Source organism: Ostrinia furnacalis, unplaced genomic scaffold, assembly GCF_004193835.3.
Source record: "Ostrinia furnacalis isolate ACB-3 unplaced genomic scaffold, ASM419383v2 OfSCF1610, whole genome shotgun sequence".
NCBI classification, from domain to species: Eukaryota; Metazoa; Arthropoda; class Insecta; order Lepidoptera; family Crambidae; genus Ostrinia; species Ostrinia furnacalis.
In genome coordinates this window covers 1-72,089 of record NW_021131849.1, presented here as the reverse complement: position 1 = coordinate 72,089, position 72,089 = coordinate 1, and the positions used below count along the sequence as shown (strand labels likewise).

Below are 72,089 nucleotides of genomic sequence, written 5' to 3'. Positions count from 1 at the left end.
TGAACAAGATAGCAAAGTCCTAAAGGCGTCACAGTAAATAAAAGCTTATAAAAAAAGGTTTGGGAAGCCTGGTGTGAACATGTGGTAGTAGTATAAATGATATTTTCACTTAATTTACAACTTTAGTGAATGTTTGTAAGCTTTTGGTAGATTACCCTTTGGTTGATTGATAGTAGTGTGCTTGTATAACCTGCGCAAGATTCAATTGTCAACGACATGTCATGCTGCGTGGGCGATTGTGAATCGGACGCCATGTTTTGTACGAATGGCAGTTTAATTGTTTTGCTCGGACAAACAATACGTTGTGCAACTGACAAGGGACCACAATACTTGTGACATTAATTTTCTATTGGTTGACATGTTGATACTAACAATCAAAAGTTTATGTAGTCTTTTTAAAGAGTTGTTGCATTTGCTAAGTGGACCGACGATCTAGCAAAGGAAGCACCTGGATGTAGGCAGCGTGAAGACTGATTGTTGTGTAAATCCTTGGAGGAGGCCTTTGTCCAGAGTACTGGACGTCATTTAGCTGAAACGAACGAACGATTTGACAGTCTTCCTGAATAAATGCTTAGTTCAAGCAAGCTTAGTTTTCTTCCTGAAGAATTAATGCTAAGTGAAGAAAAAAAATGAGACATATGAAGGCTCCATAAGGGGTCATCCATAAAGTACGTCACACGTAAAGAGGGGGGGAGGGGGTCGACAAAGTGTGACATGGTGTGACAAGGGGTGGGAGGGGTCCTAAGTTTCGTGACATCACATTTCAAAATCGAATATATCTAGAGGTACTTATCGCGTAATTTGAAATATAAATTAAACTAAAAAATACCCCCACCACTTAAGCACAACTCCGTAGAAGTCGAAAACCTAGGAGAGTCTTAATGGGCAACCAATGAAGCCATTAAATCAATAAAATCTTTTGTAGGAATTATTTCAGATTTAAAATCTAATTCTACTGGCCTATAATGACGCCAAACGCANCCAATAATGTTTTTCACAAAATCGCTTAAATTGCTTGCAATTGCTAAGTGGACCGACGATCTAGTAAAGGAAGCATCTGGATGCGGGCAGCGTGAAGACTGATTGTTGTGGAAATCCTTGGAGGAGGCCTTTGTCCAGTACTGGACGTCATTTAGCTAAAACGAACGAACGATTTGACAGTCTTCCTGAATAAATGCTTAGTTTAAGCAAGCTTAGTTTTCTTCCTGAAGAATTAATGCTAAGTGAAGAAAAAAAATGAGACATATGAAGGCTCCATAAGAGCAAAACTTTATAGTGTTTTTTTATTACTCTTTTTTTTTAAATTTTAATATTTCACTATTTGTAAGCACTATTTTTAATAGTCCATGCAAATAAATAAATTTTGCTTTGACTTTTGAGTTTTAAGTTGACAAAGAAAACGCACACCTTTTCAGCGACTCTCCATCAAATTGTAAGTAGAATATCAAGCAACATAACACTTAAACTCAATCCTAAAAGCATTTGTCAATCTAGGAAACACTAACATCGATGTTATGAAATCGTCATAAAATATCTAATATGTATAATTTTGCAATTATTTACAAACAGACTTGCACATTGTATAACATGGCACGTAAAATGTGTCACCACGTGCGAGTGTGCAATTACGTGCGCTTGCGCCCGCGCCGGTGGCCGGTGCATCCATACTAATGCAGTTAATGATTACTATGTCTGTCTATTTATAAATGTTACAGTTTCGCAAATTTTATCAAGAAAACTCCTTTCTCTATGATGCTTTAATTAATTACTGAATTACTGTATCTTATGGTTTGAACTACTCAGCTAATAATGAGCCAAATACCAATATTTAAAGAAAAGTGGTGTTATGACATACTTTAATTCTAATTTCCACCTTCCCGATCTTATGAATAGTCCAGTCATTTGGTAGTTTTACCTGGAACGTTTTCGGGAGTAATGAAAATTGGTATTTATATAGATTTCGATGTGCTCTTTACGAATTTCAACTTTGTGACCTCGTATGGTTGCCGCTCGCGCCGCCATATTGGAAAAATACTGCCTAGTAGCAGTTTTTCTTAAATGTTTCCTTTCGGATTAATTTTATGACAAAACATACTTAGAGAAAATTTCCTACTTCTGATGTCTACATAACCTTTTTATTAAATCAATAATTTAGGCGTAGCATAAACACGTGCATTGCAATTGCACATGCAAGTTTATAGCATTCAGACGCTGATTAATTAATTGCAGTGAACATTTAATTGCGTCAAACACATGACTTATGAACTCACTCGGACTTAATTCGATTTGCCTAATCGATTGATTAGTAGGTGTTGGTTAACTAGACTTAAATTTTCTGATTAGATACGGTTGCAATGAATCACTATGTGCTCTATATGTAACTTATACAAATATTATGTACCTAGTTTAGGAATAATTTTCATAAAAGAAAGTTGAATTCTTCAGCAAAGACGAATATTTCAGTTTTGCACGATTTCTCAATTTTATTATTCTCTTTTGTGAATGAATGAATCGTAATTTCTGCGTATGTAGATATTTAAAGAGCATTTACATCTCACAAAGTATACAGAAGAGGAATCTTTTTGGTTAGCATATGAACCAAATGCTTGGGGCTGAATTGCTTCTAAGTCTGCTTTCATATTATTTGCCTTGTGTCTGCTTACTTTTTTGACTCATCCTTACCAGAGTTCAGTCACTCGCTAATTATGGAAATGAGGATTTTACAATGAGATGTTTTGATGTATAACCCTCCCACAAATATGACATACCTATACATCAGTTCAAAGGTCCATGTAAAAGTGCTTATGTTTAAAACATACCTTAATAATGTTATAGTCAAATAATGAAGTTTGGAAATTCTGGAATTGGCTAGTGTCTTCAGATCGTGGTCAGATTCAAACTGAAAGCGTTTTCTGACGAACGCACGATTTAGACGTCATAATAGTAGGCCTAGAAACTGAAATATACTCGTAGAATAGAATTTTACAGATCTAGGTAAAATGAATTAAGTAAGTTCCCTATCTTAGGCTGGAATGCACCATCTCATTTTAACTTTGACAAACGTCAAAAAACAGTCTAACTCCATACAAAAACACAGGTTATCGTTATAGTTACGGTCAAAGTTAGGTGGTGCAGCAACTCAGCCTTAGTGTGGTATAAGTCTATCTTACCAAAATTCAAATTCTGAGTACCTAGGTATTGTGATTTAAGATATTGATAAAACCTAGAATAAAACCAGTCAGTTTGCGAAAAGGCAACATATTGAAACTTTACAATAACACAGTACAAACGACTCTACATTGACGCATAAATAAGTACTTATTCTCTAAAAAACGGAAAAAACATGATTTTTAGTAGGCGACTTGTTACCTATTGACGCACGAATATTCGTCAAAAAACTTAAAACCGTGTTATTTTCATACCTACTGGACTTTAACTCTATAGTTCTCGTCCGTGGCTCAGTAAACGGACATTTCCAAGATGTTACAGAGTGGGTGACCTTTTTTGGCAACTTAGTTTTTTTTTGTATGTATTTGTTGCCTGAATTTGTTGTTGACAAAATAAAGTTATTTTCTTTCTCTGTTATTTCTTTAAAACCCACCCTAGAAAGATTCAGGATTTCCAAGGAGGCCCAACCAGGGGGGACAACAGGATTGCATCGAAATGGGGGGGTTGGAGGCCTCCGTTTCGATGATGGTAGTTAATAGTACTCAGTCATGAGCTATGATACTAATCGCCATGAGTTCAGTCATGAGCTATGATACTAAATAACCCTATTGTAGAGTCCTTTAATACACACCTAACGCCCGTATTCACAAACGATGTTTGCTTAAGTGAAGGAACAAATCGAACGCACTGCGTTCAATCGAACTCTGTGATAAGGTTCATGTGTCACCCTGTGCGTCCACGCGCTCTGTGAGACCTCATAGTAATGTTTGTGAATACGGGCGTAAGTGTACCACAAATAAAGAATGAAGAGGTATGTGGCATTTTCCACACACCTTTTAAGCGGCTTTCCATACGTGATTTACAGATGAAATAAAAACATCATTGTAAGTGCAAAATTTTCACCTGCACTAACGAAGACACATTCCGCCGGCTCTGCAGAAGTTATTTCGTGATAAATATTCCTTTATTGTATTTTATTATCTTTTTGTAAAAGATTGTTCATTAAAATATATTTTGCAGTCGTCTGTGAAACACGTTTCGTGAATAAGGAATATGTTATTTAGTAATAAGTTAGTAAAAGAAAATCGTGTAAGTGGCATATCAAACACAATTGGTAAAAATACAAAACACAAAAAGGATTTAAATACTTTGTTTGTATTATAATTTGAAAACCAAGAGTATGTTGTTTGCCTACGTCAATTAGAAACTGAGTAAAAAAAACGTAAGCAGTAAGCACCTTGGTAGGTTCTCGATGGATTTCTTAACCCAATTTTTTTGTTAGTTTATAAGTAAAAATAAGTATTTCACTTCTCTAAAGTAGAAATGTCTAACATGAAAAAATCACTTATTTCTAAAGATGGCTCCAATAAAACCCTGTGAATGCACACTAGCCCATTATTTTCATTTTATTTAAAATCAGCATTATAATAATAGTCTCAAGTTCAAATGAATAATCAAAAATAGATATTATAAATATCTATTTTTGTAAAAGATAAAAATACTTGACAGTTTTAGAAGATTCGAGTATATCAAACTTTCATTTATATTCATTTTCTGCTCGTAATTGGAACAAAACGACACAGGTTTTGTAACCTTGCCGGCAAGTAACCTTACGTGATTTTCTCGTACGAGTTTTATAACCTAGAAAAATACATGTTTACCATAGTTTTTGCACATAACATTCTCTGATGCAACAGAGAAAGTTATGGAGAGATAGAATTCATAGAATATACCGGTTTAATGCAAAAATATAGAGCAAATAGAGCAATTGTTGGTTTGTACGATAACACAGTTGCGGTCGGCTAGGTATTACTACGAAATTAGAGAAATGAGGTACAAAGATATAATTGCACGGAATTCCTTGTTTGGAAAATGAAAATTGCGGGTAACTTTCAATTTTGATTTGACGTAGAAATTGAAATGAGTTTTAACGTTAGCAAGTGATTTAAACAGTCTGTCTGTACCTACTTTGAACGTTTACATTTGTATTGGAAATAACATTAAAAAGAAGTGATTAAGAGTAGAATGAGGCCTCAGTATTTAGCACAGATATTTTAATATACCTACATGTAAAAAGTAACAAAACAATTAAATACAATTTGAATCGTTTGGTAATACACGTCATTATCGTTCAACTTTTGTTCCAATCGAAGTTCGATTAATACCTATTTCGTATTGTTTTTTTAAAATTGGAACATTATTTAGTATTTTCTTTTTCTTTTGTTTCTTTTAGGAGTGGCTGTTTGCGTAAGTGTTTAATAAAAATAAAATAAACAAAAGATGCGCGGAAAAAACCTCTAATCAACTGGTCTAAATCAAAGATTTCATTGATTTTCTTCTAGCATTATTTTAACTACCAACTGGCATGCAATATAATTGAACACGTTATTGAATCATTATTTAAACCTATTAAGAAATACATAAGTTTACACGTAAGTGATAATTATTTCACACGTTATTATTATTGTCGATGAAACTAACAGTAATATTATTAACAAAGACGTAATTAATTTGTGAAAAAAATCATAACAACAACAACAACAACTCGTAAACAAATTAATATTATGTGATTGATTAATAAAGGCATGGTATCGGTGATGAAGTTGTTAAAAGGAAAATATTAGATATTTTTTAAATGGCATCCTTAGAGTATTTTTTCAGTAGCTTTACTATTAAATAGGTGTGGGAACGGCACGGGAGGAGTGACATTGACATATGACAAATCTGAAGTCTCGCTGACGTTTCACCATCACAAATCACCCTCTGGTGTCGCTCCCATAGGTCAGGCACTGTCTCAGTTAAACGCTACCTATAGTTTAATACAATGACTGGGACATGAGAGGATTGCCCTAAAGACCATATTTTTACAGACTTATGTCTGGGACAAGAGAGGATTGCCCCAATATCAATTTAACGCTCAACGACGCACGGCAAATGCCGAGTTGCCAAAACCAGCTCGATCTGTTTCCACTAATTACCACTTAATTAAAATTGCCATACGGTTTTTATTCGCGTTTCAGTCCGGTCTTGTTCAGCACACTTTCACGTATGTTTTTACTATGTGGAGACAAAAAATCATATTATTACTAGCTTCTTGATACAGTTTCACCCGCGTGTGGGGCCGTCCATATATTACGTCATTCTAAATTAGGGGGGGGGGTTATATAGTTTATTGTTCACGTACAAAAAGATTATTTCTAAAAAGAAATTTCTTCTAGCACACCTAGTAAGTGAGACTGCAAATGTGAGAGGCGGCTAAGGCGCGTACAATACTAAAATAACTCATAATAAACATACATAATGCAACATAGATTTACACAAATACAGTAATAACAACAGATAAAATACTTTAACAATAATATTTTATTACATAGGCTTCGCCCGTGGTACTTACATGTATTATACATACAGTGTGAGTCACGTTAAAGTGTACATATGAAAATAGGTGAAACTAGACCTATTTTTATCGACAAAAAAGAGGTCCAAAATTTTTTGAGATTTTTTTTTAATTTTTTATATAATTTTTTTTCTTCCAGTTATTTATTGTAAAGAAATCGTAAATCGTAATAATTTTTAAACTAAGAAGTATATCCTGATCAAATAAAAACAGTAATAATGCTAAATAATAGGCGATACTAAAAAAATACATAAAATACTCAGAAAATGCCAACAAATAATAAAAAAATATACTTTTTGAAAAAAATCTGCTTTTAAGTACGTGTTTTTTTGATAAAATTCTCCAAAAAATGCCCCTATAACAGGTAGTTTTTATTACTTTGTATTATTTTCTATCGTATTACCTTTGTAAAGTCAAAAATCGCATGTCTCTATCCCTATCACAACATTTGCTATGATCGTTTGAACAAAGGCCTGCAACAACATTATTATCCGCTACAGGTAGGGACAATTTTAATTTAAATAAAATGCTTATTTTACTTCGAAATCTTTTGTTTTTATTTGAAATCTAACTTGTATTTATCAAAATTACAAATCTAGACCCATTTTCAGTTTCGTTGTTAACGAAGCGTTGAATGGCGCACCCGGAGAGGCTTAGTTCAAACGATCATTGCAAACGTAATGATATCGATAGAGACATGCGATTTTTGGTTTTACAAAAATAATACTATAGAAAATAATACAAAGTAATAAAAACTACCTGTTATAGGGGCATTTTTTGGAGAAATTTATCAAATAACCAAAAAAACACAAATTTAAAAGCAGATTTTTTTCAAAAAGTATCATTTTTTATTATTTGTTGGCATTTTCAGGGTATTTTATGTATTTTTAGTATCGTTTGTTATTTAGTATTATTACTGTTTATATTTTATCAGGATATACCTCTTAGTTTAAAAGTTATTACGTTTTCTTTACAATAAGTAATTGGAAGAAAAAAATTCTATAAATAAAAAAAAAAATAAAAAAAAAGCTTTGACATCTTTTTTGCCGATAAAAATAGGTCTAGTTTCACCTAATTTCATATGTACACTTTAACGTGACTCACACTGTATAAACCTTCCTTAAGAATCACTCTATCTATTAAAAAAAAAGGTGATTCTACAGGGTGTTAGGTAAATGGGTATATGAGCCGACACTAGCCCATGTTAACATAGGCATATAAATGGTATGGTGAAGTCAGAAAATTGATATCTTCATTTTAATTATTTTAACAAATCGGATTTTATAAAATTTATTTTGTATGAAAATTAAAATAATTAAAATAAAGATATCAATTTTCTGACTTCACCATACCATTTATATGACCATGTTAACATGGTCTAGTGTCGGCTCATATACCCATTTACCTAACACCCTGTATAACCAAGTGTTTTAATTTTGTAATGACGTCAATTTTGGGAGAAGGGGGGGGGGGTCATTAAGATGTGACGATTTGATGATTGTAGGGGGGGGGGTCTAAAATCTGAAAAAATCGATGACGTAATTTATGGACGGCCCCTGTGTGTAGTTCTGACACAAAAAGTATTTGTCGCGAGCGAGTCTCATTTTAAAACATTTCAAGTATCATTTTTCTGACAAAAAGTAGCCCATGTTCTTTTCCAAGATCCGATCTATCCTTATACCAAAATTCATCAAAATATGTTTAGTGGTTTAGGCGTGAGATGGTAACAAAAATACAAATAGAGTTACTTCCATATAAAGTATTGGTTTTTAATCAGTGAATGGACGCGTACGGAACGAATTTTAATGGGTATTTCCTGTAAAAAATTGTAAATCAAAGCAGTGAGTAATTAAACACTACATAGGCCTATAATAATTATTTTTTGCAGTGTTTATTTCCGATTCTTTACCATAATTAGCAGAAAATACGTTTTACTTTTTCACTTTTACCTCAGAAAAACTATACCTTATTAAGTGAAACTTTCAGCGTATCTAATTTATTTATGTTATTTTTAATTCCCGATATTCTAGTTGTAAAAAATCTCTAATAGGCAGTTCTTTGATAGACTGTCCAACTCATATTATTTCTGTTGCAAATTCGTACTTATTGTAAGTGTTTAGCTTATTGTGTGTACACATAGGAAGCATTTGCATTGTAAAGAAAATTAACAAAATAATTATTACTTTTCCAAAATGTGGGAAAACAATTGAATGTAACAATTCTCTGTCATTACAAACACATCTTTATTCATGTAGTAATTAGATAAGCAATTACTCGATTACTTATTCGATTATTAATCGATGCAGTGGCTCGATTCGTTCCCAATGCGTCTTGCGTGCAATCGATTGATTCGCGATAACATATAGAATCGATTACATAATCACCAGTTTCGTGGGTTACATAGTAACTAGGTAATGGTACAGCATACGTAGTTAAATGCTAATTAATTAGAAAAAAAGTTAACTGTTACTGCAGGTGGTCAAGTCTGTGATTCTCATGGATAGCTGGAAAGAAGGAATGAAACAAGGAATCTTTTTCCTCTTCCAGCTTTAAAAGGGGTTGATAAACAAGCGACATCATAAAGGTAGCTGGAAGCGCTGGACGCTGGCCGCTACCAACCGATCAACAAGGAAATCATGGAATGCTGATAATGATGTTAAATAATTAGGTACTTTTCTGTCNTTTCAAACTGCTTAGGTATGTTATGTCCCTTTTTGCAAACTTTACAGGAGGAAATAACCGTTTATTTTTCATAGTTATGGTACCTACTAATTAAAGTATAATGATGTCTAATTGAAATATAATCATTTATTTCAATTTTGTTTCAGTTTGAAATTATGCTGACGATAATTATTATTATTCTGTATAATGAAATATTTTCTTTTTTAAATTCTGTTTTGAAACACAAAATAAGCATCGCAATTTTTTTCGATCTGCGTAAATTAAAATCGAGTTAACATTCCCGTAGGCAGTTATGTTAGAATTGGCAGCGCTTCGCATCTGTATTCTGAGCGCACTTTGGTATCGGGCAGAAGCGCGGGCGCGCGGCGAGAGGCGCGTTGTCTCGCTCTAATGCTCAAGGTCGTTCGGCCATGTAATCGCCTTAACGAAGTTAACATTTCTATTAACGGATTAACTTTTAAGTTAACTTTAAAAAATGTTAACGGACTCGTTAACTTCCGTTAAATGATCCTAAGTCCGTTAATCGTTAATCCAATACCTACTATTTACCAAAAAGATACAGCAGGCACGCTGAAAAACACTAGAAAAACGCGTTCTGACAAGTACGTTCGGGCTTCCAGAACTTCCAGAACCCAAAACAACAGTTTTTGTAACCAGAAAGAAACGATATAAAAATGCAATTTTTTTATTTATTTACAAGCTTTATATTATTATTGACTTCACTTGTTAGTAGGTATGTGTGGGACAAATCTTGCAACCGAATTTAAGACCAGTTCTCCTCAACCGATTGAGCTGCAATTTGGTATACTTATGTAAGTACGCTGAAAATGCAATGTCGTGGTACCATTGAGCTGGTCTGATGATGGAGTCAGGAGGTGGCCATAAGAACTCCTATATGAAACGGCGGAATCGCATCGAATTTGGGTTCGTTGGATTTGTCTTTTCGAGCACTTTAGTACTAGATGATGTCCAGGGTCCTGATGATGGAGTCAGGAGGTGGCCATAGAAATTGAAGGGGTAAGTGGACAAAGGTTTTAACTAACAAAATGAGTTATGAGTGTTTGAAAATGTTAATCTGCTCATACCACATTTGAATCCTGAAATGTATGAATGCTTGTCAGATAACACCTTTGTTAAGGTTTGACACGTAACAAAATTACGTGTTTTGAGCTCATTAGTCGATTTTATCATCACTTAAAACCTATGTTCATGCAAAAAAGTCGATTCTTCAGTTTTGTCAGATAACACCTTTGTCCACTCACCCCTTCAATTCCTAAACGAAACTGTGGAAACTTATCGAGTTTGGGTTTGTTGGATTTGTCTTTTTGAACACATTGGTGCTAAATTGTATTGTAATTGAACCAAGGCTCTGAGATTGAGATACTATAGATAGACTAAGAGCTGGTGAACGCCAGACCAACGTCATTTTATAAAAGCTGAAAGTTTGTCAGCGTATGCTCTCAATATAGGTTAGAATGTTGGTGGATTATGAAGTTTGGGTCATCGTGGCTTTGGCAACTATCCTAAAAAATCTGTCTGGCAAGGAGTTGGAACTGTCAAAACTGTCTGGCTAAAAAGAGGAATAAATTCCATGCGCGATACAAGCTTTCGAAATTATTTGAACCTTGCATACAATATTTTTTTTCGTTTTATTATACTTAATAAGTTAACGGATTAACGATTAACGTTAACTTGCGTTAAATCTTGCTAAATGTAACGTTTTAACGTTTAACGAAGTTAATTTTTTTATTAACGGTTTAACGATTAACGAAGTTAACTATTTGATTAACGGTGCCCAGCTATGGTAACTACTCCAAGTACGGAAGTCTATTTAATTATTATGATCAATCAACCAATAATTAAAATTACTGCATATCTTAATTATTATCATGCCTAAACTCATTATTTAAAAAGGTGTAATAAGAATAGCTATTGGCTGATATTTAATTTATTTAATCTACACAATAATAACAGTTATTTATTATTTTACTGCTGTTTTCCATGAATAAATAAATAGATTATGTACCTTAATTGCGTTTGAAACCTTTGGTACGAGTATGTTCGATTCGATCATCTACAATGAGGGCTATCGTTTTAGCGCTCACCAGTTAGCGCCACTGTAGAGTGAGGTCCTGTCACTTGCTAGTAGCGAAGACAGTGGCACCAACTGGTGAGCGCTAAAGTGGTAGGAGGACTATCGCATTTGCACTCATCAAGATGGCACCACTGTAGAGTAAGGTCCTGTCAATCGCCAGGGGTGCCAACTGTTAAGTACCTATAAAAACGATAGCCCTCATTACATGGTATACATCAGAAATCTATTTTTGAACTGATTCTCGCTGAATAGTTAACTAACGCCCGTATTCACAAACATTACTATGAGGTCTCACAGTGCGCGTGGACGCACAGGGTGACACACGAACCAATCACAGAGCTTTATTCAACGCTGTGAGTTCTTTCTGATTTACTTGTGAATACAGGTATTTAAGCATTCGCACCACAGGCACAGTGTGAACTTGTGAATCGCCCAAATGGTATTTTTGAAGAGGTCTTGAACTTTTTCAGTCGAAATTGGACGAAAACGGAAACCGTTCAATCTCTTTTGGATATTTTTTTATCACTCAGACTAATTTTAACTAGCTTTTGCTCCCGGCTTCGCCCGCGTGAAATTCAGTTTGTCACATATCGTTATAAAATAGCCTTTAATGTTATTGTGATGTATAAAATCAATAACTGTAAAGCTTCATGAAAATCCGTTCAGTACTTTTTGCATGAAAGAATAACAAACATACATCCATACTGTATTGTACACCTTTATCTCCGCCATTAGACCATTATTTGGCTCGCCTACGCACACAGCACGACCTGCCCGCACCACGGTCGGACGCCGAATGCCCCCACCGCTGACTGGGCTGTGACGTATGCGCTCGAGACAAATGTCTATACACTACACATACATACTTTCGCATTTAATAAACAAATAGTAGGAGGAAAATTTGCAGTTTCTTTTGGCGTAGGAGATTTACATTCTTGATCGATGGTTTGAACAATAATAATAAGAAATAAATAAATCTTTGCACAATTTCACACAGCGCCAAAGTAAACAATTTACTTATATATGCTAGTGTTATGGGTGCTAGCTTAACGGATATACTAGGTAGGTACTTATATACTTTTTTAAATACATAATGTACATATTATGTAACACGAATTACTGTCAATTAACATGTCTAGAGGTGTTTATTAAAACTGCAATATCTATTAGTAGTAGTACTACAAAATAATAGAAGTGTCAAAAGTCTGGTTCGTAATTAACACTACAAGGAGGTGACCATGTGGCACATCAAGTTGTAGAGTCTTATACTCTTGTAATAGATGACAAATTGCAATAAAAATATTTGTGGTGTTCACTGTTCAAGGACGGATGTGAATACGGATGTTATAGTACGAAATAAAAGACTAAAAAATTGAGATCCTCCTCTTTTTTTAAGTCGGTTAAAATGTAAAGCTACTTTAAAGCTTTTAATTTAAACATGACAAACCATAGAAACTGGCAAATGAAATCTTGAATTTTGGATATGTAATAGAAATTATTTTCGTATTTCAGGCTATGTTGCACCCACCTTATTGTAACCGAACAATAATCTGTGCTTTTTGTATGGAGTTTGACAGATTTTTGACGTTTGTCAAAGTTAAAGTAAGATGGTGCAACTCAGCCTTATAATGTGGGAAAAGGGACTGAAAGAATAATGACGTAGGTTTTAAATGAATAATACGATTATATTATGTGCTAAAACGTAGATAAAATACAACAATGGCGTATAATACCTGCCTAAAACAATTTCAGACCAAAATAAATTAAAAAAATTGGACCAAATAATTAGAATATCTTTAATGATAGATCGCCCGGTGCTTTGTCCTGCTGGAAGCTCTTCTGGAAGGACTGGTCTTTTGTTCTAAACGTCCTGCCAGAAGATTATCGCAAGTCCTGCCCGCAGTACGCAATTTGTACGTGTTTGCTTGCTGGTCCTTCCAGCAGTACGGTGACCTTCAAATTTGAACTCATCCTCACCAGAAGTAGTAAACACTTGGTTAGTGTTTATTAAATAAAAAGTCATGTCGTAGAATCATTTTGTTTAACCAGTATTTTACTTTTCTTAATATATTATAAACTTGTTTATCTTCTTTCAACTTAACTAATAGGAACTATAATAAGGAACTTTAAATTAATTACTTTGGTACGTCACTTTGTATTAGAAATTACACCTATCACTTACAAATACACAACAAATTAAAAACAAAAACAAGAAATAAATTATAAATGTTTGATTAGGCTGGAATACTTCACATTCATTATAATATTATCGCCAAAATGTTGCCGACTCCACGCCCGGCGCGTCAAAATGTGTCGCGCGAGCGCGAACGCGCTGCCCCCGTGTATACTCGTGCGCCATCGGGCTCCGACTAACGGTTAGTCGCGTTTTTCGATCTTGGGCACTATTGGGTGAAAGAGAGAGAAACACTCTATTTTTTCGTGTAAATTTGAAATTTGTACAATGTATACTTACGAAACTGTGATCTTTTAATTTTGCGTCCTACCGGAAGTACTTTAAGTCCTGCTGGCAGGACTCCGGGCGATCTATCATTAAGGAACATAAGGAAGTTGTAACATCTCTAAAATAAAACACATTGTAGGCAGTCTAACCGTCTCTACTCTACATTGTATTCCACTACTACAATAAAACTTTTTATTGTAGCAACAACGCTAATAATAGCCTTATGCAGTAGATAGATAGATTGGAACTAGGTACTATAATTTCCTTACATTAAGAAAATACTATGATATTGTTTATGTTATCTACCTAACATAGTATCACATCGTAATACTCTTATCTATATACATTTTATCTTTCAAATGTAATAGCGTTATAGGTTTAGTTAGTAACATGCTTGCTACTTTTAGTATCTTTCTTTTATTTTTGTATTGTATTTTGAGTTTGATTCAACATGGAAATCATGGGCGTCTAAAGTATTAAACGGTTATTAACTTTTGTACTAATTATATCAAAATATACTTGGACATTACAATTTACAACACACTACGCCTCTACTAGTCCCAAACTAAGCAAATCTTGTACTATGGGTACTAGACAACTGATATAAACATACCTACTTAAATACTTTTTTTTATAAATACATTACATAATACATATAGATAAAAACACTCATGATCTTAATAATATAGGAATAAATAAACGCAAATTAAATGTTGCAAGAAGCAAGTAGTTTTTCGACCGACACCTCTTTTTTGTGGGTATCTAATTCAGGTATTTTTAAATACTAAGTTGTGCTGTTTACCTGATAAACAAAACCGTATTTGTACAATGAATTTGAATGTAACCTTGGAAACAGTTGTAATGTACCAGATACATCTATTTTTATTCATTTCTACGTATACTAAACGTATTGTACCTACTAACAAAACTCATATTATCTTTTTACTTTCAGATGTTACCCCGTAACAAATGAATGAAATGTTTATAAAAAAATAACATGTACCTTTCGTAAGTTAAGAGGTATGACTGTGTTAGGTGTCTAATAATGTTAGTCGGTCTCCAGTAATGCCTATCCAAATTTTTAATCAAGTTGCAAAAGATTTTCAAATAAGTAGATGAAAAAGAAATGTTTTTGACTTAAAACCCATCAAGTCGTTTACGACAATAAGGAATACATAAATATTTATACTAGTACACACGTCCACTGCTGGACAAAGGCCTCAAGGCCCAAGGATTTGCACAAAGACCGGTCCTGCTCCTGCGCCGCTCGCATCCAGGCACCTCCGTCTTTCGGCTGAAACGAACGAACGAACACACTTATAGCTTTACCCTCCTTTCTACACTCGGCTATAAACAGAAAAACAATCAGCGCCAGACCAATTTCATATAATTGCATATGATCCCGACTGTAAGCAAATTGCTAAGTGATTATCAAGCGCACACGCAGTCGAAAACTACGCGCTTATTCCTAGTGAGTAAGGTCTAAAATTGCAAGCTCTAGATTCATTATAGTTGCCAGGGTGTAATGTTTTATGTCACGTGTTTATTCATAAGTAATAAGGTCTAAAATTGAAAGGTACTGGGCATAATGCATAGAATTAGATTGTGAACAGTCATTAGGCAGTGTCAAGGCTCGCCCCGTGCCCTGCCGTCCTCTGCAAGGTTCCAGCACTATGTTCTAGATAGAACTGTCGATAGTTTTGACAGTTGGACGTATATTCTAAATCGTTTAAAATTAAATTTTCCTACCATCATGTGGGTTGTACCAACTACTGAAGCTCAAAAGTGCCTTAAATAGCTCAGTTGGACGGGCCAAAGTGTCAAAATATGTCCGCTCCTAAACACAGAATTTAAGATTTGAAACATCAGACTGATTTATTTATTTAGTCTTAAACGCCACATTAATTAATACATAAGGCGAACTTATAAGCCATGCCATAAGACATTCTGATACAAGCCTAAAACAACGTCCTAGTCAAATTGGGAACATGGACACGACGCGTTATTTTTTGTAACACACTTTGTGAAAGTTTTAAACCCTCGATGTAAGACTGATTGGCTGAATTTCATTAAAATTAATACTTGCAGAAATATTCTAGAATTACAGAAATATCTACCTACATACTTGAGTAGTTTTCTGCTTAAAAATGAACAAGTTTTTAATGGTGTGTACCTACTTAGAGATTTATCGATTAATATGATACACATCACATCACTAGTCGCAATTATCTTGTGCTCAATACAACCATTTTAATCTAAATCTAACTGATTATTTTAGTTTTAGCACAAACGGAAATACATTTTCTAATAACACAATTTGAACCAATAATCTGCGAGTACCAGTCGTAAAATTTTTGTTACAGTATAATTTTCTACAATTACAAGTCGGAAAATAGAGTAATTAAAGGATTGCAGTACATACTATATTGTACTATTATTATTTCTGTTTTATTACCTTTATTCATATTATTTCTTTCTTAGTTTTCTTACAATGTAAATTATAAAAAAAAAGTAAAAATACATTATAAAAAAATCTTAAAACTAGATTATCCGCCGGCAGCGGAGCAGGACCCAAGCTACCGGTGGTCAGGGTCACAGGCTGAGGAACCTCCGGACAATGCGTGCCGTGCTGAGGATCACCGCCTTTTGCATCTGACCCTTGAGCCAACCATCCAGCGAGAGCTTCTTCAGATGTTGGTCGAAGCTCTTCGCTATTAGCCCGTTTGCCGAGACAACTATCGGGACAATGATCGTCGAGTCAACATCCCACATGGCGGTCACCTCGTGGGCCAAGTCAAGATATTTGTTTTGCTTTTCCTTCTCGGCCTTCACGAGGTTTTCGTCATGCGGGATGGTGATGTCAACAAGCACTGCCCGACGTTGGGATCGGTCAACCACCACAATATCAGGCTTATTACAGACAATAGTCCTGTCTGTGATGATAGAACGGTCCCAATAGAGCAATGCATGACCATTTTCGAGAACTGGCACCGGCTGGTATCGGTAATAACTAATAAGGCGTCTCAGATTCAAGAAGGCCGTACTGAAGAGCAAGTTGCTGATGGATGATTCTGGCTACTAGGTTATACCTGTGCAAATACTCACCGTTAGCAATGCGAACAACCAGAAATTATATGCCAGAGTGACTCTCCGGAACGGTGGCATGCTCGACAAATGTCGACCGTATCGTACTTCAGGATATATTTTCGGTTATTTCGATTATTACCTTTATCATTATTTTACTCTGTTTTCTTTTTTTTTGTCGTAAACCACTCAATGTTTTCAAAAAGGTCGTATACCACTGTTAAAATAAACAAATATTCTGTTTATCCTTTTAATGGGATTAAACATTTCCTGATGGATCTAAATAAAAGGGCAGACTACAAGTAAAGTGTATGATCAAATTTGTAATTGTTTATACCTTTTTATACACTTGTGAAATTATTAATCACAGAGGTATGAGAATCAAAACTTGCTTAATGCGTTAAGTAATTAAACACACATTTATATTTGTAGTTATCATAGCCGTGTCATAAAACTATGAAGGTTTGAATAATTATCATCTTAGAACTATAAACCTAGTCGGACCAGACTGATTGCTAATATTTTTATTTACATTCGAAGTTTTACTAGCCATTCTTGTAGAGTTGTCGTAATTTTTTTTTTTTTTTAAAAGATTATTACCAATTTGTATTGCCCAAATTACTAATAGTCCCATTAGCCCCTCGTGGTAAGCTAAATAAGCTTGTGTTACGAGTGGGCTCACCACAATAGTCGAGCGGCGGTGGGATTCGAACCCGCGTTCCTCGTATCTCGAGTCGGCCACACCGACCCCTTCACCGTTCGGCTATCGTGGTTATAAATGTTATTTTACATTAATGGCCACATAAATCTAAATCGGGTGACCGTTTCTTGTTTTTCCGTATTATGGGAGACACATGAACTAACTAGCTAAGGGTTTTTATAGCATCTTTTTTTTTTTTTTTTTTTTTTAACCACAACGAGGAAGCTCTTGGCCTGTATCTCCCCTGATGGTAAGTGACGATCAGGCCGAAGGTGGAAGCGCGCTTCANAACCAAAGTCTACTTTTTAAGAAAATTAAATCATTTTTTTTTTTTTAACCACAACGAGGAAGCTCTTGGCCTGTATCTCACCTGATGGTAAGTGACGATCAGGCCGAAGGTGGAAGCGAGCTTCACCCGGAATCCTCAACCACGGAGGAACTGGCTATCTTACCTCTTACTGCCGGAACACAATAATGCTGTGAACATTGTTGTTATGGCGACAGACTTAGGTAAGATGGTGGTAGCTAGCCAGGCGGACTTAGAACAAGCCCTACCACCAACCAAACCGAACAGAAAAATCTGCCCCCACTGGGAATCGAACCCGGGACCTCTGCGTCTGAAGAAGGTGGTCTTACCACTAGACCACAGAGGCGGTTAATCTGAAATGTTCTTGTGGCTTTAATATTATTATGTTTGCACAGGTACCTTTATTATGCACTTAGGAGGAGGGTCTCTTATGCTCTGACCACGCTGCTTGGTAAATACATAACATAAGTAAATAACTTAAGAGGAAACTGTTGTATGACCCTGTGTTGAAAATGCGAATAAGTTTGTGCAGGGATGACGGACATTGGTAACAAAACATTTTGAGCATAATCACCGATCGAAAAAAGTTTAATTATCATCGAATCTGCGACAATAGACTTCTCTTTCACTGTTTTTCCCTTTTTTCTTGATATTGTTTGTTTTAACTGTAACTATAACGATAACCGTTGCTTTTTGTATAGAGTTTGACAGATTTTTGACGTTTGTTAAAGTTAAAGTAAGATGGTGCACTGCTAGAGAAAAATAATTGTATGAATAGTCAAAAGATCCTCCAAAGCTTATAAAAAGTGTCATAAGTAGTTTTGTTAATGCTATTTGTATTTACCAATCATTGAAACATTACAGCAAGTGTAAGATGCCGTGCAAATAATGATGTAAGCAGTTACGTCACACGATGACGCAACAAGGCCGCGGCCTTCACTCAAATTAAAAAATAAAACGACACAGCAACAAGGTAAAAAACATAAACAAAATTCATATAAAATCAATCAACTCTACGTACAACTAGTAGTAGTTTTTACAACAGTGATGTTATTACCCTATAAATTGACGTAAAACCTTATAGCGTTCATAAAAGTAGTTTGACTACATGGTATATTTTTTTAAAATCAAAATGTGCCTTGGAATAAAATGTAGGTGCAAACAATGATCACAACCGTTAACAGAATAATTAATTAAATATTAATCATCTTTAATAATTTATCGAATACTGAAACCTGAAAAGATGCAGCCTAAATTATTGGTAACTCACATTTCTATGGGTACGTTCATTTTTTATAGCAAAGAGACAATATCTACAACAACGTTACTTGTAGACAAACATTGATGAGTCACCGTTAATTATTTTAGCAAAAATAATATAATTAACAAAATTACACACTGTTGCAATTGCATCAACACATAATAATCCCTAAAAAGCGTCATTATTAATAAACAATATAATTACTTAAATGTTACAAGAGTAATTGTTAATAATATCTTGAGAATCGTCGCGCGTTTATGTCTAATGTATGTAATTTGCAATGACATTATTTTTTATGGAATAATGTGATATTAGACCGTCAGTTATGTGTATTTCTTTTATACTTTGTAGTTTATTAACTGTTTAGTTTAATGATACTCTTAAATGTTTGTGGTAGCATTCATAGTACTACGAAGTCAAGTAAATATTGTAATGGTTTCAAAATTAACAATGAATACATTTAGATCCGTAAACAAAATTATTATTTTTTATTGTCTAAAGTTACAGAGGAAAAAAATTGTGTGCTTGAAACTCGATTCAGACTGATTCAAAAAGAATCATCTTCTTAAGTGAGATTGACTCAAGAAAAGGAGCATAATTAAATTCTACTCGTAATTTAATTGACTGTCATGACAGTATAATGTTATAGGGGGGGCCATAGAGATTTGCCATAAAACTATATTTCTACATACTAAACTAAGTATAGCATGTCGTAACGTCACTCATCTACCTCAAGAACATACGTTATCAACTAATTACCCATTAATTGTCAAAATAGTCACTTAAGTGCATACGCCACGCTAACATAATCGCCTCTACGGCCATCCCTCGTGGGAAAACGTAATTATAAATAATGAAATTACCTAAAATAGCTTATTTTAATGACTAAGTGTACAAGGCTAAATCATTTTTATGGGCCATTATGTCTGTCTTCCTTATTGGTGTGACAACCCTAGCTTCTTTAACCCTTAGCACATAATAAATTCCACTATTTAGTGACAAGGATTATGTTCATCAATTTTGGATCTTAGTTAGATAGAACTTTAAGGTTGATAATAGAGTGTGTTTGTGTTATTGTTTTCAGCCACTTAGCCCCGACATGGTGACACCACAACCTTAGTACCATAACAAATGACAGCTGTTTACTAATATTGTTGCTAAATTGACTAGGGTTGCCGGCGCCATTTAATATTAATGACTTGGTAGAAACACTGCTAATGATGACATTAGAAGTTGTTGCAGATGGTAATTAAGTTAAAATGTTGTTTTGCACGTGTCTTTTTCTAATGCGTTAGCTTAGTTAGTTAATTAGTAGGGTTAGCGCTAGCGTCAGGATCTGATGGATTTTACGGAGCTTCGGTACGGGTCTATCTGTTACTGTCGCTCTTATTGCCATCTCGCTTTGCGCGAGAGTGATGGAAACTTTCAAATCATCGGATGTTGTGGGGGGAGTAACCCCATTGATCCCTCTTGTTTATGAGACAGTGGCAGCTGGATCTGAACCCAAACCCGTCCCCCGGACACGGCCTGAGCCGAGGTCCGAGCCTACCGTTGGCGCCATCAGGCCGCGTCCGTAGTCCCCTCGATCGGGCCCACTAGAGTGAGCCCGCCGTAGGCTGGACTTTGGTCCAACACCGCGATGGGCAACCTTCTAGTTGGGTTCGCCACTGATCTCTGATGACGATCGCCAAACGGCTAAAGTACCTTCTGTACTCGCCACTCTGCCCGGTGAAGCTGGAAAAGCTCTTCAAGGTACCAGCACGCGTCCCTTAAAAAAACTGGATCTGAAAATTCAGAAATGGAGTTAGAGAGTTGCCTAAAGCTTGCAGAAAAATATGAAAGCACAAATGATAAGTAAATTATATGTGTTGACCTGCGATCAGAGTAACTAATTATGAGGTTTCGGTATTAAAACGTACTGAAACTGTCAAATGTAAAACATCGGACTTAGTTTGAACCCTTGAGTCTACAGTTACTATTACAAATCAAATCAGTCTAAGTACCAGCGCAAGCACACGTTCTTTCGTTCCAATGCTTAACTCCAACCCGCCTCGTTAGCAAAGTTCTTGGAAGTAATTAATTACACAACCACATCTATAATTATTGTGAAGAACACTGTCTTAACCCAAAGACTTCTGAGTACAAGACAAGACAAACTGTTCACAGTAAAAATTGTGACTTACTAAGATTGTGAATTGGCTGTCACTACTAAGAAAAAAGCCTTATTATAATGTAGTAATAATGGCCTATAGCACATTTTTTATGCATAATAAGGCAGGTATTAATAGAAAACTTTATGCTACTAGTGTACGACCTAATATTAGATATCCTGAAATCTGGCAGATAGCAGTGGCAGTGGTTCCTGAAGTACAGCAGCAGTCTCAAGTTCAAAATTAAGTGAAGCCTCTGATACATAACCATCTCTAAAGAATAAAAGATATCTTTCTATCGTCCAAAAGCGCTCATTTGTCCGACGTAAAAGATTAAATTATATCAAATTAACGGGACCATATCTAGAGCTAAAGCTCGTCTCAAGACCATGAATAATTCATTGTGAAAAAGTTGTTAGTCCTCAATTGAGACAAGGTTCCATCTCGCTCGAAGCGCTTCGATTATGCAACCTTTTCAACGTTAATAGTAGGGAATTTNATATACCATTCATTACAATATATTCCAAAAGACAATTGACGAACGCTGATTTGCGACCCTTCTGACGTAGAACTTCATTTGTTTTTCAAAGTTCATTTGGATAGGATTACAATTTACAATCAAACATTGTAGGAAATTCGCTGTCAATGTTTGTTGAACTTACTCGTATTAGTTTGTAAAAAGTCTATTGGTGCAGAATATACATTCGTAGATGTAAGTATATAGAGTGAAAAGCTCATTCAAATTCAATTTTTTATTGCTCCAATGTTGGTATACAGAGGTTCTTAACTACATAATTTAGAGACCCATAACCTACCTCGTTACATTTTAGGTAAACTCAACGAATTGTCAAAATATGAGATTTTCAGGCAAAAGCTTTCGCGTACATTACTCGTAGGCTCAGTAGCGGCGTAAGGGGGGGGGCGGTGGGGGCGGTCCGCCCCGGGTGCCAAGCATCAGGGGGTGACACAAGTCGCGCAGATTAGTACTCACTGGCGCATCTGCATGGCAAATCTGCGTGGGCTTAGGTACCTTTTATTTCCGCTTAATGAGTTTTCTCCATGACCCTGTGTTTCCCTTTAGGAATGATTTGGAGATGCTTATCTTATATCGTTGGAGCTTTCCCATTCAGCACTGTGCTTCTTGGATATGACCATATTATGGCCATGAGGTATGCCGTTAGATTTATTATTATTTATTTATTATTTATTTATTTCCACACACATTATCACTATCTTTACAGGTACTTAAAACCTAATGCGATAGCATAACTTAATCTAGGTAGGCTTAACTTAAAAACTAACCATACAGTATCTATTTACATTTTATAACTAATAATACCCAAAGCCCAAAGATATAGGTAAGTATCAGTTCTGACCCAATAGGTATCGCCTCTGACCCTAATTTCGCTAGACTGTTCGCTCTCCCATTGCATTTGATCCGTGTATGTCCAGTTATCCCACATCAGGGACACTTTCATGCCTTCCGAGTTTGTTCATCTTTACGATTGCATCTAGAATCACTGAGGCGATGGCTTTTAGTTTGATTGCTGCCTGGCTGTGGATCAGGATGTAAATATTGCGTTTTTTACACCCCTGTTCTTTAGTGCACACATATTATAGCGTAGAATTCAGCTTGAAACACTGTAGCAAACCTCCTTAAGCGTTCACTATGTTCGCAATGTTTACAGTAGACGCCCGTTCCCGTTCCCAAGGCCATCTTTGCAGTGGCGGCGTAAGTCCTAAGACACCCCCTGGTAACCCCCACGATTTTGGGGTTACCTACCTACCGATTCCAAGATTGAAGACATTGACATAGACCGCAGACTTGCTATGCAGATGCGCCAGTGAGTACTAATCTGTGCGACATGTGTCACCCTCTGATGCTTGGCACCCGGGGCGGCCCGCCCCCCCCTACGCCGCTACTGCATCTTTGAGCTGTCAACCAAAACCAGATTAGGCTGTTCTGTTGGGATTTTGGTCCTCTTTTCTAGTCGTCCCTTGTTCAAGATCTATCCACTTACTTATTAGATCAATCCAAGGGGTTCGCGTATAGGATTAGTTACAAGCAACCGACTCAGTCTTCCCTTTACCCGACTGGTTGGGGGTGGACCAGAGTCGATAGCAAGATGGAGCCTACATGGACCGGTTTGCCCGTAGCTGCCGCGGCTTGCCTGGAAATGGTGAGATGTAAGTGCAAGAAGTAGTGCAGAAGCTGGTGCTGTCTGAAAAAAACAACTAAAAAGGTCACAGCCGTATCCTTTGTGCTAAAAATATCTCCCGTACTATGATTGTGAAACCTCATTTTCCTCACACTTACCTTTCCGTTAAATCACTGGTACAATAGTATGTAGAAATAAGTGTTAATTAAAATAATAATAATCATTAAGACGTTTAGATAAATTAAAGTTCTTTATTTAGTGCTTTCTTCTTATGATATTTTCAATATTAAAATGTATTTAAGCTATTTTCAACCTTATGTCTCACACATAGAGTTCAAAATCAATTGACGAAAAAATACAAATTATGGTAGATTGATGTGCCAGCAACTCTAAATAAATTCTAAAATAATAATCCTTGCTTGCTTATGAACCAAATAGTATGAATTCATGGATAAAATAAATATTTTTTTCCAATGCGCAATAAAATTCGCCCGCTGTGTCCTGAAGAAAAAATTTTTTTCACCTACTTTTTGCGAAAAAAGTACCATATAATGTTATATTTTTATTATCCTGATAAATGTAGCTTTCAGATCATTTTTTTTTTATTAGATTATCTCCAGTGGTTTAAAAGTAAACGAGGTTTATTTAAAAAAATACTTTTTGGTTTTTGTGAATTTTACTCAATATTTCTAATTTTTTGTATGAAAAGGCAAAAAGTTTGTTCTAGAAATGAATTCGCCATCCTTTAATTATCCGAAAATGATACCACACTTGCCCTAATACCCATAGTTTTGAAGATATGGGCCTTAAAGTGAAGCGCGGCGGAAGGAAACTTGCCCCCCCTCCCCCTGCTACCACAGGGGGGGCTCCCGATGTCTACCGACGGAAATCCACTCAGAAGCACCCAAAGAACCACTGTTGCAAAAATGAGCCTTCTATACCAAAGTGGAGGGGTTCTTGCACTAAATTCCCTACTATAAGTCCAAATGACGGCAAAAGAAAGCGGCCAGAACATGAATTTTTGACTGACATCCTTATCTTATAAGGAAATTCTAGATTTGAGGTTCTGCAAATTCTTCAAAATGAAAAACGAATGCAAAAATGTCTAAATTCATTGCTTGCTTATCTCATGCAATGTGGTTTGTTCAGTGTATTATCTTACATAACAGTAACACGACCGAGACAAATGTGTTACAATGTGAACAGTTTTTAGTCAGTCAATGTGTTAAAGTGAAACACTTGTTTAGCATACCATTATTTCGCGACCACCTGTGGTGTAGGCATGTATGTATTATAATATTTTATGTGTTTCTATGTAAGATTCCTTTTGTCAATAATAAACCATATCTGCAAACAAGATTCATTCTATTGTTATGTACCTTGATACACAAATACTCCATGGTATTCAAGTATTTATTTCGCCCACAAAATTGAAAAAATAAAACAAAGAATATTGTTCACTGTTGCTGCTGCAGCTGGTGACACTTTGAAATGCATAATGTTTATTGTTATAATTTCAATTGACATACGTCATATCATTATGGCATACTTACTTAAAAATAAAAAAGCATAAATAGTTTTTAGAAAATTTATTAATAATACGAGTATAAGGTACGCATCATAACGCCGAATGATTGAAGAATGTAATGAAAACCATAATAGCTAAAATACATATTTTTGTTTGTCCTAATTTTATTACGCATACGATAAAACGCATAAACACGAAAAAAAGAAAAAACATACAAAGACTTAACTTAAAATTAAAGCTAAAATACTTACTCAGCATAATGTCAGTTTGCAAATTGCATCCCTCTACCATTAATTCAAATGACCTGGCCGCTTCTGTCCTGCTGTGGCCGGCCCCGAATATGTCGTCACAGTCTGTGGTTTTCCTAGTTATTAAGATAAAGTCCAAAGAAACATAACAGCTTAAAGATGCTAATCGAGAGACTTTTAACCTGCAGTTCTAATAGTTGTTTTGATCGTTTCTACAATGGACGTATTAAATATAATGCCTGTATTGAAGCTGGAATGCCTGTTTTTTCAAGGGCTTATACTACACGTGTTGGTGATTATTCTCTAACATATTTTTTAAAAAATATTATGAGTAATTAACTTGTCGTCAAAAATCCCTGATTGCCGCGCTAGAGCTTAAAATATACTATACTTACTTAGTATGTTAGGAGCTCAGGAGCGGGTTTCTTGCAATGGCCCTCTAGCTAGGATGTCTGGAAAATGACATAGTCATACTGAGTTTTCAATTATACGATATTATTAAATGACTGACACAGAATTATGACTTGACTTGGGAAGTTGGGACTGATGCAGATGCAGAGCATAGCACTTATTATATTATCTGCTTGGTTGTTAAGCTACAAAGTTGCATACTTGATTATGTTCAAACTGTTGAGCAAATGGGACACAACGACCATGGCAACACGATTCTAATATTATTTCAAACCATTGAACTGTACTACTATTATTAAGATCATAATACAATGTGAGATGTTCTCTAATTTACCAGAGGCATATGAACAAATTAGCTGGAGGCCTGAAATGCAGGACTACCCTGCATTTCAGGCCTCCAGCTATTTCAGCCCTTTCGGATCTATTTGTCGCTGTCCTTTACACCGACGGAATATCGCTTTTGGGAGTACCTGCTGTGTCTGATTATGTACTGATTTAGTGAGATAGTTAATTAGTATTTCATTTGAATATTAATCACCAGATTTTTAAATCGAATCGTCAATCGGTTATGCAGACAGATGTTCTACAATTGACATTTTTGTTACCATTTAATTTGAATCTAATGTTTATTTCATTGATTTGATACAAATAAATAAATTATAATAGTTACATGTTTGATGAAAGCAGTATCCACCCATCCATTATTGCATAATATTGTATTACATTATGTATTAAACTGCAATAGTGCAGAGAGACTGCGAGAGTGACACAATATCTTCCGTGAGTTAAGTGATACCTACGCATTTTCCAGAAAAAAAGAAATAAAAGAGTGTGACACTGGTTTTCAGCGGACGCCTCTGTAGCCGACAACCGTTAACAGTTTTAAGGTACAAGTTGGTAGCGGACGACATGAGGCAGTAGCGGACGACGTATCTCAGCGACACCACTGGTTTCTATGTATTTCTATGAAATAGCATTCGTTGCAAGCGACACGGTCGCCTGAAAGTATTTCATAGAAACACATAGAAAGCGTCGCGGCTACACGTCGTCTGCTGCTGCTGCGTGCAGTCGGCTACGAACTTGCACCTTAAAACTCTTCACTGTCCCAGTTCTGACATTGACATTGAAAGGAGGGACCTACAATTTGGTGAAGTTCGCAGGAAGAACCTGGATGCGAGGGGCGCAGGACCGGTCGATGTGGGAAATCCTTGGGGGACGCCTTTGTCCAGCAGTGGACGTCCTTTGGCTGAAAAGAACGAACTAAAGTAAATGTTCTAAACAATATTTTGTTTGTCGTAACAAAGATACTTTATGTATTCATCAGGATCATTGCGCAGTAAGTTCTAGTGAACCACGACAATGTAAGGTACGGTTGCGTGTCGGAACCGCGCCGTCATTTCCGACGGCTGGCACGCCAATTGCAAAACTGTATCTACTCCAATTGAGTTTGGCAAGCTTGAAACACTACTGTGAGAAAATCCCTGTGCTATCCTGAGGAGGCTGATTCAAGTGTTAAAATACAATAATCACTTCGCAATCGCCATACTAACTGATCAGCAAATTAAGAATTGAATTACTGAAGTGAGTTTCAGTGTTCGTTCCATACAAAAAGTTGATTCTTGAACACCAGAGTCACCCTTTGACAGATAACATAAGTAAATATGGACTAAAAAACACACACTCGGATCTTTGTCAGTGATCCCACGACTAATGCATGTTTTCGCCATCAATTCCTAATTTTTAAGTGACCCCTATGNCCCCCCTCCGTCATAATATAAATTATAGCCTAAGGCACCCCCCTGTCATGACATCACGACCGTCCTTGCCATGCAGATGCGTCAGTGAGTACTAATCTGCGCGACTTTTGTCACCCCCTGATGCTTGGCACCCGGGGCGGATAGTTTGCGAGATTACTCAAGTCTATTGGCACGAACTATAGCTCGCAATGATATACGAATGATGCGAATTAGTACTGATACTGAAACCGTACCGGCCATGATCACCGTGCGTGTACGTAAATGCAGTTTTGGGCCTTGTTTTCTTGATTATTACTGATTTGATATAGACTTATTTTTAAAACATAAAAATTGTAAGATAGTTCTTCAGCTTCGCTTCTTCTGATGATCTGATGTAGATACGATATTGGCACTACTAAAATATATGGTATTATTTAGTCATATACTACATTAGATTTAATATTATACCAGAGTCTTTAATCATGGACTTGGTTTTTAGTAAAATGAGAAATCTGTCTGAAGACATAAAAATTCCTAGAAATTCATGAACATTCCAATAGTAAGATACTAGCTGACCCGCCTTAATGGCAATAAATAAGCAGACTTTTTTTTATTTCGAACGGGATAAAAAGTATCCTATGTCCTTCTCCTGGCTCTAAACTACCTCCCTGACAATTTTCAGCTAAATCGGTTCAGCCGTTCTTGAGTTATAAGTGGAGTAACTAACACGACTTTCTTTTATATATATAGATTATTTGAATAAACTGTATGTTTAATCGAATGATATCGTTATCAAACCGTTCGTACATTAGCAATTCTCCAATTTACTTTTTAGTAATTATTTGATGTAAATTTTATGTTTATTTTATAGATTCTGGTTTTAAAACATTTAAACTGATTTAAAAATTAGTGAAAAATCTGATTTCAGTGAAAGGTGCATAATGCCTTTTACATTTAATCTATTTGTTGCATAAGACTGCATTATGTATTAAACTGCAACATTTTGTCAGTATAGGTAATATTCATATAATCATTATTATTTATTCTAATTAACACTTAATTAAAACATTTGACATCACTTATTAGTTTTAGGCTGAGTTACATCACAATTGATCACAACACCTAACTTTGACCGTAACTTTAACGATAACCGGTGTTTTTTGTATGGATTTTGACAGATGTTTGACGTTTGCTACAGTTAAAGTAAGATGGTGCAACCAAAACTTACTTTTCCCACGTTTTGCCAGAATACACTGAATCGCGCGCGTGTTTCAAAAACTTCTTCATTTATTTTCGAAAGCAAAAAATAAAAAGTTTCTATGTCGCCAACTTGACTAAGTATTATTGATTCCCCATACCATCTTCCAGCTTCTTTTATACACTAAGTATTAAGAGATGATTTTCGGATAAAAACATTATCTAAATCGGATCATGGGATCTATTCCACCTGTGTAACCAACCTATGTGTTTCTAAATCCATATTTTCCAATACAGCACATACAGTCTGCAAAAAATTTAAACAAAAGAAAATCTGTCTATGGATCGACTTCGCAACGCGCCATTGTCGCGCGATGACATTTGACCGCGCGCGCGCAACGCGAGTCGCGACCTTATTTACATACAATGTTCGAAATTCAAAATTTTCGTGTTAGAAGTAAGTTTATTATAAAAACAGACAGTTTTCTTGGCGTTATTTTTATGTGGTAGAAGTACTGAGTACATACTAACTTAGGTTCATGGGCTTATATGGGCCTTATTTAGATTTTGCTTGTTGATTTACATCTCAAAAGGTAAATAATAGTAAAATATTCATTAATTCATTATCATTATTTAAGATGTTACTAAAGCACTGAATATTTAGGCTCGGTTTCTAATTTGAGATTTCCAGCTGGAGTGTGCTCATATTTCCAAGGATGAATTATGATAAATGATGAAAAGTTCATACTTGAGAAGATGAGGAGCACGCTAAAGCCAAAAATCTCAATTCAGAGTTAAATTGCTGAGAAGGATTGAATTCAGAGAGTTTCAGATCATCTTAGTTACCAACCGTATTAAATCAAAGCAAGTCGTTAACTAATAAAGGGAGTTACACAAGCATTATTGGTTGCTTGATAACAACAATACATAACCGTCAATCAGCTACCAACTACCGCCATGTTATTGTTTACAATTCCCGCCGCACTGTGATTGGTCGGACTCGCGCACGCGTAATCGCTCTCGCCTCTGATTGGTCAACCCGACACTTCCCAGTTTGAAATTGGAACCATCTGGGCTGGTGCCAACGCCAATAAAGAATGGCAGACGTGGCAGTTGACTCATTGGTTTAGTGGAGACATTTATGTGCCTATAACATTTCACATGCGTTTCAGCTAAGCTTTAGACATGCCACGAATATTCGGCTACTATTCGGTATTCGGCCTATTCGGCCACTTTGTTTGGTATTCGGTATTCGGCCGAATAATAGGTACTATTCGGCCGAATACCGAATACCAAATCATGGAAAAAAAGACACATCATATTAATCAAGATTTGTCTTTATTATCAAATTACAATACTTTAATAAGTAAAATTAATCAGCGGTAAGTTGTGATGGATAAAAACAAGCTTTTCAGCATTTGGCGGTAGCAAACGATTACGCTTTTCATCATAACGATACCAGCTTCAGAAAACAACCTCTCACTATACACGCTACTACCGGGAGAAGAAAGATAAACTTTAGCAAATTTCGAGAGCTTGGGTATTGTTTTTCATTAGCTGACCACCACTTGTAAGGATCAGCTTTCTTCCGACCTAGTCAATTTGATTTCAAATAAAAATACATCTCATTTGCCACAGTATTCTTCTCCACGTTCTCCTCATCATTACTATTTCGCATATTATCTTTAGCGATTTCCTCAAAGCAGTTCCAGAATCTGTCGTGTATTTCAAATGACTTATCATTTTCGTTCAAGTTTCTTCTCTTACGACGTGGAGAAGAATCGTCATCGGTACTACTAGAATCATCATCATTACAACTTACTTTCAGAGCTACTACACAGCAAACAATTGGCCAGTTTATTATTTTTACTACAAATCTCATAATATTCCCATATGGCCGATTTTTTATTAATTGGTGTCATTTTTTAATGAACAAACAATTGAAAAAGAACTAACGAACAAACTTTTCAGCAAAATCGTAACGTTTTATTAGTAATTGATATTAATCTGACAATGCGTGCCGTGACGTGATTTACTCGCAATTGAATGAAACAGTCAAATAGCCTCACACCGCCCGCGCGCGATGGAGACAGGTCGAAACCTGTCGTATTATTATTTACGCGCTCGACTAGCATGTACTTTGTGCCGAATATTCGGCGACCGAATATTCGGCGCTTCGGCCGACAGCGTTGCCGAATATTCGGTATTCGGTATTCGGCCAAATCACTATTCGTGGCAACTCTACTAAGCTTAACGCCCGTATTCACAAACGATGCTTGCTTAAGTGAAGCATCAAATCGAACGCACAGCGTTGAATAGAGCTCTGTGATTGGTTCGTATGTCACCCTATGCGTCCACGCGCACTGTGAGACCTCATAGTTATGTTTGTGAATACTGCCGTAAATCGCTTCTTACTGGTAGATACAGCTTTTGATTAGGCAAGTGTTAGTTTTTAGTTACTTGTTTTTGGTCCCAAATATTCTAAAGTCATATCGTTCAATAATACACTAATGTGGGAACAAAAACCGAATTAGTAGCAAGGTCATGAATTTCACAATTATCTGATAAATGTTTATCGTTCACAAAAGCTTTATGGGCAATTCGTTCATTTCTATACGTTTGATCGGCAATCAGGGGCACCATTAATATTCATGTCTTTCGTAACGCTGACCTTTAGGGATCGAACCCAACACCCAAGTGTTAATCGACTTGAACTTCTGTACTTTTGGAGTCTTACTCAATGTCAATAGTTTTGACGCCCTTTTAAATATGCCCATTGCCCATTCGTTTGATAGCAAATTCGTGGGTTCGTGACGTATTCGTGCCTGTAACTTTAGTATGAATAGGTATTTCTTAGAAAAATATCCGAGTTAATTAAGCACGAATAGTGAACCAGAGGGCCTAGTGCGAGTTTACATAAAACGCGCTCACTAGCGGGAAACGTTCAAAAACTAAAATTTTCATACATTTTTTAAACGCGCTCACTAGTGAGCTTAGTAAACACACTCAGCCCACAGTTAGGTACTTCTAGCTAGTGTATAGTCAGCTTCAAATATTTATGACACCCAAAGTAGCTAAAAAGTTATAGGTATAGATTAATGTATTGATTGGTGATAAGAATTAGAATATTTATCAGTATTAATTTAATCAATCACTATTAAACTCATAGGTTATTATTACACTTGTGCGATAAAGTCGCAAGCACTCTTATCTTTTGTTAATTGCAATACAATTCATTTATGTATTAGTGCATTTACATCTGTAATAAATAGGCTGGTATCAACAATTCAATCTTGTAATTATATGTTTCAATGTCAATAAACATAACAATCAACAAAGCCTTCGTTGAATTTTCTGCTTACCCAAAATGTCAATTTCATGGAAATTTCATTTCATTTGATTACATACATAGTTTAGGAATGATTATTTTGTAGTTGTAACTTCTCAGACATTGAGCTTCCTGGAGAGAGACTCTCTCACTTTGGCACAAAAGGTGCATGTAGGTATACATACAGCCGTTTGATATCCTGAATTTTGAATAGCATGTAATCACAAGCTTGCTACTAAAAATTAAATTTATTCAGGAAGAAAGAATCAAATTGTTCAGAGAAATCTATAATATAACAACGCCTGGACCAATTTTACCAATTCTTTTTTTTTTAATGTTCGTTGAAGTGGAAGGATGTTTTTTACGGCGAGAAAAATTCAAATAATTTCCAGAAAAACCGTAAAAACAGCCCATTTTTCGATGACGATCTGTGAGTCTGTGACAAACGAAATTTCACGAGGGTGAAGCCGCGGGCAAAAGCTAGTAAAGCATAATTATACAGGCCAGTCCGTGTTAAAATATCAATAAGCCAGTGTCTCTAGTTATATTAATTAACTTCTGTTTTGTTTCAGGTGATAGGAGAAAGAGAGTATGCAGTTCGGCCGACGCGGAGAGATGGCACGGCGGAAGAGCTACAGACTGGCCAGCCCTTAGAAGTAATAGTTAAACAGGTATGTACCTTAATCTATTAGATATATTATAAACGCGAATTACCACTCACTGATTAATCACGAAGTCTCAGAAAGTATAACATCTAAGGGGGTAAAACGGGGTCCACGCGTACGAAGTCGCGGGAGGCCGCTAATGTGTAAATGCCTTAGCCCTGGTTCCTGAAATTGAAATTTCCAGCTTGAGCGTGCTCATCTTCTACTCGAAGATGAATTTAATATGAAATGTTCATAATTGATTAGAAGATGAGCACGCCAAACTGATTATTTCAATAAATTTAGGAAACAGGTCATAGAGTCGTGTTATTATTATGAAAGGGCTCCCAAAATCTAAACAAGATTCAAGCCTTAGGTTGGTGGAAATTTAATGTTTAGATTAAAACCAGTCACAGGACAGGATCTACTCGTATAAAGTTTTAAGCGTCATTTCGTAATTAGATTATCTTCATTAGATATTTTTCCAATACATATTGTTAAGTGTGGTTAAGTTGTGAAATCTTGAGGTGATGAGTCAAGTATACACCTCTATCCAATCATCTAAGGTTAAAATATAGGTACATACAATCCGTTACATCGAAGATCCGAAGTTCACATTTACCTACTCGTATTCAAAACACACTAGGTACTTATTTTCTCGTGTCTCGTAGTACAAAACAATAATTATAAAGAAGCTCATGGTAATAATATCTAACTAGGTACCAATTTACCATGGAATAATCATGCCAGCATTCCCAAGCATTCGTGATAATAGTATTTTGTAGGCTCTACCTACTTTCAATTTAGGTGCGACTCAAATAAGCAAGAGCCCAATTCTCTCTCAATGAGGGTTTTCGCGATTGAAAAATCCGCCAGATGGCAATACGTAGACGGGAGGTCCAAATGCTGCATGATTGGTGGATTTTGACATATCTGTCAATTTCATGTCTACGTATTGCCATCTGGCGGATTTTTCAATCGCGAAAACCCTCATTTTGAGCTTTTTTAAACTTATATGTACCAGATTTGGACCATTGGAATAAGGTTGTGTTGTCAATTTCGGCCACTTTAAGTGACACGAATTATTTGACGTTGACTGTATACATTTTGGAATACCTCTTAAAACTCCTGATTTGCAAATAATTTACTATAGTACTCGCTCCACTGCGCACTGAGCCATTTCTATGCATTTCTATTGTTCCACTGAGCGAAGTCTGGTAAATAAAGTGATTCTATTGGCGCTTGACAAACATTCTTAACGGAGCTTTCCTAGCACGTTCTTGGTGGAAATGCGCCTTAGGCTAGGCCATTGTGTAATAACCTTCATAATGAATGAAATTCTTCTTCTGACAGTTTAACTTTCCCCCGGGACAAACTTGACCTTCATTGGTTGGGTTTTTATGGCAGTCAAGCTGTAGATCCTGGTTACACAGGAGTTGGAAAGGTGGGAACGAGAGGTGGGAATAATCCCGTTAAAAAAACCTTCATAATGGTAAAAATGTCGTAGAAATCACTTTGGTTCTAAACGACGCGTCGTCAATTAAGATGGAAGAAGTTTTTAATTTACCAAATAGACATAATTTCAGAATCGGGGCCAATATTAAAACGTCAGACGGCGTTAGTTCAAACATCAAAGTAGCGAACCACCTTCTCAATGTCGACCGGTTATGTGGTTTCATTTAGCTAGTCGTAATCATGATCGATTGCATTTTGAACTTGGTTGATTTATGTAGTTCCTAGGTACTAGTGTGTTAAATTCAGGGCTTGCTGGTTTTACAGAAATATTAAAATAAATGTACATATTCATAGATGAACGGATGCTGATGACGGAAAGCTATTTAGGCTACAGTTTTTTGTAAATTGTAGAGTCACTAATCTTTTTCATATTTTACAGTCAGTGAATTCGGACATAATTGGTTTTACCTTTTCAATATTTATAAGTAAATACCTACTTAAAATGACTTTATTTTCTTCTTTCTTTGGAAATTAAATTATTTGACGATCATAGGAAACCTCTTTTCTTTCAATTTAATTTTAACAAAACGTGTTTTTCAATACCCAAATGAATTGCTAAATGTAAATACAACATAACTACCATATAAATTATGGATCACCAAAATGTTCAAAACAATTTAAATTTCGTAGACATTACTTACATAAATTCATTGTCAAGTAAGTAAGTAATGTCCTACTTTCTGTAAACATTGTCTGTGAGTTCTGTGACAGAAATACAAACACGTGCGAGAGCTTAAGTTCATGGTAACTTACGAAAATTCTGACGACAAAAATAATCCACTCGATTACTTAGTAAAGTACTTACGTAGGAACATTAATAGTCTGTAATGTTCTTGACTGTTAACCAAGCGCCATGTTGTTTTCCTGTGCGGGTGGCAGCCATGATCTTTGCCCTGTGACGTCAGACTTCAGACATGCAACTTTTCTACGTGGTTCTGTGATATATGTAGCCAGTTTGAATATTTGTTCTGCTAAGTATTTGCCAGGGCTTTTATGTCTAGTGGTTAGTGTTGAACGAGGCCCTGGATTTGATTCTCAAGTGGGACACATAATCTGAAAACCACTATCTGTAATTCAAAGGCTTAAAGCTTTCGTAGCATGTAAAACTTGTGAAAACACCGACTCCAAACATTTTCGTATTTTCATCCTGCTGGAAGATTTCCCTGGTCTTGCAATATCTACACAAAAAATTAAAAAGTTACAAACAAATAGGTATTTTCTCGCAATAATAGTAAATTAATTACAATGATTATGCACTTTCAAATCAATATGTTCCAAGTTCGCTTGATTTTTTTTGTAAAAGTTTTCAATTTATCAAATTGTGAACTTGCGTTTTGAAATTAACAAGAGAAAGGTAATGCACACACAATAATAATTGTATAAAACAAGCAATTACATTATCATGTAGCTATATGTAGCAATAAAACGTATAGATAGGTATACAACAGTATCTTATTTAACCAAGTGTTTTTGTTTGTAGCGACATCAGATTTTTAATTTTTCTTGCAAAATAGCACTTATTATAAAGCACATAAGATACTCCAAAGTTAAGCTCGGTGTATTCTGTACAAGACAAGCCGAGAGTGGACTGGCAGTTGCATTTTGTCAGATGTTTATAAAAGATGTCAGAAAAATTACCGCAAAACAAATGAAACCAAACAAATAAAGCTAAATAATGTCACCCCGAAATCGATTTTTCTGATTCTAACCTTAACTGATGCATAATAATATTACAAATTGTTGTGGTGGTACAAAAGAACTAAACTGTCTTTACAGTACAGTAACCCGGCTGAGTTACATTACTTTACCTGGTGTTTTGTATGGAGTTTGATAGACTTAACATTTGTTATAATTAAAGTAAGATGGTGCGGTGCAACCCAGGGTACCACACAAGTCTTACAAAGAAATTGAGACAGAATTGCAATCTTCTTAATTAAAACCAACCAGTTCGATGAAAAGGACGGATGTCAAAATCGCCGAGGGGCGAAACGAAACGTCGTAACTGCTAGTTACCTTAAATTCACATGCACACCTTGTTTATTACAACAGGTTGTAACGGGTTGGCATGACTCAATCAGACCATGGTATATTCCACTTGCCACATCGACTTTCTACGTGGAAATACTTTTATTTTTTTGTTATTTTACGTCGGAGAAAGGGACGTAAGTGAACCGATCTTTTTGCTTGTACTGGTGGCAAAAAGGGAGTTGTTTTTCTATAAAAACATAAAAACAAAAATATGTAAATGGTTTATTATGATTAATGACATGCCGAGCCTCACCGGAGCATAACGCAACGTGTGGCAATGGCTTTTACGACGAAAAGTATATTCTATACTTAATTAATTACAAAACCATTATTTTATTCTGTTCCACACTTCCACCATACCAAAACAATAAAACAGTATTACATAACTAAATAAACGTAAAAATTCTTATAATTTTTTTAACAGGTTAACCCGCCCGGTGTGTCCTGTCCTGTCAGAGAAAACTTTATCGAGTTTCCCTTTATTCCCGGTTTTTGATACCCCTTTCTAAAACCGGGATAAAAACCGAGTAAACTACGTTTTTCCTATTTTTCTTCTTCAAAAACACCTAAACCTATGGGAAAACTGCATGAAAATCCATTCAGTTCTTGAGTTTATTGCGTACAGACAGATAGACGCTGTGGATGCTGTGTTTTTTATTTTATGTAAGTAGTTCATAGTAAAAAAATTGCGATCTTAATTTGGAAGATTATTTGTTTAAAGAAATCTTGACTAGCCAATTAAAGTTTAACAACCCCGAACTCGTATTTCTTTAGCAATGTCATAAAATCTTGAACGTGAGGAAGTTTCAATGCAGTCAAAGAGAAAGTTGTGTTATTCTGACGCTTTATATGTAACTTGTTTGTATCAATTTAAGAGTTATTTTGTTCTTCGTTTATATTGACACCACAGGTGTTACAAAGCCATTACAAATAAAGGTCCATTCAGTGGTAAGTGTTTTTTTTTAAACAAGGCATTGTTGCAAGGCAGGGTATATGACCGCAATCGCACCTGATGTTAAGTGAGATGCAGTCTAGGATGGTACATATTATCTGCCCTGTAAGTGCCTATTCATTGACATGTATTGGTATTGCCCTGACGTCATTGTACAGTCGACAGCATATCAGACTACACGTTTTTGAAGTAAATTAGCCTCTATTACAGCTATCTAAGATGCCAATATTGAACGAGACGTGCAGTTGTTTCTATTCGTATAAAACCGGCTTCTGAATTGTGTAAACACTATCGCAATCATCCATTGCTGTGGCCAAACCAATCACTGTGAGGACTATCTTTACGAGCCTTTGACGTATTACGAAAACATAGCTCTCCTTCTGGCGTAGTTGGGTAAAAATACACATTTCACATTGAAACCTTGATTGATGCGAGTTTGTAAAAAAAGGCTCACTAATAAAAATAACAAATGAAGGCATTTTTTAATAAAAAAAAATATGCATTGGAAAACACTTTATTTTCACTGATGATCAGCAGAATCCAGGGCGTTACTTTCCAAATATTTTTATCCTATAAAATGCCCGAGGACGCTTGTCATTTAAAAAACCTTTTTAAATTCGTTCCAAAAGGCGCAACCGAACGCTAATCAAAGTGTTCCGTGAAGTCAGTGTCCAGTGCCGAAAATTAAAAAAAAAAACAGTCCAAAACATCCCGAATGCCCTCATTACAGTGCAAAATCGAGGCCTGTGTTTATCGCACATCCCCAGAGCGAGCGTTGCACCGAAAATTGCAAGGAAGTCGGCTTTGTGCTCCACTTTTTGCCGCGACTTTAGGCTGCTGACAAACTATTGCACTTTTTGAACCAGCCGTGTTGGGCAAAAAATCTTTAAAATTAAATTAAAACAAAACTGGCTAGGCATGGACATTATTGGACATTGACAGAACACAAAGACTATCCGTTATTTGAGGGTAGACTACAATTTGAGAGCACAAAGGTCAATCGTTTTAAGCGCCAAATGGCAAGATGCCAAACGGCCGATCCGTGGTATAAAAATCGTAGTAGGTAGACGGAGTTCGGTTCGTCATATTACCATGTAGCGAACTTTTAAAATATTATTGTAGTCATTAAAACCAATAAAATAAATAAATACACTTGCAATATCCCGAAAAAAGGTAGGTATTCAAAGTGTAGGACAAAATAAACATGTCAATTCTTCGTATTGCTACTGCAATGACTTCTGAGAATAATATTTGTTTTGTTCTTATCCCAACAAAGGCCGGAAACCTCAAAGACGTTTCAATTGACAAATAAGCAAATAACATCTTTTGAGAATACCTATTATTATCTACAGGCCCATGAAAATAAAACTCTAAACATTACAATAACTCATCAATATCTGTCCAGCAGGTCTTGCTTGCTTGTACAAACTTATCGGTTTAGTGGATCAATTAATTTAAACAACAATATAAATTAAATTTATTTGGCAATATCTAGAAGATTCTTATCAATTCAAAACTTTTTGTGACATTTTCTTAATGGTTCTTACATGTTGAAAAACATCTTTGTCGTGTAAAATATCTCTAATGATTTATTAACAATCAACCTATTATAATAAACTGTACTTTAAAAACAAAAACATAACATTAAAATAAGAAAAAGTAATTAGTTATGTCTCAAGCATTTCAAAGATAGAATTCGGTAGGTTTGTATTTTTATCTGTATATTGGTAAAACAATAGGAAAACAAGGGTGTTCTGTTATATTTTTTCATCACTCACACAGATTCCTATCAAGTCACACAACGGACGATATCTTTTCTCTTCTTAGTTCATTTTTCCTGAAACTTTCGCAAACTAAACGTCGTTCTTCCAATTAAATTCGTTGCGGATTCCAAGACAGTTAGCTATCCTTCGGGACTACTCAACTTTCTTTGCTTGTGTTTCATTGGATGCCAAGCTGTAGATCCTAGCTATAAAAGAAACAGAGGTTTAGATGGGAAACCTATAAACAATATATCGATTTAAAAATACCAACCGAATTTAAAACCTCCTTTTTGAAGTCGGTCAAAAAGTACCTCTGTCCGAGATAGTGAGCGGGCAGCCTTATAGCGAGCCCTTCATTATCGTGAAGCGATCTGAGTCCGGTTCTTATAACTGTATATGGTAAATGCGAAATAAAAAGCAAAATGAGAGGAGCATGCGTGCGCTGTGGAAATCGGTAACGGACTCTGGAAAGTTGACAGACGCCATTTTAATTCCGTAACGTCCGCTCTACTGTTTATAATATATTTAACTTGGATATTTGTTTATGGTAATTAAAAGTATACTTACTTTTTTTTATTAGGTATCCGAAATTTATTGGACAACATAAGGTCATTCAGGACTTTCAGGAGCAGGTTCCTTCCTCTCAAATACCAGAGGCAAATTGAGAATTTGGCTTTCACCGCCGACTTTGGTTCGACGGGTTAGGTTGCGTATTTGTTCCCATAGTCACCTTTTTCGTCATTTTATTGGGAATAATAATGTATTTAAATTCATTCCTTTGCTCTAAGAAATCTTCTAGTGTCAGTGTCACCCTTTTACGAACCAAACGTTACATAGAAATGTTCTAGTCTATGCTCACCTTAAGAATTCCCCAATGTGTTCCCGTGACGATAAATCCTCGACAACGAAAGTAAAAGTGATAGTAAATCGTGAACTCGCATTACCATCGATGGAAATAGTAATTACTCGTAATAAAAATAAACTACACTCTTTGGAACATAAGTTGAATCCGTCGAAATGAAAGTGCATTCACATCGTTTGAACAGGTGCATCGAATTGATAGATAGAAAGTATTTATTTGTCTCAAAACAGATTACAAGTTATCACAGTGTTCAACAGTGGTATGACAATCACAAACCCTGTTTTTCCTGTAGCCAAATTAACGCTGCTCTCCCAAGTCCCAACACAATTGGGCAGTTAACACCGTTAACCAACAATTCTAAGGTTTTAACTTTTAAGTAACTATTGAGTATAAATCTATGGAACAACTTCTTTGCCCTGAAAACTAGGCGCAGATCCATCCTTCAAAAAAGGTTGTGGCAATCACTTGTAAATAAAAAACTGGAAAAAATTATTTTGTTGTTCGCTGAGAAAATTAGAAAAGTGATTTTTTTTAAACTTTAAAGCATTATCAACCAAATAAATTATACACTTTTATAGTGTGAAGTTACAAGTCATTTGTCCCCAATAAGATGGATCTCAATCAACTCGATTAGTTTTCAAGCCACCATAAAAGGTAATTGCGGTAAGTTGCTGTGTAAATAAAATAAACACCGGCAAAGAAACGATGGAATTATAATCTATGGGAGAAACACGTTTTGACATAGTGTGTCATGTCAATTGATTGGTGGTGGAACTCAATTAAAAATACTGTTACAGCAAAATGCCTTTGTTTAACAAACGTTCGATCAGAAGCTTTCTCAAACAATCCGCTATAAGAGGCTGTAGACAAAATTAATTAATGTCAACTCCTGAGTTCTAAGTGACGAGCGAACCGGTTGTAACTAGGGTTGCCAAGTGTCCGAATAAAGCCGGACGTGTCCGGCCAAAAATTCTCTTGTCCGGCCAGTCCCACTTTGGTCTTTATAAGTGGCTGTCTTGCGAGTCGAAAGTCGAGCGCACAAGTAATGCTATGACGCGATTTTTTTATTATGAAATATTTTTCAACTTTTAAGACACAATGAGACTTAAAAAGCTATGACTTAGGTAATAAGGCTTTTAGGGTAAAATGTCCGGTTTTAAGCACTGAGACTGACTTTATTGTTTTTGGACCTGGCAACCCTAGTTGTAACTGTAGTCCCGGTGGCGCAAGAGTTCGATGCCCGGTGGGGCCGGCTCACGCTTGACTCTCCTTACGTGGTGAAGGGTGTTTGCTGGGAAGAATGTCAGTGTAGCTGATAAGTGTTGCCATTTTCATTGCTTTTTGTTTATTTTAGATCGCATGATAAAAGTTTTTAAAAACCTGATATAGTGGGTGTACCAGTCAATGGACGTTACGAGTTATTGGACAAAACACCCTTTCAACATACTCATGAATATTACTTCAAATGCAAATTGTAACTTAATATGCCCTTTTGTCTCCATCAATCGGAATTTCTTAGTTGTTTTTTTAAAGATTATTAGTAATTGTCGGCCGTTTGGTGTAGTGGTTCGAAACGGACTACCTACTATTCCGGAGGTAGCGGGTTCAATTGCCGGACAGTACAAACATTTGTGTGCATGAACATATTTGTTTGTATCAGTCCGGGTGTTTTCTATGTATAATAAGTATGTATTTACAAAAAAAAAGTATTTAAGTATGTTTTATCCGTTGTCTAGTACCCATAGTACAAGCTTTGCTTAGTTTGGGACTAGAAGCGCAGTGTAAAATGTCCAAGGATATTTGTTATTACAAAAATTACTAATAGTCCCGTTAGCCCCTCGTACTAAGCTAAATATGCTTGTTTCACGAGTGGGCTTACCAAATAGTCGAGCGGCGGCGGGGACCGAACCCGCGTTCCCCGGATCACGAGTCGGCCAGTCCGACCCCTTCACCGTTCGGCTATCGTGGCTTCAAATAGAAATGCAATTTTTAATTAAATGAAAATAAAAATAAAATAAATAAAATACTCGACGTAAGTGTCCAGTGACTGGAAGTTTACCTTTTGTGTATTGAGAAACAGCAACAGTCCAGTTGGTTTGGTGGTTCGCATACCAGGTTAATGCAGGCTGCGGTTTCTGGTTCGAATTCCGCTGGGGACATTAGCTGGCTGAACACGAGCAATTTTTACCTGGACTTTTATTTTTAATGTGTATGCTGCTTAAGATTGTTTTTAGTTTATAGTCGCTTTAATTCATTACTGCAACGAGCTCTGTTAAATATGAAAAAAAATATTATAATTTATTATGATTTCATAGCTATTTAGAAATCAGATACAGGCGAAGAGCTTTCTCGTTGTGGATAAAAAAAAATCATTTAAAAATAAATGTTTCAGAAACGTAAAGTAAATGTAAGGTAAAATAATAATAATTACAAAATTTTTAGTCATGTCAACTCCTAGTGGAGAGCTGTTAACGCCGTTTTCGTATTATAGGATCTCGCTAAGTATTCCTTTAATATTTACTCACAGTGGGATGCTGACTGTACCAGCTGTGAAGTTACTGCTATGCACTTCTCGAAAGTGCGTCTTACATTTAACTTTAACCCTGGGCTTGTAGTTTGTACCATTAATTCTCCAGTCGAACCTACAGTATTTTTCCAAGAAATCGCTGACTAACGGTGCAGGAATAATCTTAAAGTACCTATCTACCTACACATTGGTTGGTTGTTCCAAAAAATCCATTCATGTCGTTACGAATGATCATTATGTCCAGCAAAAAAGACCTTTAGTCGTGAAAGAGGATAAAAATCTAATAAAAGAACCAAACAGGACCTATTGAAAGAAAATCCTACTAATAACCTAACTCGAACGTTCTGGCGAAAAATGGACGGACGTAAATAAATATTACGTGTACGTACTTGAAGGAATTTATAAGAGTAATGTATTTTATTATTATTCATTCACATAGCTATTTATGTGATTTGTGACATTTGTATGGCACAGGGCGGTGCATCCTCCCTTGAAACCTACCTTCGATTTTGAACTAAGACCTGACAGATGTGAATTTAAAATACTTAATACAATAAACGATTGAGTTTTTAAAAGACGGTTTTAAAGCTTTGTTTAAAACCGTCTTTTAAAAACTCAATCGTAAGCACACACACACACACACACACACACACACACACACACACACACGCTTATAATACTATTGTTATTTTTGTTAAGTTAATTTCAAAAAAATTTTAATATGCTTGTTAAGTTAAATTAATTTTCAAAATTACCATTTGTAATAAATAACTTTATTTAGTACCGTTCACCGATTTAAGTGTGGGCACTGGCTCCTGTAACACAGGTACATACACCTAGCACAGGAGTCAGGGGTTTCGCAATTTTATACTGTACTTGTTTTTATGTCAATAAAGTTATTATTTATTATAATTATCAAACACGGGTTAAAATTCTCATTTACAAATGACGTCCAAAAGGATTAACTTTGGACTCTACTATTCCCACCTCTCGTTCCCACCGCTGCAGCTCCTGTGTAGCCAGGATCTACAGCTTGACCGCCAATAAGAACCCAACCAGTGAAGGTCAAGTTTGTCCCGGGGGAAAGTGGACCCGCAACGAAATCATTCAGAAGAACATAGGAGAGCAGTGGCGGCGTAGCATGGGCTGGCACCCGGGGCGAACACCCCCCCCCCCCTCCCCCCGTCATAAGTCCTAAGGCACCCCCTGGTACCCCCCAGGATTTTGGGGTTACCTACCGATTCGAAAATTTTGAAAGAATCGCACCCTCCCCCCGTATCATGAAATAGACCGCAGACTTGCCATGCCGATGCGCCAGTGAGTACTAATCTGCGCGACTTGTGTCACCCCCTGATGCTTGGCNCTAAGGCACCCCCTGGTACCCCCCAGGATTTTGGGGTTACCTACCGATTCGAAAATTTTGAAAGAATCGCACCCTCCCCCCGTATCATGAAATAGACCGCAGACTTGCCATGCCGATGCGCCAGTGAGTACTAATCTGCGCGACTTGTGTCACCCCCTGATGCTTGGCACCTGGGGCGGACCGCCCCCGCCCTTACGCCGCTACTGTAGGAGAGTATTAACAACACAACAAACTCGTAAACAAAAGATTTATTGTTCATATTATACTCACATAACACACTTTATTAATTTCGTTCTAAATACGTCATCTATTTTCCTTTTATTTTTATCGTTGCAATTTGAGCTTTGGACTTTGTAGTCTTCTGTATAAACCGGCTGACCCTTGACTCATCTTGCAAATCTTCCAGTCATCTTCACACTAATTTCTGCTGCTATAATGTTTGCGGTTTTTATAAATAACTTTTCCAGTGGATTAAACAGAAATACCTAATACGAGTTTGAAAATGATAAAATAAAGACACTCGGGCAAAGTAACAAGACGATAAAATTAATATAAGTCATCATTAAATAAATTGGTGAAGTGGTACATTTTTACTTTTGAAGAATTTGCGATTGAGTCAATAAAAATCTTTTTACGACTTTCGCTTGCCGGATGCACTGACTTTTGACGTTTGTTACGGTCTTATTCATAATAAAATGCTAATATAGGTTTAAAACCTACATTAGCTAAAACGTTTGATAGGCTTAAAACACTCTTATAAACCTCTGATAAAAAACGTTATTCATAATCGTTTATAAACCTTTGATAGCTAAAACAGAGTTTAATATTTTCTTTCCACAGACTATACAAAAAGAATGAACGAAAACAGCTTTTTTGGTGATTTAACTTGGTGGACCATGTAAAATCATAGACAAATCGCAGAAAAAAAAAACAAAAAATTGGCAGCTGTGACGTTTTACTTACTGACATTGACATTTGGCACGAAAATTTAATAAAGTTTTCGGTTTTTTCGATCAACTCCCAAGTTTTATCAAACTTTTATAAAACTTGGGATTGTATGTTCTGGATTCTGTACCTCTTACCCTGTACTCTGCAATAAGCTCTTACGACGACCCGGCTAGTTACATCGGATACTAATTATGTCCATGACGAAGGAGAACAGACCGCCTAAAAGGCAACGATCAGAAAACTGGTTGGAGGAAGATAAGGTAGTACTTATTTTTAGCCTGATAAAGTGCCTACTAATTTTTGTAGCATGGTTTTATTTATGTTTGACGCCTAGTGTTTGCTTTTCAGTATTTGCTGAAAGAGTTGGTGAAAGAAAGAGTAAATGCAATCGAAAATAAAAATACAGACACTAACACGAATAAACGGAAGGTTGCGGCTTGGGCTGATTTACAAACAACGTTGGTACATCTTTTGATTTCTGCCTTCAATATAAAATTTTGCCTTTACCTGTAATTCAAAATCCTGTCATTTCTTTTTCAGGTTTAATTCAATGTGCGCTGGTATGAACCGCTCCATTACCCAGTTAAAATCGCAATGGAGCCTCATAAAAATCAGTGCGAAGAAAGACAAGACCATTGCTAGGCAGGCTCAAATTAAAACTGGCGGTGGTCCACCATTATCAGTGCCTGACGATAGGGGCTCACTGTCGGCTGACTTAGGCCATGGAGGTCACCAGCATCATCTTGTACCTGAAAATGTATGAAAATAATTATAGCAGCCACGACAAAGGGATAAAATAAAACACTTTTTTGTGCTTACCTCACGACGTCCCCAACATCTTATGGCCACTAAAACTTGCAGTTCAGGACACGTGCCACCACCTCTAGCGCTCTGAACCAGATCATCTTCCACCAAATCTATGATGGTGCGCACTGTGTCCTTATTGAACCTATATTTTATTTTAAAATTTAGGTCCCGCAAATCGAATGGGTTGCTTCGTTGGCGGTAGAGCTTTCTACGTCGCGCTGGGTCGGCATTATTGGCTAAATGCACAATTGCATTTATAGCATTCATTTTCACAAGCAAGGATCACAGCAAGGATATTTTGAATAAATAAACCAACGAAGTGACATTCATATGAAATGACATTTATAAAAGTTAGGTTAAAATAGGTTTATTAGAGCTTTAAACAAGGCCCGAGCTCTCGATAACTTATCACACAGATAAAAGAGGATTTTAGCGCTAAATGACGATTATGAATAACAATTTTTATCAAACGTTTTATAAACCTCTATTAAGCATTTGATAAAATGTGAAAAATGATTATGAATAAGACCGTTAGAGTTAAAGTAAGATTTAAATTTTTGCTGATTAAAAAGATCCCAACCATACTAATGATTTACCTTGAATGAGGCTTTTTAGTTAATCATTAACCTTTGAATTTTGTTTTATTATTTCAGTTCGACGACTTCGTGCGATCTCTGCAAGTGGACCCCCACTCCCCCCTCTTCAGGCTTGTAACGGACGGACAACCCCCTCTGAGGTATGTATAATAAAACTAAAGTCATTTATGTAGGTACTTCAGTCCTCCCCAACCCATTTGGCCACCGTGGAGAGTGTAGACCAATTCTCCATTTCCTCATCCAAGCAGTTGAAACTAAATGACCTGATGATGATCTTTTCTTCAAGGTTATTATAAAACTTTGTTTTATCACCTGTCATCCGCTTTGCACTGGAGGGAAGTCGAACCCTAACTTCGGACTCCTCCTATGTTCTTCTGAATTAATCAGAAGAACATAGGAAAAGTCCGAAGTTCGTTGCGGGTCCAATGACAGTTTTAACTATCCCCCGGGACAAACTTGACCTTCACTGGTTGGGTTTTTATTGGCGGTCAAGCTGTAGATCCTGGCTATACAGGAGTTGGTGTGGGAACGAGAGGTGGGAATAGCCCCGTAATACATGACCTAAATGACCTGATAATTATCTTTAGCTAATCACAATATAGATAGAAGAATCGATCGTTAATTGATTTGAAACGAGTTTTGAATGTCGTTTTACATGAGCCCTTGTGATAAAACCTATTACAATTACCCAAGAAACCACACGGCTCACCTTAATATTCTGTCTTGCTTACTCCGAAAGATTTGCATGTGAATGTAGTTTCAAAACGCTTTTGCTATTGGGGCAGGTTAGGAGTTATCAATTGTCGATCGCGATCGCAGCTCGATATCTAACGCCGTATCCGGCGGGGTATGATAATTAATATGGGACCAGCTTTTTTAGCCGAGGGTTCACACAGGGCTTTTTCCATTGAACAATTGCCTGGGCTTCTCAAAAATCCAATACGTACACATTACTAGTATCCATTTTTCCGTCTAATACTTGTATGTGTCTAACGCCCGAATTTTTCACATTCACAAACATTCGCACGCGTCGACGCACAGGGTTGTCACCCACACACATAGCTCTATTCAACGTTGTGCGTTCGATTTGCAGCATCGTTTGTGAATACGTACGGGCATAAGACTAGACCTCTACGTTGTAAAGGATCTCAGAATTACGATACGTAAAGTGCACTGAAAGTATTTGTCGCCATTATAAACTCTTGCTTTAAAAGTTTATTTAAAAGAAATGAATTGTGGAAAATTCTGAGGTTTCCTTGACCGAATTCTCGGTCGATTCACCAGACATTAAAAATCGTCTGAGCGTTTTTAATGGAAACACACAACATTAATTCCAACGAAATGCACATATTTGGACTCGATTAATATTAAAATCGACCAACAATAGCTTTAGCCCCGTTCGTGGGTGCACAGGTCGGGAATCGAATAATGAATATCGGGTGTCATTATACGTTGTATAATATACGTCTATTATGCTATTATACGGTATCAGATCAAGGACGCCTTGGGTGGTTGGGCAGGAACAAAATGTATATTATAATGTGTTTGTGTACGTTTCGCTTTGATGCGGTGATTAGGTATTGTGTAGATTTTTGATGCTATCTTTGTTTCTGTTATCGGTATACTCGTATGTTTTCCGCGTGGAAATCTTGTGAACGAAGAAATACTATTTACTAGCTTCAGAAAGTTTTTGCTACCCTAAAGCAGATTTATCCCTATTTGCCGTCGTTCTTGTAAAGTAGGTCGGAGAAAAGCAAAAGGACCAATCATCTGACCAGTGCAGCGTGGGGTCAATTCCTCCATTCTCAAAATTCGCATTATGGTAAATTAGAAAGAATGAGGATCAGTACTGTTGTAGAAAATTCAATAAAACTAGTATCTACGTTAATCTTTAAGACATAAGAAAGATATATCTTTTTGAATTATCCAAATCGGACCATTACTTACGAAGATATTAAGTAATAAACATAGGCCGTTTTTGCCGCTAAAAGTCAACGTACGCAAGGCCGCGTGACGTCATTATATCCGAATCGAGCGCAGCCGGCGTACTAATGGGATGGAAAATATTTTTTTCCGGCTAAACTATCAGTTTTAGAAAAAAACTTTTAATAACATTTATTCTTCAAAATAAAGTAACCTATCGACCAGTAATTTTTAAAAATAAAAATTGTGAAAAATAAGTATTGCTATGTCCAAAAACCACATTTTCATAGGATTCGATGCAATGCGGAGACGCGGTTGGGGTGAGTGTAACTTAATGATTGTTTGTATTGAACATAATAATACATAATATGATGCTAATACCCAGTTTCTGGCCTGGGGGGGGGGGGATAAGTCATACCCAGCTTATAGCCTAGGGGGAGGGGCAAGCCTTACCCATATTGTTAGAAGTTATACCTTATTGTTAGAAGTAAATAAATTAATACTTATACATTTTTATATTTTACTTGGAAGAAGATATGACTCTAACAACACTTATGTACACTTTATTTGAATAAATCGCCAAATATACCACCGCGGAGACCCCAATCGCGTCTCTGCGTGCCATTGAATCGTATGAGCGTATGGATTTTTTGCGTTATTTTTCACAATTTCCATTTTTAAAAATTACCTATCGATAGCTTACTTTATTCTGATGAATAAATGTCATTACAAGTTTTTCTCTAAAACTGATAATTTGGCTAGTAAAAAATATTTTCTATCCACGCAGTACGCCGGCAGCGTTCGGATCGGATATAATGACGTCATCGTCCCCGCGCCGGGCGGTCAGTGAACTTTTTTAGTAATTTGGCCATAACTTCGTCAATTTTTGTCGTAGAACAAAAATTTTTGCACTGTGTATTAAGGATTTCTTAGCCCTATAAATCTGCATTCACAGCTAAAAATCGAAATGATCCTCATTGTGCTTCTGCAGTGAAGAGTTAACGATGATGATCACATAGGTACCTTATTTAACCATCATCAATACAATGTTTCATCCCCTTTATACAGGGTGTTAGGTAAATGGGTATATGAACCCATGTTAACATAGTCATATAAATGGTATGATGGTGAAGTAAAGATATGATGTGAAGTAAAGTACCCAATTACCTAACACCCTGTATAATTTATTCATCGTTATCATCAGGTCGTTAAATGTCCACTGCAGGAGGTCACCCTCTACTACACTCAGAGCCAGAGGCAAATAGAAGGTTTAGTCTACACTCCCAACGCTGGCCAATCGGGTTGACGAAACATCTTCCTCGAAAACGCATCCACGGGAAGAGTGGGGTGTTCTTCCATACTGTGTCATAATAATATTAAATCACTTTAGCCTAGGCGCAGACCATCGATTTTTCGTCGGCCGATAGTTTAGTCGGGCAGTTGATCAGTATGGGCATGTATGGAAGTGCGCACATTACGCCGATTCGATTTGGCCGATTCTTCATAAAAATTAAAATAGGGCCCAACTATCGGCCAACTAAAAATCGGTGGTCTGCGCCTAGTCTAAATTTTTTCAAAGGTACGGAACTATTCTCGCCTCTCGTTCCCACCGCTGCACTCTTGTGTAGCCAGGATCTACAGCTTGACCGCCAATAAAAACACATTATCAAAAGTAATGAAGTCCCAAATGTCTAACAAATCCTCGTAATTCCAGACAATGCCTGCACCCCGAAGCGTGCAGCAAGGAGCTCACGCTGCCAGCGTACTACGCTCGCTTCCACGACCTGCGCAAAGAATACGTGCGAGCGTACACGCTGCGAGCGGTCGCGCCGCGAGCGCAGGCGCCGCCGCCGCCACCGCCGCCCGACAACCCCGCCTGTCTGTTGGATATGCTCAATTGTATCCTTTTTCAATCATCATCAGCTATCAGCCTTTCAAAGATCATACACACTATTAATAGCCGAGTAACGCTGGTTCGTACCCGCCGCCGTTACACACTCGTGTTACGAAGCCAGTCAATACAAATTACCTAAATTACTGGTAGTGACACCCCTCCCGTGCCGCTCTCATACCTCAGGAACTGACTGTTTTTTAAAGTCGGTTAAAAAGTCTAAAGTTCTCTGTCGTTTAATAACTCAAAGGTGACTGACTGACTGACATAGTGATCAACGCACAGCCCAAACCACTGGACGGATCGGGCTGAAATTTGGCATGTAGGTACACTCGCGAGCAAAACTATGGAATCACTTACATGAAGTTGTTTCCACGCGAACTTGTGTACTAACGAATTTGTTAGTAACAAAAAAAGACCACCACCATGGCACCATTTTAAAGATTAAACTTTTATCTTTAAATTGATACCAAATTAATTTAAATCACACCAGTATTTAAAAAGATATCCCGGCTGATGTGAAGAAGTAACGAAAAAGACATGTATGAACTGTTTGATACGTCGCGAGTTGCGGCCTATTTACCCCCTATAAAAGCACGCGTTTTCGGATTTTTGCTTTCACACGTTGATTCATACACATCTCCGCTTCTTTTGACACTTTACCTGGGATTCTACACCTTCAGAAGCAGCACAAATCGTTGCACTATTGCAAGAAGGGCTCAGCCAGCGGGCTGTCGCACGTCAGCGCCACATAAGCCAGTCCTGGGTTTCGAAAGTTTTAAGACGCTTTCGGGAGACTGGTGGCTTTATCCCGAGACCAAGTTCTGAACAGCGCCGGCGCACATCGCAGAGGGAAGACCGTTTTTTCATGTCAACCTCTCTATGAAATCGTCATTTGACTGGAATCGATGTCCATCAAGAGCTCAGAAATGTTCGTAAGATAGCTGTTAGCGAGTGGACAGTTCGTCTAAGATATAAGCAATAGAATTTGACTCCAAAAAGGCCTGCCACAGGCTCGAAACTGACGGCAGGTCACCGATAAGCACGCTTTCAATTTGCTCGTACACATCTCGATTGGAAGGCGAGTAATGGAGGCGAGTTCTGTTCTCCGATGAATGCAAACTGTGTTTGCAGGGCAGCAGTCGAAGAGGTCGGGTTTATAGGCGGCCTGAGGAGCGATTTGTGCAGTGCTGGTTCGCTGAAACAGTGGCTTATGGGGGTGACTTGCTCGACTTAACATCGATATGTGTACGAGAAAATTGAAAGCGTGCTTATCGTTGACCTGCCGTCAGTTTCGAGCCTGTGGCAGGCCTTTTTGGAGTTAAATTCTATTGCTTATGTCTTAGACAAACTGTCTACTCGCTAACAGCTATCCTACGAACATTTCTGAGCTCTTACTGGACGTCGATTCCAGTCAAATGACGATTTCATAGGGAGGTTGACATGAAAAAACGGTATTCCCTCTGCGATGTGCGCCGGCGCTGTTCAGAACTTAGTCTCGGGATAAAGCCACCAGTCTCCCGAAAGCGTCTTAAAACTTTCGAAACCCAGGACTGGCTTATGTGGCGCTGACGTGCGACAGCACGCTGGCTGAGCCCTTCTTGCAATAGTGCAACGATTTGTGCTGCTTCTGAAGGTGTAGAATCCCAGGTAAAGTGTCAAAAGAAGCGGAGATGTGTATGAATCAACGTGTGAAAGCAAAAATCCGAAAACGCGTGCTTTTATAGGGGGTAAATAGGCCGCAAATCGCGACTTATCAAACAGTTCATACATGTCTTTTTCGTTACTTCTCCACATCAGCCGGGATATCTTTTTAAATACTGGTGTGATTTAAATGAATTTGGTATCAATTTAAAGATAAAAGTTTAATCTTTAAAATGGTGCCACTTTTTTTGTTCCTAACAAATTCGTTAGTACACAAGATCGCGTGGAAACAACTTCATGTAAGTGATTCCATACTTTTGCTCGCGAGTGTAGATGTTATGACGTAGGCATCCGCTAAGAAAAGATTTAACGAAACTCCACCCCTAAGGAGGTAAAACGGGATCCACGCGTACGAAGCCGCAGGCGGCTATTCAGCCTATAAAAATCTATACACACCATCTAATTAGTAAGCCACAAGGGCTGGACTGGCCGACTCGAGATTTGACGAACAAAGTGTTTGTAGTGTTCTAGATCTAGTAATTTGAGCAATACAAATTCATCATCATCATCTTAGCCATAGGACGTCCACTGCTGAAAATAGTAGGCCTCCCCCAATAATTTCCATATTGCCCGATTGGTAGCGGCCTGCATTCCTGCTACCTTTAGCTTTGAGATCGTCCGTCCACGGTGGATGTCCCAACAGTTTACCAGTAGGTGATCTCCACTCCAGAACTTTGCTACCCCATCGGCCGTCAGTTCTGCGTACTATGTGCCCTAGGCTGCCCTGTATGCCTTATTTTTTTTTATTATTCTTTAAAAAAAATAGAAATATTATAAACCTCCTTCATTTACGTAGTTGCAGATTACTACGGAAAGTAAGAACTTACTACATAGATATCTTGCTAGATATCTCAGATGAGAAGTTTTTTCTAATGCTCCAACTTCACTGAATGTCGAAATAACGATAGTAAAATTGCTGTTCACGTTAAAACCAGATATTAATGGCCCTATCACGTTTAAGTACCCAGTAGTTTGTGCCACTTTGTCTTGCGGTTTCATCCTAAAAAGTTTCCTTGACCAAAATGGATGCGAACACACGACCTCGCGGTTTGGGCGTTTTATCGAACAATCTACACGAACCAATCATGCTTTATAAAGCCTTGGATGTTTGAGAAATTGCTAAGTGCATCCCAAAGCTCCACGACTCTTGGCTTTTATTCATAAATTTACAACCAAATAGGTGCACGAAATAAACTTTTAAATGGGTGTACCAATAATTCAGACCCCACGTCATCTACTAATGACTGATAGTTGGGTAGTTTATTAAACTGTCTACTAAATCTTTGCAATAATCGCAATAATGATATTGCTCTTCGGGATAAAGAAAATCTATATCTTATAGAGGTCAGAGGTGAAGGATTTACAAAAAAAGTAGTGTAAGTTTTACCTAGATTACCCTATCATCAATCATCTTTTACTTACATTCAGTTTGATGTTAATTAACCTAGTAGAGTGTCATTAGGATAATTGAAGTTTGATTCATAGACGTACTCGTATATTTTTATATGTCTATGGTTTGATTAGTACCTATTTACTTAGCGCCAAGATTAGAACCTCAAATATTCATCTTTTTTAATTTTCAACTACCATATACAATGATTTCTTTAACCCAAATTTCACAGATTTAGGTATACCTCCATATTCTGGAGACAACTTTTACATTGCAGAAGTCAAAGACATGGTCAGTGTGATACAAAGGATAATATCCGATGGTAAGTAAACAACAACGTAAAAGTGCTTTTTTAAAGCCTACTTACAGAAATAAATGATTTTTACTGAGTTTTTAATTTAAATTAATTTCGAATGCATATTAATTAAGTTAAAACTAAAAGACTGATAGTAAGACTGCAGATACTTTTAAATCTGTGATTGCAAATTTTATAACATAAACATAACATAAATTAATCGCCCGCTATCCAAATATCACACGAAGGTGATCCATAAAAAACAAATTACGTCCACAGAAAAATAATAGTAGGTATTATTTAGATTCTGTTGATAAAATGTGAGGAAGCTGGAAATTGTAATAATAACTTTTCGTTTGTGTTTTTTCAGGTTTCCGGTTAGAGTTGCCAGAGACTGTTGACTTAGTTTTAGAAACTGGAATTTGGTGAGTTTAAATTAACATTATTTTTCCATTATTAGATTATATTAACTAGGTGCTCTCACAATAAATACTTGTGTTATCCCAGCAGCACGAAGCACCAAAACGCCTGTATAAAATTTATCGGCAAAAACACATAAGAGTCAAATTGACAATCGGTTCTTCAGGCACTGTATTTCAATTATGAAGTCAATAAAATAACTAAATCGTATAATGATTGATTAATGTCTCTAATAACTCATTACAATAAAGGGAAAAATAATATCTATTATTTTTGTAAGTAAGTTAGTTGATTGACTGTCTGAGCCCGCGACTTCATACGCGTGAAAATAGTTTGAATAATATTTCCAGTTTTTGCAACCTTTTTCTTTACTCTAACGATTCCAAATGAAGTAGTTTTCTGTTCCGTAAAATTACCTCATAATGTTCAGAAGAAGGACGTAAGCAAACATGATAGAGCTGTGATTTGATTTTGATGAAGACCGAGTCACGCGATGGTCACTCAATCATGCCAAGTTATCAGCATTACGAGTATATTGCGGATTTGCTGACATTGGTAACATTGTTGTAGTAACATAAACATGCTTTTAGACCAAGTTAAAAAATTAAACAAGTTCTGACTTTGTGAGGTCATCAAATAAATATAATTTATTGTACAGTCGACAGCATATCAAGGTATACATTTTTGATGCAAAATGGCCTGTATTACGACGAGATAAGATGCCACTGTGTTTAGTTTGATGTGCTGTCGTCTGTACAACATACCTATTTCAGATAAAACTGTTTTAATTTCTGGGTAAGAAAATTAAAATCTCTTGATGAAAATCTTAAAATTTTCATTTTGTGTATTCATCAGGTGCCTTTTAAAAAGCTCGTGGTAGTTGCTACCATTAAAATTATAAAAACAAGATATCTTAATACGTAGGTACTTACTTTATTTACTACAACATTCTAAGGTTAATTACCTTTAAAATAAACTCAAAAACCCGAAATGAACTGAAATGATTAGGTATTCATCATAATGTAAAGAAACTAATTAGGTATAATGTGGCTTAATTTAATATAATAAAAGCTAAGACGTAACAAAATATGGGATTGGTTTGACAGGTTTGACATCACAAAAAGTTCTAACTCTTGACACTTTTTTGTCAGTCAGCAAAAAAGGGACAGGTCGTTTAACTGTTTGCACTCGCTCAGCTTTTGTTTGTATTTTTTCTGAAAATGGTTATTAGCAGAGTGTTTTTTGTCGTTTTAGGATGTCACTACCTGCATTGAACCTTACAGTAATAATAAGATTGCTAAGTTAAGGAAGATTTTATTTCTTTCTTTAAACTCCAATCAGAATATTGTAAAATAATTAGGACACCATTTATGATAAAAACTTAATATTAACTAGGTACCTACTTAAGCCCTAGATTTTACAATCGTCAGATAACTTTTAACTGAAGAATAAGTTTTGCACATTGACAGTTTCAGTATGGGAAATATGTCAAAATGACAATTTTATTCTTCAGTTATAAGATATCTGAGCTCTGAGGATTGAGAAATCAGTCCTATTTATCTTGAAACACCATAACTGAACTGATACTTTAACAGAACTACTTAAACCGACTTACACGATTTGACGTCACACCGTCTCTATTGTTTGTTACATCCAATCGACCATACAAATCCCCATACCTGACTTCACCAAGTACTAAATCCACAACGCACGCAAATTTCCCTGAATCGTATAGGAAGGAGTGAGACGTCCGAGAGTGTATTGCTGACTAAAACAACGCCGGTACCACGCAACACAGAAGCATGTTAGCGATATGTTTACGTCATAATACAATAAGGACTTATACACAGTGCCGGAAATGGAACGACGATCTGGTGATGAAGGTCGAGGGAAGAACCTGGATGCGGGCAGCGTACGATCGGTCGTTATGGAAATCCTTGGAGAAGGCCTTTATCTAGCAGTGGACGTCATTTGGCTGAAACGAACGAACGAAATTAAGCAATTGCTTTGGCCTTAGGGCATCACCTCTTGGGAGGCACCAAAAATTGCTAGCACATAAAAAATCCGCGTAAACAAGACCCGCAAAAGTAGTTTTGTTAAAATTTGTTTAATAACTATAATAGCATCGACTAGCTAGACTTATACCGGCAGTGTTTGTACAAAGACATCTTATAAATGGGAAAAATAAAACTACATTTAATTTACGTTTAATAAATCACTTCCAATCGTCCAATCTGGAAATCATTCAAGAAGGTCTATGTTAAGCAGACTTACATTTTAGTAGTTAAAGATGCCCGTGTTGAGTTTATGTGCCGTCCCTCAATCTTCTTAAATCTAGTACTATATAGGTACCTATTTTATTTTATCTTCAGTAACAACAATGGATTAACTTACATTAAAACAATCACGTGAACTGATTGATAACAATATCTTTACAAATTAATTACCTAGATACCTATATCAAGACGAATGTACAGTTTTCATCACCTATCATTTTGACTTCCTCTATTATGATTAAACTGAGATGATATCACAAAACTTCTGAATTCCGTCTTCTGTAGAAGTTTTCGATTTCGGAGTTTGGAATTATGTCCCAATTTCCTTCAAAACAGAAATGTACCTTGATACCATTTATCTATCGATTAGTAGGCGACGATTAAAGCTATCTAAGCTTATTAGATAACCGAACCGAATTTAGATTTATGTCTATCTAATTCTATCTTTAAATGACAAAAATATGGAAGGTAACTTACTGTAAAGATACTTTGCATTAGAGAAAGGAGTGATACTCTGGTATGCGTTCAGAGCAGACAGTGTCTCCAAGCTACTTAATGTAGGTACCTGCTTATCTACGGGACTATTCTCACCTCTCGTTCCCACCGCTGCAACTCCTGTGTACCCAGAATCTACAGCTTGACCGCCAATAAAAACCTAACCAGTGAAGGTCAAGTTTGTCCCGAGGGAAAGCTTAGGGGGCGTCCATAAATTACGTGAGACAATTTTGGCCATTTTTCAACCCCCCCGCCCCCCTTTGTGAGATTTGGTGAGATTTTGCCTGACCCCCTCCCCCACCCCCCTAATCTCACGTGATATTTAATAAAATGCCTATTTTGCAATGTCTATGCTTCGAGTACCTATATTAGATTTATATGAAAAAATCAATATGAAAAAATCAGTAACCCAGTGTCGTGCCACACGCAGTGCAGGGTTCCGTAGCTTCCCGTCGTTTAGTAAGACAAGCAATTGCTTCAACCTAGGACCAGTTTTTTGATTCATAGTTAAAATAACTAATTGTTAAATTTTGCTACTAATGGTTAAATATTAATAAAATGTAAACTAATAGTTAAAAGATGTACTAAAAGTCAAGTTAAACATTGTTAAAAAAACATTATTTTCTGTTATTTAACCACTTGTCATTTGACAGCTGTCAAATTTGACTATTGGTTACTTTAACTACGAATACATAATATTTTCATACTTATGACATTCATTTTTTAGGGTTCCGTAGTCCTGACAAGGAACCCTTATAGTTTCGATATGTCTGTCTGTCCGAGGTTTCGCTTGGAAATTATTGGCACTGGGGAGCTGTAATTTTGTGAAGGTATGTATATTAATCACGCCGACAAAACGATAAAATAAAATTTCTAGGGTAGCTCCCCTGCATGTAAAGTGGGGATGATTTTTTTCAAGGAAAACTATAACGGTTAAGATACATTACTTAGTTTAAGAGTAATAGTCATTTGACTCATGTATTATACAATTTCTTAACCAGTAAAAATTCCTTAGAAGAAAATATGAAAAGTGACTTTAGATGAAGTAATTGCTTGCTTCTGAAATATACATATTGTGGTAACGACAGACAACTACGGAACCCTACACTGCGCGTGGGACGACACGCACTTGGCCCATTTATTACGCAATAGAGATGCTGATCAAGTTTTTTTTTTAAGTTCGAATTTTCTTAATTTCGACATTTATTCTGCTTCTTTAGTGTTCACAAATGCAGATGGAGGCATTTTTAGTTAAATTTGATTAGACGGTTTGGAATAAATTGTCATTATCATCATAAAAAAAATCATTTTTTTTTACTTCAATAACCCAGTTTTCTGGTAATTTTACTCTATTTCTTGCGGGAAAAATTACGTGATATTTTCTGAGACCCCCCCTCTCCCCCACGTGAGATTTAGTGAGATTTTCGTTGACCCCCTCCCCCCCTAAAAGCCTCACGTAATTTATGGACGCCCCCTATCTGCTAAACTGTTGCTAAGTATAAAACTTTTTTAAAAGTAAATGTAAGTAATACTCACAAATTCTTAAAACCTACGATTAAATACCAACAAAGATTTTCAGGTAGTTCAGCGATTCATATAAACATGAACAATGTGATATCCGTTCGAAAATCTATCAGTGTAGACTGTAGTGCAGACACCAAGTAAGTACAGCGTGAAAAACATAACGTCATTTAATTTCAAACAAACTATGTAAGTCGCAAATCAACACTAGTGAACACTTCTTAACTTAACTATCGCTGGAGCAAGCTTCATAATACAAGTCATATCGACTCCTGCGCAGGGCGAAGTGTCACCAAGCGTTGAGCGTCACACCGGCTCACTTCGCGCTGAACCGTCACGCGAACCGCACGTCTTTTGCGCTCCGTTCGAAATACTAAAAGCTTATCTTTTCTGTTTTGAAACATCTCCTTGGTGTTATAAAAATCGTGCTTGATAACGTGTTTTGGAGTCAGGACTTTGTGTTTGTTTTGTGAACCACTTTCGGGTCTTTTATCGGTCCTCGGCTGCGACTTAAGATAAGAAGGTGAGTTGTGCTGATAGCTTTTCGTCGATAATTACTTAGGTTTGTCCACTGTTACGATGGCCGTTGTGAGCGGACTGGCGATAGGTATGATGGAATGTGACGAGAGATTACATGCCCGACGCCTTTGAATTTACTAGGTGTCATAAGCACAAATGGTCGTAAACTTAAATGACAACTTAGATTAGTATTTCAGTAACAATGTGATATGCCACACTCATAAAATCATAGAAAATTAACGTATTGTTCTGTGCATCTTAAAATAATTAGTTACCGCTGAACCTAACCAGTATCTTAATACTTATTTGATACTAAGTTGGTCAACATTAGGAGTGAAGTAATTAATAATTATATGTATTTATCTAAGAATGACAAATGCGTGTGTAATGTATAGTGATTAACCCATATTTAATCAGAATTAGGTGTTGAATAGATTTACAATGCAGGCCCTGCGGCCATATGCTACTATCATTTGCTACTGGTTTTTGATAAGTCATACGTAATCGCTCGATTGTGATTTAAACGAACCAATATAATAAAAAGTTAAATTAAACTTCAGATAGGAGGATAATAGAATCAGTAATCAGGCCCTTATTATTATACGATGCTCCAAAATAGATCTATTTTTCAATACTTCACTACTACGAGCTAAAAGCTGTTCTTGAGTGTTGACTCCTTGAACACCTTTAAGATGGTTGCTTACAATTGACTTCTTTGACATTCAAAACCCCCACTTTCTTTTTTGCTGGAACTAAACAATCTAATATTATCTCCCCAGAGAAGTAATCTTTATTATGGCTGTTCTTGAATGTTGATTCTTTAACTTCCAGAAGACAGCTACTGTCAGATAGAAAATTGACTTCTCTGACATTCAGAATCCGGGGGGATTCTTCTTTCTTCCTTGCTAGAACTAAACAGTCTAACATTCTGTTACATCACTAATTCTTTGTTATTTGTTGTTATAAGAAACAAATGACATCGAATATGTCATTTGAAGTTCTTGATAATAATAACACGCCTCCTATTTTAGTTTTATCATTGATACCCTGACCCTAAGAATATTTTTGAAGTATTGACATGTCTGACAAGATTATATCAAGTTATAAGAATGTTATTTTAAAACTTTTTAATGAAAACTAGTACTTACACAAAAGATAAAAAAACAATTGAAAACTAGATCCAGAGACTCAGCCATTTCTTGATGGATTTCAAAAATAACTCACCGGCTTTTTAGTTTTGGTCTATATTTTATTTAATCCCATTCAGTGAAATCTAATGTTTTCTACATCACGAACTTGAACTTTTGGATTAAAGCTATTCTTGAATCTGGATTCATATGTATTTGAATGTCGTTTCCAGTAAGTCTCAAGTATACCCTTCAAAAAGGTCTTATTTGTTACATCAGGCAAAGGATGTTTGCGACTATGCCACTGCATGTAACACCGTACGTCTATATTTATCTGTTTGCTCAAGCTATCTCCTCGTAAACTACTTTGCTACCAGACCCTATCAAATACAAATAAGATCTTTTAACCGATAACCCCTTGAGCTTACTTACTGATTAATCTACTAAACTAATAACTACAAAGGAGGGAAATGTTACCTCTAATATTAAATAGTAGTTTTTTTCCTCTATACAAATACGCATAAATAAGAAGAATAATTAAAATTAGGATTTATTATTATAATACCACACCTAATTCAAAATAAGCCAATTTTATACCGCGTGCGTGTCGGTAAATAACTACAAAGTTAAAAGTAGGATGGTACTCGTAGTACCTACGTGGGACACTATTTAAGTTGTGAGCCTAACTATGAAAACAAAGTAGTTTATTATTAAAATGGTATTGATTGGGTTTATTGGTATTGTCTTTCATGATTTGTGTACTTTTTAATGTGTCCGAAACACTTTTCATAGCATTTTTTCCACTCAGCTTGAGGCACCTCCAAAGCATGGTTTTTGACCGCAACGACAATTGCTTCTGGCTACATAAATCGCTGTTCACGCATTTAATTTTAATATATGGGTACCAAAAGAAGTGTTTAGATTCCAAGCAAGAATTTTGTAGCGTTGGACCTGTTTATTTCATATTTTGAGTGTTCAAATAGTCAGTTGTTTGACGAAACGTGTAAAAGCTCACATTTTCGTCACGAATGGCGATTCGACTATGCTGGTCAGTTTCCCTTATTAAACCGAAGACTTTTGGAAAAAAAGTGGCTGTTAACTATTAAGAATTAACCATTCTAAATTTCTCTAGTGACGTTTCTGTCATATAATCGGATATTTCGGAAAAATAGGCCACCATAAGTTTCAAAATGTTCCGAGCGCATGGGACTTTTGTTGGAATTGGTTCATCTTAAAACACCTCCATAGTCGATAGCTGTTTATTTTCAGGATCATTATGCATAGATCCTTAATTCGTCAACTGTCACAATTTTAAAAACGGCTTTTAAAGCTTTTTAAACGTATTTATCAAACATTTCCAAAGACTAAACGACACAAGCGTCCTATTGAGCGTTTGAAAATTTTTGTGACATCCAGCGAGAAAAAAACGTATTGACCGTAATATGGTCATACAATATTTTATTACTGCTAGTGGAATTAATGCCTAGGATTATCTTAATCCTACGATATATCACATGACGAGGTTTCCCTTCCATTTTTCTGACAACATCAATGTTTTCCGCCACTAATAGTCATTTTCGACGACTTTCGCAAAGTTCACTGGTGAGCCAATGACATACAATATTATACTTCTTAAACTAGCGTTTTACAATGGTAAAGAACAGATCTTTATCACCAAAAGTGAAATTTAGCTGACCGCTTCAGTTTTGTATTGATTAACCACGTCGAAAGTCATAATAAATCTTCGCGCGAAAATTTCCGCAAGTCAATCCCATGTTTTTGCAGTCAAGATAATTTTCAATTCAATGTTAATAATACAAAACATGCTTAAATGATAAAAAGTTTTGAGTAAGGTTATAGTCAAAAATGTCAAACTTTTCATTAAAAGTATCAGATGTCGTCTAACAACACGTTATGTTGTCGAGGCTCACAACTTAAATAGTGCCCTAGTACCTACTATTCTATGGATCAACAACAATCTTGAAACTAGTCTAAAGTCAAACTTGAGTGTGGTTTTGTGATACGGGCCATATTTTCTTTCAATACCTCGTTTTAAAGCTTGCCTAACCCAAAACATGCCCAGCAGAACTAATTTCCTTTTACGACCAAGAAATCCGACTCCCAGCGGAATTCTTTCTCCTATTACAGGCGCGTGGAGACTTGAAACTTACCGATGCAGTGCACACACAAATGCACCTTGATGACCAAGACTTAATGGCGTAAATCCGCTGAAAGTTTGAACATTTCTAACGCACATCAAGTTAAAAACAGTGGCATCTATGTAGTTTGTTATAGATGCGATTTTGCAACGAAAATTTGTATGATATGCTAACGAATATACAAACAGCGGATTTGCAATCGTCAACATACCTAATAAATCTTGTCGATTTGAAGTTTCATGTCGCGATTTCGACACCAAAATGTGGACAAACAACGCATTTGAAGTAAACTTAAATTGTAAGCATGACTTTTCATTTGAAATTGATTTAATAGCGTTATGTTTGTGTAATTAATTACTCAGCGATGATTTCAATCCGTTAGCTTCGTATGAAAATATTCCCTGCTATGAATCTTTAAATGCGTCATCCTCAGTTTTATTGGAAGGAATAAACCCTTCGTATCTAGCAAGTTAAGCACCTACATTGTAAATTTATCTACTTTGAGGCCAATCTCCTTCTACACTTTTAACATTTGAGTTCCCAATCCATGTTAGACATAAGCCTATAGTGATCTTGCGTCATTCGGTCTGCTGAACTGTCTGACAGTTCTAATTTTATTATATTTCTTTTTGGATGAATGTTAGCTACTCAGTTGAAAAAAAAATACTACTGGACGGAATTTCATGAAACATCACACATCAACACAATCGGGTTCAGTGAATTCACATATTAACCCGATTGATTTTGTGCGGCTGAATAAGTAGATTACTGATCAAACTCTCTTCATGTTATGATGAAGCCAGCCTTGACGTTTATAAGTGCCACCAGTGGTCAAAATAAAATAAAATATTTTTGATTTTGTTTTTATTTGCCAGCCAAATCAGACCTAAGTAAGTGAGATTTAGGCCAAAACCCTTGTTCTTCAACTAAATCTTGATAATTAATTAGTAACACACCTTGTAGTGTAAGGCTGAGTTGCACCACCTAACTTTGACCGTAACTTTAACGAGTTTTTAAGTGTTTTTTTAGAGTTTGACAGAATTTTGACGTTTGTCAAAGTTAAAGTAAGATGGTGCAACCCAGCCTAATATTTATAAATAGGTTTTCTGTTAGTTTTTAGAAATATCGTATCAATCAGTCAGCATATTTAATATAAACCACAGTCTCTTATACTTATCACTGTGTTAACTGAGGATATTTAAAACTATCCATTGATAACTAGTCATTGGTAAACAAACGATCATTAATGGCCCACTTAACTGTAAGTAATATGAGTATTTTATCAGATCATCGTCCTTTATACAACCTTGGTGATAGTTCCATTCGCATTATCACTCAAGCAAATAATTCCGTAAATCATGGAATTAATTCATTAAGGAAAACTGAAACTATTGCAATTTCAACGTAGACTAAATCATTCATTGAATACGAGACACGAGTATTAAGGAAATATAGGTAGTTAATAGTTATATTAATTTGTAAATGACGAAACTTTAGAGCGTCATTTCTGTGGTCATTTCGCTGACATAGCAGGGTAGGGTACTTCCAAATCGTCATTTTCAGTAAATTTGGTTGATTCAAGCATGCTTTGTTATAACCAATATGTTAAAAATACTTATATGTGTGATTTTCAATTAATATTTTTGGTCTAGAAGACCTATAGTTCAAGTAGTATAATGTTTTTCTTTCTTTCTTATATGATGTTAGTTACATGACAAAAGGAGTACCGTAAACGATCTACCAAAATCAAGGGTTTACATTACGGGGGCGTTTGTATAATTCAGTAGAAGCCAAACTGTTAGTGGTAGGTATGTGACTCAACATCTGAACGTTCTTTCGGCTAATAAAAATACACTTGTGAACAGTCCCATGGACACAATGTCCATTATGGATGAAGCAAAACAATCTGAACAATGCGCGAGAAGCGCCGCTGTTTACTTTATGCTGTCACTTGAGTTTGACTTTGAAGTCTAAACCATAGCACAACTCACAAGGCCGTTTTGAAATTACTGTTTTCTGCATCTTGCCTAGTTTTTAGGCTGGGTTGCACCATCTTACTTTAACTTTGACAAACGTCAAAAATCTGTCAAAATCCATACAAAAAACACTGGTTATTGTTATAAAATAGTTACGGTCAAAGTTAGGTGGTGCAACTCAGTCTTAGACTGGTGTAAAACTTCGTAGTCGTACTTCGTAACTTCGTATTTAGAGCTAAAATAACGTAGCGTAGTTACTTTTTTTAGCAAACCAAAAACATGGTATAAAAGAACGTAAGGAGATCCAATCTTCCTTCTTCCATTGGCCTGTGGCCTCTAGTACTCGTAAATTGGAGAGGGTCTCCTGCAGTGGAGATTTTTTTGTAATGTGTACATACAGTTATCATAAAAACATCTTAGACAGTTATTGCATTATTGCATAACTAATTAGTCCCGTTAACCCTCCAATATGAAGTTAGGACTGGGACTGGGAAGTTGGTTGAGGAAGTTAGTTCACCACAATAAAGAGTCCAGCAGCGGCAGGGTTTGAACTACCAACCCTCGAATTGAACTCCGACACTTACACAGTTGGGCTATTCTTCTTCTTGTTGTATCGACAACAAACCTATAACATAACAGTGTCACCCCAAAACTCTGCTACAAATTTAAATCTACCTGCGTGCAGTTGTTTGGCTATTGTCGCCTCGAATAATCTGATGATGATAAAAATGGAGTCTAGAGTATAAGTACTAAGATTCATAGTCGATTGTCATTTCATATATAACTGATTCAAGAGTCGATTGCATTACATTCCTGTAGTTTTTTACAAGTAAGTTTTTCAGTTGTAATACTTGAGCCGTGAGTCTAGCGAGACCATTATTTTTTACGACACGATAACGCACGCGCCGATAAGAGCTTGTTTCACACACTGCGTTCCTACACACTTAGTAGGAAAATATTCATAAAATTCGGATTTAATCTAAGGTTTTATGACAAAATATGTTTGAATTTTCTTGTAATTATTTTCTCTCTGTACTTATTTTTTTTTTGGTGGACATCATTACTCGTATTCATAAATTAATTACTTATTAAAATTATGTTTTACAGTAAAATGTTTTACGAGTCCGATTAAGTCCTGATGCGACTAAACTTTTATCCGAGAATAACTCTTGGTATAACTGGCACATTGACAGTTTCAGTATGGGAAATATGTCAAAACTGACGATTTATTCTGAGATTAATATTTACTCTTGTTTGATCGAATCCACCCTAAGTATTGGGATTGTAATCCTATTATTGGGAGATCGATTTAAAAGTACTTATAAGAATAAATTTATTCAAAAGAAATTAAGGAGTGACACTGAAACGTTCCATAAAAGTTTGATACAAAATTACACCTTTTATAACTATCCATAAGATACTATAGTGTAAAACCGTCGCGACGTTTGTTGAAACGTTCGTGGAATCCTCGTTTTAGAATACGAGCCTTTGTATTTCACATTGGATAGCTATATCTAGGTATTCACAGTACGTGTGAACTAAGAAGTAACTTTAACATTGTATGCCAGTCTAGTTATGTTGTGTTTATTCTTACTGAGCATCTGATGATCTCTGAGGTCAAACCACTGACATGCTGTGCAAATGCAAAATGTTCTTGAAATTACATACATTAACTTGGGTAACTTTGAATTTCAGGGTAACTTTGAACAGTAAAAAATAATGAATTACATATTATCACTTACCTATCGGATTAATATTTACACGTATAATAGATTATTTTAGTAATTATTTTGATGAATGAGGTCACATGCGCACTTTGCGCAGTCCTATCTACTTATATCTATCGAAATATTATGATGGCCAGTATTGGACTAGAGGATTCTTGAAGATTCCAATTAGGGAATAATGCGCCAATAGTCTAGGTTTGTTTGATAACCCAAGAATGGTATCGACCTTTTTCCCTGGACATTATTTCCACCTTTTTTAAGTTGTAATGTGATATTTATTTAGAGTCTTAATTCTCAATCATCCACAGACCGTGACATCTGGATGAGCTGTCCATGTGACTGTCATAAAGTGACCTGTGGGTCTAGACAAAGTGCAAATTATAATCGCAAACCAGTCGAAAAGTGGTCGAAAAGCCCCTTTTTTGTATGGAGTTTTGACGGATTCGATTTTCGATTCGATCAAAAAGTGCGTTTTGTCTAGGGGGGCTGTAGGTCTAGACAAAGTGCAAATTATAATCGCAAACCAGTCGAAAAGTGGTCGAAAAGCCCCTTTTTTGTATGGAGTTTTGACGGATTCGATTTTCGATTCGATCATAAAGTGCGTTTTGTCTAGGCACGATGTAAAACTAATTATCTTAGCGACTCTTGTCGTTTTATGTTATGTTTTGTGTCGATAATTTAGTGTTGTTTTATCAATCAGCTGCTTTTTAATTACCAAGTTAAATATTTAGGTCAGTTAATTGTAATAAAAGTTATTTTTAATATTATGAACTTCGAAGGTTGAATAATTCTTAGACGTCTTTATCGGCTAAAGACCTCAGCTACTACTATGAAAAGATATGGATATATTTTCCTTGATTAAAATAATATATTACCAAGACATTATTTTTTTGTAGATTTGTATTAGTGTTGGGATTCTTGTAATTATGGATCACTAGCTTTCCGCCCGCGTCTTCGCCCGCGTGGAATTTTGTCTGTCACAGAAAAACTTTATCGCGCGTGTCCCTGTTTCAAAAACCGGGATAAAAAAAACTATCCTATGTCCTTTCCCGGGACTCAAACTATCTCTATGCCGAATTTCATCAAAATCGGTTCAGTGGTTTAAGCGTGAAAGAGAGACAGACAGTCAGAGTTGCTTTCGCATTTATAATATTAGTATAAATTATTTATTAACTTACATACAATTTTGACCAATTTTTCGATAGCTCAGCGGTCAGCAGAGCGGTGGCTCAGCAAGCGAAGGACGTGGGTTCAATTCCTGTCGGATCCAGTTGTTTATTTTTTTTTACTACTCAATTAAAATATGGTTTCTGTTGTTACAGCTCAAAAGACGATGAAATAGACGGCAACTGCATCGTTCGCGCCCGCGGCTTGCCCTGGCAGTCGTCCGACCAAGACATCGCAAAGTTCTTCAGAGGACTCAATGTTGCCAAGTAAGTTTGTACTCTTGAATAATAAAAAAATCAAAGTAAAAAAAATATTTCTTCGTAATTAAAAAATAAATAAATACAATAACAATAAAGAGCGAGCCAATCCAATGTGTAGCTACTATAATTCTGTTGTTGAATACAAATTCAAAATCGATTTAGCGCCTTTACTTCAAAAAATGTTATCCGAAGTTTCGAATATTGCCATCCAGTTGCAGTTGTTGTTGTGACAGATAAATATCCGAAACTATGCAAACTGCGTTTTGGCACGGTAATACTAGTTTCGGAGTAGCGCTGCGGCATAGATTTTAATAAAGCCTAGAAATTGTGCTAGAAGCACGAAAAGTGAGGCAACTTTTAGCGGATCATTTTGCCCCACTTGAAACTTGAAACTTAATTGTTTTAATTTAAATGTCTTTAAATAATTATTAAATAAAAAATAATATTTTATTACGTTAAATGTGGATAAAAATCTCTCACTTTCGAAAAAAAAACAGCTCAATTTAAACATTTTTAACAACGTTTTGACAGTTGAATGACAAGATTTTCGCCTCAATTTTTGTGACGAAGCGTTTGTATGAAGACTATCCATCTAGGCTTTATTAATCCTGCAATAGTTCCAGACTACTACTTACATAATTTTAAGTTTTAACTTCTTTATGTATCTGTGCAGGGGCGGAGTAGCGCTGTGTTTGTCGCCGCAGGGGCGCCGTAACGGCGAAGCGTTGGTGCGGTTCATCTCGCAGGAGCACCGCGATATGGCGCTCAAGCGGCATAAACACCACATCGGCCCTCGGTACATTGAGGTAGGTGAACTGAAGTTACAACACTAATGTCAAATTTAATGAGCCGCCATTGGTAGCTCAATCGGAACGTTCTCGTTAGCTCAGTGGTGGCAATCACCCTGCGAACGAAAGGGCTCTAGTTTAGAGACTGGACAAGGTTAATTTAATCAAATCCCTAATTCATCATCATTATGGGACTATTCCCGTCTCTCGTTCCCACCGCTGCAACTCCTGTGCAGCCAGGATCTACAGCTTGACCGTCAATAAAAACCCAACCAATGATGTTTGTTCCGGGGGAAAGTTATCATCATTAGTTAGACGGATTGTGTTTCTTACGCCACTTTTCAGCACCAGTCGAGATATGTTGTTCCCAAGTGCCCTAATATTGCCGAATGGTAAAAGTGTTGACTGGCTGACTCGTGATCCGACGAACGCGGGTTCGATCCCCGCCGCCGTTGCACTATTGTGGTGAACCCATTTGCATCAAAAAGGTTGCATAGCATAAAACTAAATTGGGGCACACTGAAAACCAGGGTCACGGTAATACTATCTATACAGTATTCCAACTCGACCATATTTTTGAAATAAATGTCAACATCCGCGCGGAACGTCACGGTATGACAACATGCGGTAGGGCTGCCTACCTGTAGACCCTATTTTCATTACAACTGCCTACTAAGAATTTCTATATAGTTTTGTGAATGTATTTTGTGATTGTAATTTTTATTTTATTTTGACAAATAAAATACTTTATGAATGAAATAGGATAAAAATGCATGTTGTCTTGTCATTAGTAGATTTAATTTAAAAAATATATTTGTGTTAAGATTTAGTAACAAATCTTATAAATTTGCGACCGTAAAATGTATGCGCCTCGACTAAGGCGTACAAAATGCTTGATTTATACAGGGTGTTAGGTAAATGGGTTTATAAGCGGACACTAGCCCATGTTAACATGTGCATATTAATGGTATGGTGTAGTCGGAAAATTGGTATCATCATTTTATTCATTTTAATAATTTTAATTTTCATAAAAATCTGATTTTATAAATTATTTTGTATGAAAATAAAAAAAATTAAAAATGGCATCACTGACTTCACCATACCATTTACATACATAAATGTTAACATATTTATTTATTTTTTAATAATAATAATAATATGGGCTAGTGTCGGCTTATAAACACATTTACCTAACACCCTGTATAAATAGCTACTTGTAATTATTTTTATAAAAAAGCACTGTCTAAAAAACAACACATCGTCCGTTTATTACTATGGCCCATTCGCGACACCCCCGACTTTTGCATGTCGAGCGCATACCGTGATTTGAATTTCGAAGGAAAGCTCGAGTTTCGTCGGTTTATATGAAGTTACAATACTGTATGATATTATTACCGTGCCAGGGTCGTGAAACTGTAGTGAGTAGGTGGCACTTCTCAGTTCACTCTTGTTTTTGTTTTTCTTGCTATTTATTATCATGTGCCACTGCAACTGTTATGTTTGTATGTAAACTAGCCTTCGAGACTTCGTACGCGTGGACCTCGTTTTACCCACATTGGGGTTGAATTTTGCAAAATCCCGTCTTAGTGAGCACCTACGTTCTAAATTTTAGACTCCTAGCACTTGTATTTTCTGAGATTTCGTGATGAGTGAGTGAGTCAGTCAGTGACCATTCGCTTTTATAGATTTAGATTGCCTGTATTTGTGTGATGTCCATTGTAATAAATGTATCTTTCTTTGAATTCAACACTATTCTTCTTCTTCAGGTGTACCGTGCGAGCGGCGAAGACTTCTTGTCGGTAGCGGGCGGAGCGACGTGCGAGGCGGCGGCGTTCCTGTCGCGAGGCGCGCAGGTCATCGTCCGCATGCGCGGCTTGCCTTACGACGCGCAGCCTCAGCAAGTTGTGAGTGCTAACGACTTCAGAAAAGCTACAAAACGTGGCCTTTGAAATTCCAAAATCACTTCGCTTCAGCGTTTTGTTTTACAAAAATGTACCTATGTTGTTACTGCGTTCCGTGAAGCGACTTAGAAATTAAAATTAGCATGTCATAAATCTATCTTGTCTAAGGGATCTGTTTTCCTATAAGTTACAAGTCTCTATAAAAACAAAGTTCCTGATTTTAAAAAGTACCTACCTACAAAGTATTACAGCCATCACAAAGAAACAATTTTTATCTAAAATTCTCATAGGTATTTAGCAAATCATATGAGCTAGATACAGTAAGTTCATCACAATCTTTTAGTGAAATTGTACTACTTGTGCTTCTATCAGTTTATTAATCAGAATTATTTTGAAACGTAATAAAAATCAATTAACCCTACATTCTTTCCCTTTTCCAGTTGGAATTCTTCTCAACGGGTGACGACCCAGTGCAAGTGCTAGATGGCGCTGAAGGCGTACTTTTCGTTCGGCGAGCCGATGGCCGAGCCACTGGCGACGCCTTTGTGCTATTCGCGAAGGAAGATGACGCGCCCAAAGCGCTTTCGAGGCACAGGAAATTAATAGGAGCACGATATATCGAATTATTTCGATCTACCACAGCGGAGGTGCAGCAGGTAAGACATAATATGATTTGAGCACTATTATAGTGGTTTTTAAAATTTGTTATTGACCATTAATAGCAACAATTGATCATATTCTTAACCAGTAGGCATATCCTTATCTATCTTCCGTAAATAGGTATGGAATACAAAATAATTACGGGCAATTCTTATAATGCCCTATTCTCCGGTTGACGTTAGCAATGGCTGAGCCATTTTGAACTTCATTAATTTTTTTATAAAAAAATGATCTCATAATTTTCCGATGTTTAAAATACTTTACAGTTTACAACTTTTTCAAATAAATTTTAAAACCCATGTCGTATTTAAGATAAATATTATTATATGAATAACATGGACGAAGTATTGTAGATGAATGTTTTTAATTCTAGGGTAATTGCTGTGACTACTGTTAGGTATTTTTTTGAGTTTTCTTGGAATTTATTTCGGTTGGAAACAATGTTATCAGCTGTAGTAAAATTCTATTAGCACTTTAGCGCGGATTATTGACTAGCGAACAATAACTTATATTTCTTATCGGCCTTGTAGAGAGGTTAACGTTTATCCATACAAATTCAACTCTAACGGTATTGAGTTAAAGGAAACAATTGCTTAACATTTTGTAAAGGGTCTTAGCATACCGCAATCTGACATAAAAGTTAGCAGGGGCCACAATATAGGTACCTAGTTTGGTTATAAGCAAATTAATATTCACTTGGAAATTCAACTATCAGTGTGTACCGTACCTCTAGCATGAACAACTTTCGTCTTCGAATCGTTTGCGTATTCGATATCGATACTCAACCTTGGAATTAAACGATAACGTGACCATTTTGATTCTCAAAATAAGTTTCGTGCAACCATTTCTCATACCTACTAAGTTCACTTTACGACACGTTCACAAGGGCGCTGTTGCAGTTTTCGTATTAAATCTTGATGGCGATTCGAATACGCAAACGATTCGAAATCGAAAGTCTTAAGGCCATGATTTCCCAAATTGTCGATANTATTTCATATTAAAATGGAGTTTACATTTTTGTGATCATTTACTTACTATTTTTGTCGATAAAAAGTATTTGTTTGACTTAATATTATCATCTTTATTTGACATTATTGATTGACAAACATTTGTGTGCATGAACATTATAATAATGTTTGTTTCGGGCTGGGTGTTTTCTAACCATAATATGAATGTATTTATTTATGTTATGTTATTTAAGTATGTTCATATCCCATAGTACAAGCTTTGCTTAGTTTGAGACTAGAGGCGCAGTGTTAAAATATTATGTCGAAGGATATTTAATTTTATTATTTATTTATTCACTGTTTGAAGGTTACGGTTTAATCCAACTTACGGCTTGTTTTTACACTATGGCGTCATCGCGTCGCGCGAGTGTCAGTGCGAGGTGTGCGGGGGCTGAGGTAAACGAATGCACGGCATCGAGGCGGTAAATCCTAGCCTTAACTTGAAATTTTAAAGAGTTCTATTCAACGCTGTGATTTACTTAAGCAAGTATCGCTTGTGAATACGGGCATAAGTCCTTCAAAGCGACGCCCATGAAATCAAATAAGTAAAAGACAATGCCGGAAATTGGCGTCTTTTTTTTTTCGGGCGGCCATCGACCAAACCTTGTTTTTTGATTACAAAATAGTGTAATAAACCAAACTTAGTAGGACATGTATACCTCTAAACTCAGTCTGAACTGAGTTACGAGCATCAGAAGTATGATGATTTTCATACTAGATTTGCTGTTTGGGCGCAAGTTTTGTAAGAAATTTCTATTTATTTATTTATTTATTTATTCTAGAAGGCTGCTTGAAGGCTTACAGAAAATCCAACGCGCCAACAAGTTATAGGTACAATCGTGCAAATAATATCAATTAAAAATGTCAATATTGTGTACAATTGTCAAGTAAAACGATAACAAATCAGTCAAATAAAATCAAAAATTAAATACATAAATAATTGTCTTAGAATGTCATATTACCTAT

General features: G+C 36.3%; 1 protein-coding gene across 1 annotated transcript; it reads left to right on the top strand.

Moving 5' to 3' along the window:
• Nucleotides 1-16,647: 16,647 nt before the first annotated feature.
• LOC114353114 (RNA-binding protein fusilli-like) lies at nt 16,648-70,112 on the top strand (the record flags this gene model as incomplete). The annotated part of the gene is made up of 10 exons (XM_028304948.1): nt 16,648-16,806; nt 32,485-32,583; nt 45,975-46,057; nt 49,555-49,739; nt 53,058-53,147; nt 53,491-53,545; nt 66,663-66,773; nt 67,441-67,573; nt 69,322-69,459; nt 69,897-70,112. Coding segments are annotated over exons 1-10 (1,269 nt in total), but the record flags the coding sequence as incomplete, so codon positions are not given.
• Between the last annotated feature and the right edge of the window lie 1,977 nt (nt 70,113-72,089).